At 31.5% G+C, this 72,089-nt stretch overlaps 4 protein-coding genes, 1 long non-coding RNA gene, 1 other non-coding gene and 1 pseudogene across 8 annotated transcripts; 3 read left to right on the plus strand and 4 right to left on the minus strand.

Annotated features, from left to right (window-relative positions):
- Positions 1-2,569: 2,569 nt before the first annotated feature.
- LOC107943754 (uncharacterized) lies at positions 2,570-3,719 on the plus strand. Its single transcript, XM_016877546.1, has 4 exons — positions 2,570-2,680; positions 2,980-3,043; positions 3,241-3,389; positions 3,510-3,719. The coding sequence occupies exons 1-4, from the start codon at positions 2,570-2,572 to the stop codon at positions 3,717-3,719; spliced, it is 534 nt and encodes a 177-aa protein (XP_016733035.1).
- Positions 3,720-11,337: 7,618 nt separating this feature from the next.
- On the minus strand, positions 11,338-14,416 carry LOC107943753 (probable L-type lectin-domain containing receptor kinase VII.2). Its single transcript, XM_016877545.2, has one exon. It carries the CDS (start codon positions 14,105-14,107, stop codon positions 11,993-11,995), a length of 2,115 nt encoding a protein of 704 aa, XP_016733034.1. The 5' UTR covers positions 14,108-14,416; the 3' UTR covers positions 11,338-11,992.
- On the minus strand, positions 11,493-11,563 carry TRNAG-GCC (transfer RNA glycine (anticodon GCC)). Its single transcript has one exon. It is a non-coding gene; the product is annotated as a tRNA-Gly (tRNA).
- A 1,496-nt stretch (positions 14,417-15,912) lies between the features above and the next one.
- On the minus strand, positions 15,913-20,455 carry LOC107943755 (probable serine/threonine-protein kinase At1g54610). 2 transcript variants are annotated; one of them, XM_016877547.2, is made up of 8 exons: positions 19,394-20,455; positions 18,731-19,015; positions 18,235-18,552; positions 17,775-18,002; positions 17,458-17,558; positions 17,198-17,294; positions 16,537-17,001; positions 15,913-16,421 (listed from the first exon to the last, which is right to left on the minus strand). In XM_016877547.2, the coding sequence occupies exons 1-8, from the start codon at positions 19,865-19,867 to the stop codon at positions 16,206-16,208; spliced, it is 2,184 nt and encodes a 727-aa protein (XP_016733036.1). In that variant the 5' UTR covers positions 19,868-20,455; the 3' UTR covers positions 15,913-16,205. The 2 variants fall into 2 exon arrangements, with proteins under 2 accessions (XP_016733036.1, XP_016733037.1); XM_016877548.2 differs by having other exon boundaries at positions 18,731-19,031.
- A 30,615-nt stretch (positions 20,456-51,070) lies between these two features.
- On the minus strand, positions 51,071-53,817 carry LOC107948978 (uncharacterized). 2 transcript variants are annotated; one of them, XM_016883662.2, is made up of 3 exons: positions 52,963-53,817; positions 51,939-52,068; positions 51,071-51,831 (listed from the first exon to the last, which is right to left on the minus strand). In XM_016883662.2, the coding sequence occupies exon 1, from the start codon at positions 53,643-53,645 to the stop codon at positions 53,112-53,114; it is 534 nt and encodes a 177-aa protein (XP_016739151.2). In that variant the 5' UTR covers positions 53,646-53,817; the 3' UTR covers positions 51,071-51,831; positions 51,939-52,068; positions 52,963-53,111. The 2 variants fall into 2 exon arrangements, with proteins under 2 accessions (XP_016739151.2, XP_016739152.2); XM_016883663.2 differs by having other exon boundaries at positions 52,969-53,775.
- Positions 53,818-61,964: 8,147 nt separating this feature from the next.
- On the plus strand, positions 61,965-65,750 carry LOC107948979 (uncharacterized). The gene is made up of 3 exons (XR_005925770.1): positions 61,965-62,128; positions 62,226-62,296; positions 62,444-65,750. It is a non-coding gene; the product is annotated as an uncharacterized lncRNA (long non-coding RNA).
- Positions 65,751-68,818: 3,068 nt separating this feature from the next.
- LOC107948068 (SAL1 phosphatase-like) overlaps positions 68,819-72,089 on the plus strand; it is a 5,663-nt pseudogene continuing 2,392 nt past the window's right edge.

Here is a 72,089-nt window from a genome sequence, read left to right on the forward strand (position 1 = left end):
ACTAAGCGCCAAAACCGTGAAAAGAGGAAAGTTAAAAGGGACTCTGAGTTATCCGATTCTGTGATGAGGCCTAAGAAAAAGGCCAAGACTGAGGACCCGTTAGAGTTGGGCCTAGAGTTGCACCTACTGGGGTGGCGATCTGTCAGCTATGTAATAGACGCCATTCAGGCTAGTGTTGGAAATCTACTGACGCTTATTTGACGTATGAATCGACTGAGCATCGACTTAAGGATTGTCCACTGAGGGGTAATCAGTTGCAAGCTTCGGTTGTTGAGACTGCGCAGCCGCCAAGAGGAGTACAGCAGCCACCTAGAGGCCGAGGACAGACTAGGGGTGGTAATGGTATAGGACAAGGTCAAAGAGCACCTAGCAGAGGTGCTGGGCCGATTGAAGTGAGACAGCCTACACTTGCCTATGCTGCACGTCGTCATGAGGATAGAGATGCTCCAGATGTCATCACGGGTACATTTTTTATTCTTAACGTACCTTATGTTGCATTGATAAACATAGGCCCTACACATTCTTATGTTGCATGTTCTGTATCTGAGACTTTGGGAATTTCGTTTGAGAGTACTTCTAGTGATATTTCTGTGATGAGTCTGCTGGGGCAGACCATTAGGGTTAGTAAGCTATTCAGGGACATTCCGTTGGAAGTCCAAGGGATAATATTTTTGGCTGATCTGATGGAACTTTCGTTTAGGGAGTTCGACTTAATTTTTGGTATGGACTGGTTGATGAAGCATCGTGTAAGTCTGGATTGTGCTAAAAAGAAAGTGGTTCTGAGGACTGAAGAGGATAGTGAGATAGTCGTGATTGGAGAACGACAGAATTATCTGAGCAATGTAATATCTACATTGGTAGCAGAGAAGCTGGTGAGGAAAGGATGTGAGGCATACTTAGCCTACATCAGTGTTTCTGATTCTATGGACACTTCAGTAAGGACATTCGTACTGTGAGGGACTTTCTAGATGTTTTTTCAGAGAAATTACCAGGATTACCTTCGAGCTGTGAGGTAGAATTTGGGATTGATTTGATTCCTGGTACAGCTCCGGTGTCTATCGCCCCTTATCGAATGGCACAGAAAGAGCTGGCAGAACTAAAGGCTCAAGTTCAGGAGCTGTTAGATTGTGGGTTCATTCGTCCTAGTTTGTCTCCATGGGGAGCACCAATTTTTTTTGTAAAGAAGGAGGGCGATACGATGAGGATGTGCATCGCCTATCGTCAGTTGAATAAGTTGACAATTAAGAATAAATACCCACCTCCGAGGATAGACGATTTATTCGATCAGTTCAAAGGGGCTTCTGTGTTCTCTAAAATCGATCCGCGATCAGGATATCATCAGTTGAGAGTAAAGGAGGCCGATGTGCATAAGACGGCATTTAGGACTCGGTATGGACATTACGAGTTCCTAGTTATGCCTTTTGGGTTGACTAATGCACCAGCAGCGTTCATAGATCTGATGAATCGAGTGTTCCAGCCTTACTTAGATCAGTTTGTGGTAGTGTTCATCGACGACATTTTGGTGTACTCTAGGACGGAGGATGAGCACGGTAGGTATCTGCGAGTGGTTCTGCAGATTCTTCGGGAGAAATAGCTATATGCAAAATTTAGTAAGTGTGAATTCTAGCTTTGAGAAGTGACATTTCTGGGACATATAATTTCTGCAGAGGGGATTAGAGTGGATCCTCGTAAGTTTAAGACTGTGTTAGATTGGAAACAGCCAAAGAGTGTGTCAGAGGTTCGCAATTTTCTGGGTCTGGTAGGTTATTACCGACGCTTCGTAGAAAGGTTCTCGTTGATCGCAGCATTGTTGACTAATTTACTACGTAAGGGAGTTCCTTTTGTTTGGAAGGACGTTCAGTAGGAGAGCTTTAAGAAGCTCAAGACAGTATTGACTCAGGCTCCAATTTTGATACAACCTAAGTCTGGCAAGGATTTCATTGTTTACAGTGATGCGTCACATGTGGGTTTGGGTTGCATCTTGATGTAGGATGGTAAAGTGGTCGCGTATGCATCTCATCAGCTCAAGACCCACGAGGCTAATTATCTAACGTATGATTTGGAGTTGGCAGCGGTGGTTTTTACTCTTAAGATCTAGAGGTATTACTTGTATGATGAGAAATGTATCATCTACACTGATCACAAGAGCCTCAAATATCTCCTCACCCAGAAGGAGTTAAATCTTAGACAGCATCGCTAGGTGGAGCTGCTTAAGGATCATGACTGCGTTATCGAGTACCATTCGGGTAAAGTCAATGTGGTGGCAGATGCGTTAAGTCGTAGGGTGATGACCGACTTGAGGGTGATGTTCGCTCAACTGAGTCTTTATGACGATGGAAGTCTTCTGGCTGAGTTGCAAGTTAAACCGACGTGGTTGGATCAGATTAAGGATAAGCAGTTGGGAGATAAATCTCTTGAGTTGTGATTCCATCAAGTTGAGGCTGGAACTACCACTGATTTTAAGATTGACAGTGATGGGGTGTTGCATTTCCAAGATAGGATTTGTGTACCTAATAATGAGGATTTGAGGTTGTCGATTCTGAGAGAGGGCCACAGTAGCCCTTACGCTATGCATCCTAGGGGCAACAAAATATACAGGGATATTCGAGAGTTGTACTGGTGGCCAGGGTTGAAACGTGAGGTGACAGACTTTGTTGCTCGTTGTTTGACTTGCCAGCAGGTTAAGGTTGAATATCAGTTACCTTCGGGTTTACTTCGGCTAGTAAGGATACCAATGTAGAAATAGGAGCGAGTAACGATGGAATTCGTTAGTAGGTTTCCTCTAACACCCACAAAGAAGGATTCTGTGTGGTCTTCGTGGATCGATTGACCAAGTTTGCACATTTCATTCCTGTTAGGACGGACTTTTCCTTGCAAAAGCTAGCTAAGCTCTACATTTCCGAGATAGTGAGGTTGCATGGGGTTCCTGTTTCGATCATCTCTGATAGGGATCCTCGTTTTACGTCTTGATTTTGGCAGAAACTTCATGAAGCTTTGGGTTCTCGTTTGGATTTCAGTATTGCTTTTCATCCTCAGATAGATAGTCAGTCAGAGAGGGTGATTCAGATATTGGAGGATATGTTGAGAGGTTGTGTCATAGATTTCCGTGGTAGTTGGGAGGAGTATTGCCATTGACAGAGTTCGCTTACAATAACAGCTATCAATCTAGTATTCAGATGGCACCATACGAGGCACTTTATGGTCGTAAGTGTCGCACTCATTTGTGCTGGACTGAGTTAGGTGAGCGACGTATTCTGGGTCCGGAGTTAGTATCAGAGACTGAGGATAAGGTCCACATGATTCGTGATCGACTGAAAACGACTTCTGATAAACAAAAGTCCTATGCAGATTTGAAAAGGAAGGACATCGAGTATTCTGTGGGAGACATGGTTTGTCTTAAGGTCTCGCCATGGAAGAAGGTTCTGATGTTCAGTCGTAAGGGCAAGTTGAGTCCTCGATTTATTAGGCCGTACCGGATTCTGAAGTGAGTAGGACCAGTCCCATGTCAGTTGGAGCTTCCTCCAGAGTTGGATCGTATACATGACGTATTTCACGTGTTGATGTTGAGACGCTATCTCTCCGATCCTACTCACATTGTACTTGTGGAGGAGATTGAGGTTAGACTGGATCTGGCATTTGAGGAGGAGCCAGTTCAGATTTTAGATCGCGACGTTAAGATTCTGCGTAGGAAATCTATTCCCTTGGTGAAGGTGTTGTAGCGGAATCATAGCACTGAGGAGTACTTGGAAGCCAGAGGATTCGATAAGTCAGCAGTATCCCCATCTTTTCTGATCAGGTAAAATTCGAGGACGAATTTTCTTTAAGGGGCTAGAGTTGTAACGCCCTAAATTTTTGTAGTTTCAGCTTTTGTAAGTGTTGGGCTTGGAAGTGTCTGAATCTGTGTTTCGAGTTATTTTTTGTTTTCTTTTTTTTTTATAATTATTGAAGACAACCTGACTTGAGGTCAGTGGGCTTATAATGAATTATGGGTAAAAACTTAACAGAATGGGCCTGCTAGTTTAGTGGTTAAATGGCAAGGGAATACGCTTAGGGTCAGGGGTTCGATTCCCTGCAGTGGCGATGGGATTATTTTTGCTGCAAGTTGCAATTAAAAGTTGGATTTTATTAAAATTCTGAGTTGTGGGCTTTAGGGAAGAATTAGGATTTTCTTATTTTCTTCTTGTTGACAAAATAATTTCTCTGTCGTTTCTTCCTCTTCCAAACCCTTGCTGCTGAAATTCTTTTCTTTTATTTCTTTTTCCTTCTTCTTTGTTTTTCTTCTCTTTCGATTTTCCGTTCTCTTCCGTTTAGCTGTGACATTTTCTAGTGGTTTTGACGATTCGGTAAGTAACATTTAAACTAAGTACGAGATTTCAGTTGGAGATTATTTAAAAGGATTTTGGTTGCTGTTTAGGGATTAATCAAGGTTCGGTACATCAATAATCGAATCCTTAGCAGCGAGGAAACATCGTTCTTCGTCGAGGGTAAGTAGATCTCGCGTTTCGGGATTTTTCCATTTTTATATAAGTCGAATTAAGTGACTGATTTGGGCTCAGTATTGTCAATCTTAGGCTTTGAAGTGCTCGTGGTTGGATTAGTATTGAAAACGAATCAGGTGTGTACTTTAATCCTGTAAAAAATGAGTTTCGGCGAAAGCTGAAAAGTGGCCTGTCGACGCCACATGGGCGTGTGGTCTACTATTGTGGTAGCCTGCATCGCAAGACACGGACACGACAGACACGAGCGTGTGAGGCTGGCGAGGTCGTGTGCGAGGCACGGGCTCGACCAATTGGGCTGTATAGGCCGCACGGGCGTGTGGATCACATGGGTGAACCACACGGGTGTGTAGGACTTTAGGCCAGGTCGTGTGATCCACACGGGCAGGGCACACGGGCGTGTGAGCCCAATTTGTTTAAAATGTTTTGTAAGGTTGCACGGGTCACCTAAGCCGACTGTGACCTGACTGTAGGGGCGATAAGTGTTACTTAAACTCCATACTCTGATTGGATAAGTGTTACTTAAACTCCATACTCTGATTGATTACTGAATTGTATGCAAAAACTTGTTATTATAAGCATGTGTATCTGTCTGATTCTGTATATTTGTTCTACCATGATTTTGATAGGATCTGATATCTGCATATAAGCATGTCATGATATGTATGTTGCATTGCATTAGGTTGGGTTTGTTGTAAAGAGAAGGAAGTTTGAGAGGCGATTAGCCTGTTATCTGGCAGCTAAGCTGCATATATCTATTATGTACTGTTTTACGGTACCTTTTGGTGTGTAGGGTTGAATGGGTTGATTATATCCCCACATGGTGTATTGGGTTGGTTGGAGATGGTGTGTAGGGTTGGTCGGCATGTTTTCTGATATCTGATTTGTTATGCATGCGATACCTGTATGGCTAAGGTCGAACTCTCTGTATTTTGTTATCTGTTTGTGTGCATGTTGTTTGTGGGGATGTACACACTGAGTTTGTGAAAGCTCACCCCTTTGCTTATTTGTCTGTCAGGTAATCCTCAGCAGTAGACGAATCAGTGCGACAGAGGGCTCGATGGTGACCACTGTTAGACATTTATGGATTTTTAAGTAACATTCTATTTGTCCGCTTTACTTTAAATATTTATTTTTGGGATTAAAATGTCTTTGAACTTGAACTATTTTTAAGTTTATTTCGGGATTTTAAACTATTAAGCTATTGATTAATGAATTAATGATGTTTTAGCTTCCGCAATAATGAAATGTGTTCACCTGATAATCAGTTTGGAGTTTTCACGACTTAAGTAACGACAATGAACTGAACCATTTTAACTTGCTAAGATTTTCTAATAACACTCTCATGTGACACCACCAGATTCGGCCATAATGTCTAGGCCGAGTTTGGGGGCGTTACACTCGTTCTCTCAAAACTACGTTGATTCGCGGATTCTTCAAATGAGCTCTACATTCTCAATGAGTAAAACAACCACCATATGAAACTTATCCTTAACTTTACTCAAACCAATTTGGTTCCATTCTCTCTTTCTCTCTTTAGTTCATCCATGCTTGGCTTCCAATCAAGCTTGCTTGGGAATATCCAAGAAGGATTAGATTAATTTTATCATTTGCTTAATTTTATTCGTTAGAAAATAAAAGAAAATGAAATGAATAATCTACATGATTCTGTAAAAATTTGGAAACAAAAAAAAATAATTTTGGATAAAAAGAATTCAATTAATGTTTAGATTTGGTTAAGGATATGATTTTTTATATTGATTAGTTATATCCAATTTTAGTTTGAAAATTAAGTTATATTCAAATCGAGATTTGATTAAGAATGATTGGTATTCAGTTTTGAATGAAATTCAATTAGGAATCATGTGAAAGAAACAAGAACTTGATTTATTTTGTGGAAAATGTTATGTTTCTGCAGTGAAGAATATGAGAAAAGAAAAATAAAGGGGAAGAAGAAAAGGAAAATAAAGAAACAAAAAGAAAAAAAAATAAATTGTTCAAAAAAAAGCATAGGGACTAGTTTTAACAAATGGAAAACATTGAGAAAACTACGTTAAAAGAAATGAAGAAGGGAGGAAACCAGAAAGAGAAGCAGAAGAAAATGAAAAATAAAGAAAAAAAAAGAATGTTAAAAGAAAACAACTAAATTGCTCAAAATGAAAAAATATAGGGATCAGTTGTATAATTTAACCTAAAATTTCCATTTGAAATGATGATTTAACGTGTCGTATCAGCTTACCATTATACTGTTAACAACAATTAACGGCTTAGTGACTAAAACATAACATTTCAAATATAAGTGACTAAAATATAATCTGAGACAAACAAAAGTTACTATTTTAATAATTTATCCTAATTATAATTATTATATTTATTTTAAAGGTTTATTTGTTAGCATATTAATTATCATTATGATTATGATTTATAAATTATAATTGGTGATGTAATCACATTTCCATAAATTATTATAATTATGATTTATAAATTTATTTCAATATCATATATTTACTTATTAATATATAGGGTAAATTGCATAGATAATCTCCTTACTATAAAAAATTTTCATTTTAAGCATCTAAAATAAAAAGTTTACAATTTAAGCACCCAGATTACATAGTTCGGTCATTTTAGTCATTATCATTAAAAGCACAAACGGCAAGCTGACATGGCAGTTAAAAAATCGATATGATAATAAATTTAGCCCTCAAGTTTTACATATTATATCGATTTAGTCATAATTTTAAAAAATCAACCTTCAAATCTTAAAAATATTTTCAATTTGGTCCTAATTATAAAGAATTCTAAAAAATATATGAAAATACATAAATATTTTTAAAATAATAATAAAAAATTAAAAAAATATATAAAAATAAATAAGTATTCCCCTCCCTCAACCCCACCTTGCTGCAAAAGTCTTTTTGCAGAACCACCCTAAAAAATAATTATAATATGGAACACCGTTTATTTTCCTGGCCAGTTAAAATATTTCTATTTCCCGACAGAAGATAAAAGGAGAGCATAAAAGAAAACATCGAACTTCAAAAGCAAAACCACCATAACTCAACCAATATGAATTATGAATTCTGATGTTAAATTGTATATTATTTATTTCAGGGTTTAAAATGAAAATTTTTTATAGTTAAGTGATTATATATACAATTTGTTCTAATATATAAATTACAATAAACTTGTTAAAAAAATGATAAATTAATTAAATATGTTTATAGATAATTTTATATTTCGTCAACTACTAAACCTATAATCAAAAATAATTTAACATTACTTAAAAGTAACACATAAAATAGTATTTTTAAACTCAAACAAAACAAATCCAGTGGGTTTAATAAATTAAACTAAGAACTAAAAGCTTGGTTTCAAGCGTTGAAAGAATGTGGTTATAGTTAAAGCTTAAGAGTGCATTGTCCATTGACTGTATGAACATGAAAACACAATGTCGGCAGGTAAGGTCGGGGAAGTTGAGAGGCAATGTTATGGAACCACCATGTTTCAGACCCCTTGTCTCTCATTTTATTACCAAAGGCCAAAGCCTTTGTTTCTTGGAAATGGGCATAGGGGGCACTGAACAAATAATAAATATGTACTTTTGACGTGGATTGTGTTATAGTGGAAGTAGACTCGCAGGAGTCAATTCGATTTATTCTATGATAAAACGTTTGACTGTTGTTACCAATACATGCTTTAATAATAACAGTAATAATTGTAAAATTTAGGTCCAATTCATTTACCTTTTTTGTTGCATATAATTACCTCCTAACCTTATCCGCGTATGGAATTTCTCATTTTTCTTGAAATTTGACTCCTTTAAAATTAAGTCTATAGTGGTATACTACGACTTACTTTTATGAAAATGATCTTCTTTTTTTTCGTAGTATAAATCAATCGGGTTGTCATTTGACTCTTAACTCGACAATTTTCATATAGAAAGACGTGGGTTCGAATGTGTTGAAGTCCATTATCCTCCTATTTATGAGTAATTTTAGGAATTATGTAAAAAAAAGAACAGATATTATCAGAACCAATAATAACATTGTCAAAAAAAAAACAATGAGATTATTATTGATCTGGCATTAGTTGTAGGGTCGATTTATTTTTTTATGTTAGTCAATTATCAATTACTGAATTTCATAACCGAATTGATCAACTAATTTGTCCCACTAATTTTGTCATATTTTGACTCTTAGTGGTAATTTTTAAAAAAAAAATGTACCTCTTATTCACTTACACCTTGGTGGCACGCCCACTATGTGGGTTAAAAAAATTTATGTAACAATTTTATTAGGCATAATAATTTATTTGGAGCTCCAACTTTATAAAAAAATTATTTTAGTATTCTATTTAATTTTTTACTTCTTTTAGTTCTTAAATTTGTATTTTTTATCAAATGACCCTAAAATGGATAAAAAGTTAATGTTTGTTAACTTTGGTGATGTGGTATACACATGGATGACACATCAACATTTAATTAATTTTTAAAAATATTTTATAATTTTTATACCTTTTTAGTAATGTTGATGACTTTTAATGTTTAAAAATGATTTTTATATTTTCTTAAAATTTTAAAATTTTAAAAATTGATTAAATGTTGACGTGTCATCCATGTGGCAATCAACATGTATGTCACATCAACAAAGTTAAAAAAACGTTTACTTTTCCATCCAGTTTGGGGTTATTTGGAAAAAAACACAAGTTTAAGGGTTAAAAAGGTGAAAAATTAAATAGAGTGTTAAAATGACATTTTTTTTGTATAAAGTTGGAGGGTTAAATAAGTCATTATATCATTTTATTAAAAAGTTGATATAAAAACTGAATATGACTTTAGTTGAAATGATAAAATTAATATAGTAACTGAGTCCAAATTCCATGAATGTATTAATATGTATGTATTTTTCTCAAAATAATATTTGTTACTCTATAAAATGATTGAGTTTTTGGTAATTTTATAACTGAATTAAGACCCAATTAATAGGTGATACAAACTTAATCAAACACATTATAATACTACTAGATTTTGTCATACCCACAATGTGAGTGAAAAAAAAATTATGTTAGAAATAGTTTTTTAATTTCTTCAACAATGAAAGTAGGTTTGAGTGGAAATAAAATTGTATTTTAATATTATTGAACACATGTTTGATCCTTAAATTTATAATTGTTTTATTTAAAAATATATAAAAATATAAAAATAAAAGTATGATAGATCAATACTCATCGACAAGTAGAATAACATGCCTTAGATTCAAGTTGATTTGACAATCAATATAGAAGATCGAAAAAAAAAGTTCTTTGAGTTTCGGTTCCTAGATTTGTGATGTACAAAGCTATTTTATGAATAAAAAAAACGGAATTGTAAAATAGAAGAGGAAAGAGAGCTTTCAATTGATGTATATAGTGCAAATAGGAAAAGCCATATAGCATCATTTTAACAACGAATAAATTAAATGAAAACTTTTGAATAGTTTAATGACCAAATTGTAACTTTTTTTAGTTAAGTGACTAAAACGAAAACTTACATATAATATAGTGACTAATGATAAAATTTACCCTTTAAATTATCTATTAGCCGTGGTACGTAGGTCAACAAAGTAATTAGCATCTCCACTCACGATACAGTATCATGCTATTAGATTATGAAATACTTACTATTTAGGTAAAAAATTATATAATAAATTTATAAAAATTAATTTAAAAATAAAATAAAATTTTAGTTAAAATTATAAAATATTGAAAATTATTATATTTTAAATTTAAATTCCGCATTTTTTAGATTTTATATAAAAATATATAAAGACAAAGATATTCTCTAAACAATATTTATTGATTTATGAAATTAAAGATTATAAAAATAATAAATAATATAGATAAACTAATTTCTTAACTCGTGATAATTAACCAGACTAAACTCATACATAGCAGCCGTACATGATGGGTCTTTGAAATCCACGCAAATAATTGTAAATGATGAGTCTCGAACCTAGGTACTTAATACTTACAACCTCTGCCTTTGGCAATTGAGCCAAGGTCTCATTGGTTAAAATATAATATATTTATTTTTTAAATTTTTGTTACAACATTTGTAACATTTCAAAAATACTATGACCGAGAAAGTAAAAACAAAATAATATAAATATTTAATTTTTAGAATATTATAGTTTATATTATGATCAATATAAATTAAGAATAAAAAATTAATATTTAAAATGAATTTAATTAATTACTATTTTTGGTAATGTGTTCAAATTCAAATGATAATGATATATTATTTAAAAAAATTAAAGAGAAAGCAAAAGTTGATTATTTTGGAACGATTAATATTTTAGCAATCCAACTGCTAAATTTATTAATATAATTGTACTTGTCGTGCATGTAAGTTTTCAAACTAGTCCGGTATCTCTATTATATCAATATAAAATATTGTATATATTAATATTTATTGAATAGTTGAAATTTTTATACATAGAATAAATAGTTAAAATTTTTAAAATTATATCAAATTTGATACGTATGATCTATATGAAGGGAATAAGAAACATAACAATCAAGAATTTTACACCTATATAAATGAATCCCTCTAATTTAAAAATATTATATAAAAAGTGTAATATTAATTTAAAATTGGTAAATTTTAATAGTAAAATTTTTAATACAAATACTAATGTTGTTTCAACATTGTTTCTCATTTTTATATCATTGCAGTTATGTGTTTCGATAATAAATGCAAATATGTTTTTTGTGATTTTATTATTATTTAATATTTGTTTCTTTGAAGTTGATTTTTAGAATAATTGAAATAATGTTAAATTATTTTATAAATAGATTAATATTCAGAATAAATAAATTAATATATTAATTAAACCAATATTAATAAAACAAAATGAGTTGACAGATCCAGTTTGAACTTTGGAGCCAACCAGATGTACCCACCAGCAATGGGCTTTGGCACACATAGAAAGCCCAAAAAGGAAACAAAACAAATCATGCACCAGCCGGGAATCGAACCCGGGTCTGTACCGTGGCAGGGTACTATTCTACCACTAGACCACTGGTGCTGCCTGATGTGCTCTCTCGAAGTCTAAGCTCTTTTGCCATTCTCTTTCGGCATTCTATTCTACTAACATCCTGCTGCATTCGAACCAAACGTCAAACCCATCCTCTAGGACAAGGTTTGGGGCCAGAATTTGTAACATGGAAAGCAAGGACGAAGTAAATATATAATCATGAATCCCAAGCTAACCTGCCCTATATCTGCTAACAAAATCATATGTTGTAATTTCAATGTTGAACCTTTGCAAGCTTTGTACAACTTTGTTGAGATTGTGAAGCAACTTTTATCTCTATATCTGTTGTTTCCCTTCCTAAATTATGCACAGCTTCCCATAATATCAATGGAAAAGAAGACACTTCACTAATCACAAACGCGATGCAAGTATGCAAAGCAATGTTATCAAAATCGAAATGATCACCACAGCTTAAAGCTGTTATCGCCCGTCTAGGATGACGTCCGAGTTGCTCATGGACATGGAAGAAGACATGTTCCTCTTAATTTCATTGAATGTAGGATGTTCCCTACCACTGAACCTCCCCCACGTTGTTGTACTACTCAATCTGTGTAGTAGATTTAATTCCATGCCTTCTCCTTCGGATTCAGCAGCACCCTCATGTCTTGCCTCTAACAGCTTCATTACTTGCCTCATCGTTGGCCTAACATGAGCTTCTGGATGAGCACACAACAATCCTAGTTGCATTAGCCTCTCTACTTCCTCATTGCTGTGACCACCCTTTCCTTTTAGCCTATCATCTAGAGCTGAAACCAGTTCTTGTCTCTCCATTAACCTCCATGTCCAATCAATTAAACTCGGCTTCCCTTCTTCAATCGGCCTCCGTCCACATACTATCTCCAACACCAACACTCCAAAACAGAATACATCTGTTTGAGTGGAAACACGTCCAGTTTTAATCAATTCCGGTGCCATGTATCCTACGGTTCCAACCACTCGAGTAGTGCTAGCCAGTTCACTATGATGATGCGTACGTGCTAATCCGAAATCGCTTAACCTGGCATTCATATACTTGTCGAGTAAGACATTGCTTGCTTTAATGTCCCTATGCAAGACCTTAGCTTCCCAACCCTCATGCAAATACCAGATTGCAGAAGCTACATCTTTCAAGACTTTAACTCTCTCATCCCAGCTCAACATTGAGTCCTCATGACAGTCGAAAATTCTCTTATCGACGCTCCCATTCTCCATGTAATCGTAGACCAAGATCAAGCTCCCTTTATCGTTCCTAGACCAACCTCTCAGTCCCACCAAATTTCTATGCTTCAATCTCCCTAGACTTGAAACCTCAGCCAAAAACTCTCTAATCCCATGCTCACTTTCATTAGAAATTTTCTTCACTGCAACTTCTTGTCCTTCTTTCAATACCCCTTTATAGACATTCCCATTACCTCCAGAACCAATCACATTTTCATCTGAAAATGCCTTTGTTGCTGCATAGATCTCTTGATACCCAATCCTGTGAGGCCAATACTCCAATTCCCAATTTTCAATATCATCTTTCTTACCATTTCTTTTCCTTCTAAATCTAACCAAAAGAAAGTACATTGCAATGCAAAAGCTAACAAGCAAGACAGCCCCAATGGTAACTCCAACTATGAACCCTGTTGATTCAAACACAGAATCCTTTGGTGGCACAAATGAAGGCAAATTAGTAGTGACCAAAGCATTACCAATTGAGGGATTCGAATTACTAAAGCTCCAAGCCAGAATCCTATGACTCTCAACCAACTGGCCTGTTGCTCCAGCAAATCCTACATGCATTTCATCAAGAAAAACAGTAGAAAGGTTCACAAACACACTTATCAAAGGCCTTATAGGCCTTTTATCCCCCACTTTCGCCATAGTAACATTTAAAATAGAATCTTCATAATCAACCCAGACTTGATAATTAACACCATTATTAAGCTTCAATCCCTTCAACTTATCACCTTCACTCCCTCCCCAAAACCCTGTAAGACTTGAAGCAACAGATTTCAAGGAGTTCACATCAACACCCACATGGTTATCATTGATATCATCAAATTCTTGGTTTGCAAACACATCAAACTCGACACCAAAGATACTGCTGTTGGGATTACCATTGTTGGAAAAGTTGAAAAGACCCAGATTCTGAGACGAACTGGCACCAGCTATACCAGCAGTAGGCAAGAAGGCAAAAGCAAATCCATGACCTGGGAGAAAACCCTTGAGAGGGGCAATGGAGAAAACGAAAGAAGTATAGAAAGGAAGTAACTTTGATGAATTTGATGATGACTTCACTGGGATCTTCGAAGGGTACAAAGCACGACCAATAGAAAAAGTCCCATTTGTGATGGAGAGGATGGAAGAATCAATAGTAGCATCACCAAAAGTCAAGAGATTGGTGGAGTTGAAGTTGGTATTGTAAACGAATTCAACAGATGAAACCCAAGGGAAGAACAAAAGGAAGGTTATTGCAGTTGAAAACAAGAAGGGAGACATGAGGAATATATTTCTAAAGATCCAAGAAGAGAAGATAAAGCTGTAGTTTTGCACGTAAAGAGTGGCGTGCATTTTAGGATTTTAGCTTGCATTTGAAGGAAGGCAACTGTGTTGGACGCGTAAAAAGAACAACATACAAACAGAAGTGTTCAAAATCTATCACATAAATAATTGTTGAATAATAATTAAGTAGTTTAACTAATATTCGCAAAGGAAGCGGCGGGAAGGTAAGAAATACAGTACAATAATAATGGTGGAGTGGAGAATGGGGTGGTAATGAGCCGACAAGATAAGGGTTGAGCTGGATCAAATTGATTAAAAAATAAAAATAAAAAAAGCTTTACTCAAATCTATCTAAGTGCGCCACTCGATTGGTGGCCTGGACAAATACAGGCTTTGTTGAACAAGGTAAAACAACGTAGCCTTTCAATTTTGAACTATCTCTTTCTATCTTCTTGGTAGTATGAATGCTTCTAATTTCATATATTAGATTCCAAGAATTACTCTTTAGCTTTCTCATTGGCACCCCAATTTATTTACAAATTTTAACCTTTAACCAAAGTTATACATTTTCATATATTCAATTTAATTTTTAAAATTGATTTCATAAAAATTCTTAATTAACTAATAATTTTAACAATTTTTTTTCCCAAAAACATTAATTATTAATTTTCATCAATCAATTTCAATTGGCTTAAGGGTTAAAAACCCTAATTTAAAAAAAACAATTAAATTCTTACCTTTTTTATTCAATTGAGTACTTAAATTTTTAATATTTATCAAAAAGGTCCTCAATTTTTTTCAAAAAAATTAATTAAAGTCTGTTTTTTTTTGTGCTCAATTGAGTACTTAAATTGTCAAAATTCATTAAAAAAATCATTTGATCGTTAAAGTTAATTAACCCTAATTTGTTTCAGTTAAAGCCACCCCGTGTCACAATTACAACGTGACATGTAGCAAAAAAGTTAAAAAATAAAAATAAAAAATTATTAAATTTTAATAAAAAATATAAAATATTAAAAATTATAAAAAGATCATAAAAATCGTAAAAAATATAAAATTTTATAAAAATCATACAAAAAAATTATAAAATACATAAAAAAAACTCATTTAACCATTAACCTAATGAACCTAAGTGATTCTTTAGTTAAAGTTATCACATGTTGCAACACGTGTCATATAGCAAAAAATGCTAAAAATAAAAATCAATAAAAGTTATAGAAAAATTATAAAATACTACTTTTGGTATGATAATTTTTATAATTTTCTTATGATTTTATAAAATTTTAAAAAAATTATATTTTTATTAAAATTTAATAATTTCTATAACTTTTATTAATTTTTATTTTTTTATCATTCTTACACATGATACGATCAAATAATCTTTTTAGTAAATTTTAACCATTTAAATACTCAATTAAGTGCAAAGAAAAGCAGACTAATTGAAAAAAATTTGAGAATCGTTTTTATAAGTTGGCGGAAAAAGACCATTTCAATTTTAAAACTTGCATTTTAACTTGCTTTCTAATCTTTGTCTCCAAACTTATATTACCTGTATTTTAGGTGATAATTTACAAATTTGGTCCATATTGAATCATTGATTTGAAGTTAAGTGCAAGAATGAAAAGAAATTACAAATACCCAAGTGAACCAAATATTTTATATACATAAACATTTTAAATCATAAGAATGTCACATGTTTTTTTTTTTTTAATTAGTTTGTTCTTTAAATTTTTATTTTATTTTTTAAATATACCCTAAGAAGCAGATCCCACGGAAAAACTAAACTCCCTTAACAGTGGATCAAACAAATCTTCTTTTTTTTTTAATCCACTTCCAAATCATTTATGAAGAAATAAGACAATGGCAAGAAACAGTTTCAAAATTGTAATCCTTCTAATTGATTCTATTATTGATGTATAAAAAAAAAACACAAGTAGTAATCACCTACAAAGCCAGAGAATTGTATCCTATAAAAGCCATATTTATAGCTTACCAAATCAAAGAAGATAAATGAGTGCTTTTGCTCAAATACTCTATATAACAAATAACATCTACTTTTTCTTGTTCACTATACATGGTAAATCCTGTAAACTAATTATCTCTTGGTATTTAGATTACCTGATTTTCCCAGCTTTACCACAAAGATTGAAAAACCATAAAATGATGTCTATTCAGCTCTGCGAGCGGTGACAAACAATGAATTTTCTGTCACTTGCTTTGCTTGAGCTTGCAGTTTCCCAGCTTTTATCTTGTCAAGTCTTGCTCTTCGAGCAAATTCTTGGATCTTACGGTCATGCTCTTTAAGCAACTGATCAACATTTTCGGATGGAGCAAGTAATGGACCCGAGACATAAATCTTGTTTCCCCTCGGACCACAACCATGCTGGAGAATAATAGCATTAATAAGAATATGCAGGTTTCAGAATAGATGATGTTGCATGCAAGGCATGAATTGCCTTAATGCAATTTACAAGAAAGAACAATGTCAAGAAACTCACCATTGGTTCCTTAATGCAGGCTCTTCCACCTGCTGTCTGTGGGGATTCTGTGGTTTTTGGCATATGGTGTCTGAGATCGCGTTTTCCCGCAGACTCTAATTCGTGAAATGATCTTCGAGACCTGCCTGCTTGGTTCACTGGTTCTGAAGTCAAAGGTCCAGATCTCTGATCTTCAGGAGCCAAAGTCCTAGTTGCTACTAAACCAGATAACTTGGATACGTTAGCTCTGGATGAGAGCCTAGTAAGATCATCAGGTTCCTTCCCGGACTTCACGAATGCAGCACCATAAATCAATGGGGCTGAATGTGAAACTTTCTTCCTATTGTACTCCAAGAAATCTCTACCATTTTCTTTTGCGGTAGGTGTCTGTTTAGGGGGATTAATTAATAAACCAGAAAATCCATCTGCGTTACGAGAGTTCAACATCTGACTCCTGCTCTTCAAATTAGGATGAGGTTGTCTTCTCTGTAATTAGAGGGCAGAAATTGAATACGGTTAGCTATAGAGAAGCAAGAGGTGAAGGCAATTAGTGAACAAAATAAAAAAGATTGCTAATCTATAGTGCTACAGCGTAAAGTAGCACAGTTTGAAGACCAAGAAACATGTTAGTACATATATCAAGTCAATAAATGTATGTTAAAAGAACTGCAATTGCTATTACCTGCGATGATGCGGTCTGTTCAGCATTAGAAATTGGTTCCTTCTGCCCCCTCCTTTCCATGTCAACCCTTGAACCCCTGCTCCCAACTGCTCTTTGCCTAAGGGAACAAAAGGAGAGGTTAATCTTATGAAGACAACTTTTTAAACTTAAGAAAATTAAAATTGTCCAAGGAAAACAAGAAGACATTTAAATATGAAGTAAGATTCTCATTGGCCTAGATGACCCCCAAAACAAAATATACACCATGTTTTAACATATACCTTCTAGCTTCTTCGTCCCGCAATTTAGCGTCAATCTCCTTACTAGGAGGATATTTGGGTAAACTTGAAGGATCACATGCAAAAGGTTGTGTTGTAAAGAACTGAACAGAAAGGCAGAGAACACATATTAGTCAACTGATAACAGCTAATAAGATCACCCATTCCAGGAGAACTATTTAGAAAGAGGTTAATGAAATGATCCTGAATTGATTCCAAATATTATGTCAAGGAAAACAAACAAAAAAGAAGGGAAAAAAGCACACAACATTCCTTCTTAATACAATATTCATTGGTAATGATTGACATATTGTGCATACCTCACTCTTCAGAGCAAAAGCTGCAGTTCTTCGATGAACAGGATCGATTGAAAGCAAGGTGTCCATGAGACTTACAGCAGGAGAAGGCAAGTCTTTAAATGTTTCAGTAACACATCGTCTATATGGATGAAGAGGCTTGAACACTGTTGAATGAGGTAACTTTGCTCTTCTCCAGTATTCCTCGGATGCTGAGCCACATAGCTTAAAAATCTTATGTAATTGCTCAACCTACAAAATAAAAAAGATTAAAAAAGGCCTACCACTAGAATGATTACTTTTAGAACATTAACAAATATGAATTTATACAAATGTGTAAATCAGCACGTGTAGGAGATAATTTCACCAGGAAACGGAAACATGTCTCATTCCAAAAAATAGAAAATAAAAATGATGCATCAAAATAATAATCATTACATTAGTAGCAATTATCAAAATCAGCTCAGGCGCTTGAACCCAGTACCTCTGTTTTTCCGGGCAAAATAGGTTTGCCAGAATATAGTTCTCCGAGTATGCAACCAGCACTCCATAAATCTATTGCAACCCCATAATGAGAAGCTCCTAACAAAAGTTCTGGTGGTCGATACCAGAGAGTCACCACACGACTGGTCATTGGAACACTATCGTGAGGATCAAAATGGCATGCTAAACCGAAATCTGCAATCTTTAAGATTCCATTACTGTCAATGAGAAGATTTGAACCCTTTATGTCACGATGAAGGACACCATGGCTGTGACAATGATCAAGTCCACTTAGAAGTTGAAGCATATAGCACTTAATCTGACCAAAAATGAAAAAAGAAATTATGAACATAATGCCCAAGAAGAGACATCATTATAAATTGCAGAATAAAGGCGTTTAGGTGACTGTGGCACCATGTTGCATCTTGATACTGCTCCATTAAGAGACACTATTGAACAGCAGCAAGAAATAACTAATAAAACCATTTTAAGATTACCTGAGGCTCGGAAAACTTGATTCCAGGAAGAGATGCAAGTCCCACAAGATCATGTTCCATATATTCGAAAACAAGGTATAAGCTGCATGACGTATGGGATGTGATCAAGCCTTCCAATTTTATAACATTTGGATGATTGAGTCTTCGTAAGAGATTAATCTCCCTTGCCATAAACTTCACACTCTCAGGGTCATGATTATCAAACCGCACTTTTTTCAAAGCCACGAGTTTATTATGAACGACATCACGTGCCTTGTACACACTACTATAAGTTCCTTGGCCAATCTGCAAGAATGAACTACTATCATACAAAAAAACCAAATGAAGGAAAATGAGAATATCAACATGGGAAATGGAATTCATATATTAAGATGAGTTTCTCTGACAAACTAAATCACTATGGACCCTCCTCCATAATACAATATCTTCAAAGACATGTCTTGATAAAAAGGGCCAACTATCAGACTAGATCTTCTTCATTGTTCACCAAAAAACAAAAGGGCCTTTGCTTGTTGGAACTAATTACTCAGGTCAAATTGAATATTCAACTAGGCAAGCTAATGAGAAAATGTAAAGCATCATTAGCCAGTTGTTCATTAGACATGATGAACATGGATCAAGATTCAAAAAAAAAAAAAGAGTAAAAAGAGGATCAAAACCTACTTTATCCAACTTTTCGAAGGTGTTGGCCCGTCGGGGTATCCATCCCTTGAGAGCATCACTAGCCACAGCAACAAGCCAAGAAGGCCACCCTGCTGCAACCTGTTCACCTTTTATACTATTCAACACCCTTCCTGAACCAGGATGAAGATGATGATGACCAACAGTAATTGTATTTGCAACCTCACAGTTCTCCACCTTATTAATTGTCTCAATCACCTCGAACTTATCAATAATCCTCTCCTTCTCAGCTCGATCATTATAACAATAACGATTGGAACCACTGGTTTTTTTATCAATCAACAACACTTTCACATCACCACCATCGTATTTATCCTTTGATCCAACACTATCCTCTCTTCTTGACGAATCGGCTCGTGGAACAAGCTTATCCAACGACCCTTTTCGCCTCAGCTTCTCTTTGTGATTCTCACGACTATCTTCGACAGCCGCAGACTTGGAACTCATACAACCCATGTTTCTATATGTACAGAAATTACAATCGCCTAAACAACAAATAACCTACTTTAACAATAAAATTTGCTAACTCTAAGAGAAATCCAATCCATCAAATACACCCAAAGTTGAAGAATTTTGGACTGCAAGACCGACACCAATCGAAAAGCTTTTATCTTTCAATCCTTTTTGAACAATTCAAAGTCACCCACCAAGACCCAAATTTTTCCAAATCAGAGTATCCCACAAGTAAACGTCAATATCGGGGCATCAGAAAACAGAGAAAGAAACAATAAAAAAGAAAACCAGAAGAAATTCAAAGCAACTGACAATCTGGGAAACAAATGAAATAGAGAAACTTTAACTAATCGCGAAGGAAACTATTATTGCTGGTCTTGGATTTTTTATTTTTTATTTTTTTTGGGGGGGGGGGAATAAACGCGTAGGCACAAACGTGTTAAGAAAGTAGATTTTGGATTCAACAAAGGAAAAACAAAAAAAAGGAAAGGAGGTTTTTTTTTTTTTTTTGCCTTTGGGTGGGCTGAAGTGGAGGGGTGTTTGAATGAATGTTGCATTGTTGCATTTAACGCGTTAAGATTTGACAACTATACTGTGTATGTCTGGTTTTTTTTTTTTCTTATTTAATAATAATAATAATGTATTAGGGCAGGCCTAGGCCTACCACTAATTTATTCACACTCGAAACCATTTTTGACCTTGTGAAATATCCCAATATCCGTGATTCTCTTTATATTTCTCTTTATTTCGGCCTTTGGGTAGTTCCCATTTTCCTTTTATTTTAACCCTAACTCTTGTTTGTAAACGATTAGAATATCTCAAATTGTTTTCTTTAAGTTATTTATTATATGTAACCCTTTGGTTATGAGATCTCATAAAAATAATTATGTTAATCCAATTCTTTTGAAAATAATCTTTTTTAATAATTGTATAAACATAAAGATCAGATCACGACATTACATCTTAAATATTTAACACGTAAATTATCATTTAACTTATAATAAAACTCAATAAGCTCAAAATTATTTAGACAATTCTAGGACTGCATGACAAGACTTCAATCACATCCATACACCTTAACTCAGCTACCACTTCTACTTACCATCTAGACGCATTGGGACACCCATACCCATATTAAACCCATAAGCTATTCACTTATTTACCAAAACTGTACTAAACCCCTCTTAGTCTCTCCACTCCACTACTCTCTCACCTAAACCACTCTAAATGGCTCTTCACACCCTCTTGTGTAGGGAAGGCAACAGGTCGAGATTAGGTGAATTTTTGCCTGCACCAATTTCAATTCAAAGGTTGATGAATCCGCCTCATTCTTTTAAAAAATATTTTACCCCAAACCTGACTCAAAAATTAATAGAAGACCCGACCCAACTCGACTTAAATTTAATTTAATTATTTTATTTTATTTTATTTTATTTTAAAGTAAGTAAGATTAATTTTTTAAGTTTAGACTTAAAAATTAATATATATTTTTTATTTATATATTTATTTATTAAAAATAAAAACTTAATATATGTATATATAAAGGCATTTTTATAAATATCCCAAAATAAGATAGAGTGGATTTCCCTCAAAACTTGACATAATTTTTTTTTCTAATTTCACTCGACTTAACTCACTCTGCATCTAATTTTTCAAAAAAAAAATTCTATTCCTAACAAATTAGGTTGAGTCGAAATCCATCAAATTCAAATTTTTTTGCCACCCTTACTCTTGTATACCCACAACTATCAACACCAAATCATGTATCAACATTATTTTATATTAATAGATTTTATGAATAAAGAAAATGTTAAAATGTTAGTATAATTTTAAATATATATTAAAAGTAAATGACACAATAACTTATTTAAACCTCTAACTTTACAAAAAAAATTATTTTAGAATTTTATTTAATTTTTTTAGTCTATTTTAACCCTTCAAAAACTTGTGATTTTTTGTTAAATCACCACAAAATGAATGAAAAAGTTAATGTTTTCTAACTTTGTTGATGTTGCATATATGTGAATTGCAACGTAAATGACACGTCGGCATTTAATTAATTTATTAAAATTTAAAAATTTAGAAAAATTTTAAAACTATTTTTAAAAAATAAAAATTGTTAAATATATATAATATTTTTAAATTTTAAAAATTTAATTAAATACCGACGTGTCATCCACGTTAAATCCACATATATGTCACATTAACAAATATTAATTTTTTCATTCAATTTGAGGTGATTTAATAAAAAATGCAAATTCAAATATTAGAAAAAGCAGAAAGAAATAAATAAATAAAAAGTTAAAATAATTTTTTTAATTTTATTAAAAAATTGATAAATTATCATAATATTGTATATAAAAAATAAGAAATCAAAATAATCCATTTTGAGTTTCAAAGTCAAGATGTGTGAGTCATAGTCCTACGTGTTGGTTCATTTTGATGACCCATTAAAAGATGACTAAAATCTGTAGGGAATTATATATTAGTAAACAGATAAGCTCAAAGTATGAATCTTGTTTTAATCAAATTTCAGTCTCTGGATTAGTTGGTATACATTGACTATCACTTATATGCCCATTTCATGGATTTCTATTCTTTACATGGAAATTCATGAAATAAATAGCTTTATTATAAAATTATGAAAGAAAAAAACTTCTATTTCCAATCTGCCATACATCAGGATACTCATAATTGATGAATTGTGCTTCTTCCATTTCATCTAAATGGTCCAACCAATGTGAGGTGGCGCGAATCCACTAGTCCACATGTTTATACTAAAGTTGCTGGGGCCAAATGTAGGCAAATAGGTGGTCAAGTTCCAATAACTCAATTTATTAAAATTCAAAATTTATAAAAAAAAATTATCTAAAATAATTTAAATTTTAAAACTCGAATTTAATTTTCTTTTAAAAAATTAATCAAATATTAAATTTATTCAAAAATTCATTTAATTTTGTACATGTAAAACATTGTGTATTGAGTGGAATGGTAACAACTTTGCCTCTTATTTAAATATTAAACCTAGTTTGACTTCCAATTTAGTCCCACGCATCAAATATCAAAGGGATTTAAAATAATTTAAATAGTAAAAATTAATTACTTTCTTAACAAACTTACCAAATACGAAAAATTAATTACTAAACTTCCTAAAAAAAACTTTAAAATGCATCAAATTCAAGTGGAATGCAAAGGTATTGATTGATTTTGTGATGCTGTGAAGAAAATGTTTTATTAAATTAAGAATAAAGACAAGCTTTCGCTACATTATTGGTCAGTCTACCTAAGTAGATGCAAGACTTCAGTGCTAAGCCAATTTAATTAAATAGATTGCATTTATTTTAAAAAAATTAATGTTTTAAAAGATTATTAAATTTTTTCGAAAAAAATCAAATTAAGTCTTTATAACTTTTTTTCATCTAATTGAACCCTTAAATTAATAAAACTAATTAAATAAGTCGTTTGACTAACGTTAATCGTTATAATACTGACCATGTTAGTGATAGTTGTTGACTTGACAATATCACGTCAACAAAAATAAAAAAATTTAATTTTTTTAAAATAAGTTAAAAGAAATATTTAATTTTTTTGTTGGAATGACATTCATTTGAAAACTTAATTTCTTTTAAATTTTAAAAGCACTATTAAAATTTATAAAATATTAAACAAAGTTCTAAAATTTAAAAATTAATAAAAACCATTTAAAAGTTAAATTTAGAATGAATCAAGACATATAGTTCTTCATATTAAATGTAAATCTAGACAACCATATGCCCAGATTATTTGAAGATGAATTTTCTAAATTATATAAAGTTTAAAAAATATTAAAAATTAATTTTCTTTAAAAAATTGATATGTGTATCATTGTGCTAATTCTATTGGCACATTTTAGGTTGTATAAAAAATAAAAAAATTTTATAAAATAAATAAATATAAATAATTTTAATATTATTAATCATATGTTTAATTTTTAAATAGATGAATATATCCAATTATTTAAATAATTTACATACCTTTTAAGCTACACATGTAATAAAATAATTGATACACTTTTTTCATTGGATATATTCATACATTTAAAAAAAAAATTTACACATACGATTAATAAAATTAAAATGATTTATATTTATTTATTGGGTTATAGTGTAAATTTGCCACTATACTATAAATGAATATTGAAATTTGTCACTATATTTTATTTTGATTGATGTTAGCCATCATATTTTAATAATATGGATAAATTTACCACTTAACTTTTATGTGATTGATATTAGCCACTAAACTTTAATTTTAATTAATTTTTCCACCAACTTTTTTTTTAAAATTAAATTTACCATTAGATATTCATTTTAATGATTTTAAAAAATTAATGGAAAAAATATTATTTCAAATATTTTTATTTTAATAGTGAACACTAAGTTACTTTGCATAATTATTAAAATTTATATATTAACTCATGGAAGGAAGACTTGAAAATTTGTAAAATATATAAAAAAAGAATACTTTGTTTTTTTTTATATCTAATATTTTTAATAATATTTAATATTATATAAATTAGTTAATTATTTTTAATTATTTAAATAAAATTAAATTAAATGAAAATTGAATGAAAAAAATTAAACTTTAATTTCAAATTTCATTCAAATAAAAGTTTAGTAGCAAAATTCAGAGTTGAATTTGGATGGGAAATTTATCAGTACAATGGAGAGTTTCAAAAAAGCTAAAACAGCAAATTTCAAGTTTTATCTAAAGATTAGTTGGAAATTTGTACATTAATCCTTATTTATTTTATAAAATATTTTTTTTATTTTTTATGCATCCTAAAAAATACAAATAGAGATAAAACATTGATACCCATATCAATTTTTTAAAATAATTTTTTTATGTTTTTCAAATTTTATATAATTTAGAAAAAAATCTTGAATAAATATGGACAAATGGTTGTCCAGATTCATATTGAACGTCGACAACCATATGTCTTAATTCATTCTAGACTTAACTTTTAAATAATTTTTATTAATTTTAATATTTTTATAAATTTTAATAATATTTTATAAAATTATAGAACTTTTAAAAATAATAATTTTTTGAAAGAAATTAAGCTTTGTGTCCAGTTTCATTGCAGTAAAAAAAATAAATATTCTTTCTATTTTTTTTTGTTGACGTGGTAGTTAATGTAGCACCGACATGTCATCAACTATCGTTGACATGAAGCGCCAAATCAGTGCTATTAATAGCCACGTCAGCTGTGTAACGGTAAACGTTAGTGAAATGGCCTATTTGGCCAGTTTTGTTAATTCAAGGGCTCAATTGGCTACAAAAAATCACAAGGACTTAATTGATTTTTTTCAAAAAGTTTGAACACCTTTTAGACTATTAAACCTTTAAAAAAAGTAAATAATAATTAGTTAGCTATAGGTGACGTCAAGGGTCGAAATTATTTTGCAATCAAAATTGAGGGATATAATGGTTGGTTTATAACTTCCAACTGTAAAAGAAAGGAAAAGATCTGAACTGGAAAATTCATCAATTTCAGCTTCTTGAATTAAATGTATCATTTATTTATGAGTTAATAATGTAATTTAAAAATGTTAGCTAATATGTCTTCATAACCCCATCCATGTGCAAATAAAAGAGGGTAGCTAAATCTACTTCTTAATTCTCTTCTCTAATCTTAAAAGAGATGGATGCATCCATTGAAGTATATGAAAAATTTGTGCAAAATCTAACCACTTTTAGAAATATAAGATTTAAAATATATGCATTATGTATAATGTATATGTAGTATTGTTCCACCTAAAATCTGAGCTAAAAGAATTGGGTTTGTGAAACCGAGAGTTGTCACACCCCGATTTATAAGGTTATCATTGTGTGTTTGTTAAGCAAGAAAGTTATTGACCTAGTGGTTAAGAGGTAGTGTAAGTACCATTGAATACCATTACTCCTACTCTTAAAATATTTAGAGGATTAATAGAAAAATTGACATTAATATGAAAATAAGCATATGTATAAATGTAAGGGAATTTTCATGGATTAAGATGTGGAAATAATGAATTAGTGAGATAAATATAAAAATGATGAATAAATATGAGATTTATTGTGAAATAAATACGTGTAAACTCTATGGTTAAAAGATATTGAAATAAGTCATTGGCAAGTTGAGGTAGAAATGATTGATTATGAAATGCCTTATTAACTAATAATGTATTACGTATGTGTTGGTTGCCATAGAAGTTATTAATAAGAATGATTTTTGGTGTATGTGAAAAGTCATGAAATGGGATATTTATGTGTAAATATGTCATCATGGAAAATTTGGGGGATAATTCGTTAAATTTTTAACCTTACAAGTTGCATATAGAAACGACAAATTATTGAATTTGTCTCCGTATGAATATTAAATAATAATTTGAATTCTTTGAATATCTAAACTCTAAAATTCTAATATGACTCTGTTTGAATAATAAGAGTGTGACTAGAGTCAATTAAATAAGTTATTTATAATGCACCGTAATAAACTTAGTGAAATAGTTAGGACATAATTGACATGCCAATAGGGATTACGTGTGCTTTGGGTTTTAGAGGGATGTGATTTGATGCCTTAGGGATAAGCACTTTTGTGCTCTTTGGTGTTTTGGATGGTTTCCGTGCATCTAAGTCATTTTATTGGAGTTTACTAAGGGTGAAATGAATTAAAATATTAATAATGAGACTTGACTATAAGTATTAATTGTTATATATAAACTAAAATGGAATGTGCTAAGAACTATAAGTTAAATAAGTTGATGAAAAACTGAGTAAATGAGTAAACTAATAAAGAATATGTAAGTTGAGCCCCTTCCTTCCATTTTATTATTTTTGACAACTAGGGAGAAGTCACACCCCGAAATAAATATATACAGTCAATAAATAAGATTAAACAAGAAATAGGCTTCAAGCCTAATGGTTTAATAATTAGCTTCCCTCCCTTGTGATCCCAAGTTCAAACCTCTCAGTCCACTTAACGACCCAAAGTTTATGACTATCGAAAAAGTGTATTTCCGGGTTAATATTTTTATAAGAAGAATTCGTAAATAATTATTAGAAATATTTACAAAGTAAGTAGTATGATTAATTAGATTTTTGGCTAAGTGAATTAGCTTGAATTAAGGCTAATTTAGTGAAATGACTAGATTGAATACAGGGTAAAAGTTTAATTATAAACTATAGAAAAGTCAAGGGACTAAATTAGCAAATACGCCTTATGTGACAAATGTGTGGTAAGTATAAATACATGTGTATTATTTTAATTGGTACAAATGTGTATATATATATGTATTTGTTTATTATTTAAGAAATAATAATTATAATTAAAAATATAATATAATAATATAAAGTAAAATAAATAAAAGAAATAATAAAAAGAATAAAGAAATAAAAGAAAGAAACAGAACAGAGTAGTAACGAAAATTGAAGGAAAGAAAAAGGGAAAGATGAGAAAAGGAAAATTAGAGTTTTAAGGTTCAAGCTTTAAGTGGTAAGTCAATTTAATCTCTTTTCTTGTAATTTTGGTGTCTATGGAATCCTAGGAAGAAATATTATTTGAGTTATGTTGAAATTTAGAAAGTTATTGAATTTTTAGATGTTGATTAAGTTGAATAAATTGAAGAATTATGGGTTTAATTGATAGGAATTCAAGTTAGAAATAGGAGAAGGATTGAATTGTAAAAAGAGATATAAGTTTTGTTATAGTAGGACTAAATTGTCTAAATTGTAGAATTGATGTTTTATATTGAATATGAAGAGCTGAAACTTGTTTAAAGTAGGTATTAAATGAAAATATGAGATTTATTTGAAGAAAAAGAATGGTTATGGTAGAAGGACTAAATTGGAATTTTTGTAAACGTTACATGTAAAATAGAAGAGTGTGTTATTAAATGATATGTATTGATGATTTTAAATGTTAATTTTTCTGTAGCTAATGTAGCACCGGAAACGTCAACAAAGAAGGGAAAAGAGAAAGTGAGCGAAGATAACGAATAAACTCGAGAATTACGATTTGTATTTCTATAACCAAACTTAATAGTTATTTTGATACATATTATTGAAATTATGTATGGCTATTGAAATTAAGGTAAGTATTGATATTGTGATATTGTGTTGATTTATAAATATTTGAATTGAAATGTATATTGATTGTTGATGATTAATTGAAAGTGAAATGAAAACCCTATTAACAGTGTCAGGCTAAGTCAGATATAGTTGGCATGCCATAGGATTGGAAGTGTTCAGGGATATACCGACTTTGTGTCGATGAGACACTATAAGTGTCATCTTACTATTACTGTTACTGTTCCAGATTCGTTCCGATGAGGAACTCTGTGTACCGCTACTGTTACTATTACTGTTATTGTTACTGTTACGGTGTATTCTAGCTTCGACCGATGAAACACTGTATACTATCCCGGTGTATGGGTTGGATCCGTGTATCCATCCAGGTCCGAGTTATGTTAATAGGGGTAAATTACTGCACTAAAGACTGAATGATACTGACTGAATTGTATATCTTATTGGTTTCAATTCTAGTGATAAATGTTATTATGAAATGAAGTCAATTAATTGAATGTTCATGATGTGTTATTTATTGAAATCTATGGTTTAAGTATAAATGCATAAATTAAGTATTGGTCTATAGAAATACCACTGAGTACATATTCAGCGTACGGTTTGTTTTCGTGCGTAGGACTAGGTACGAAAGAAAGTTAAGGACTCAGCATCCAAGCCAATTTCGGATTCAAAGTGGTAAATACTTTTCTTTTGGTAAAATGGCATGTACCTAGGTTGTTAAGGTGTTATTTTGTACATGATAGTGAATGAACATGAAATGTTGAAGCATGGTATGAAATATGCATATTTTGGAAGTTAAATTTACATGAATTTGTTTAGTATGATAATGTAGTATAATTTCAATATGAATTGTGGTATCCATGAAGGTACATTGCTTAGATGATTTAATGTTTAATTGGACATGTATTAAGTGTGTTTAATCGAGTTTTGGTTGGATTAAAAGTTGAGGAAATTATTAGCTTGAAGGTTAAGTTATACAGGGTTGGTAAACTTGAGACAAAAGGCTCATTTTGAGTCCACACGGCCTGGCACACGGGCGTGTGATCAGACCGTGTGAGACACACGGCTTGCACACGGGTAAGTTGATAGGCCGTATGTCCTTTGCATCATTAAATGTAAAGTCAGGATAGTACACGGGCAAAAGACACGGCCGTGTGTCTTGGTCGTGTGAAGAACATGTGTTTTAAGAACGGTCGTACGTCAAAATCGTGTGAAAATGGCCAAAAAATAGTGAAAAATCAGATTACCACACGACCTAGCCACATGGGCGTGTGCCCCCCTGATGCCTAAGAATTTGCAAGTCAGATCTGCCCATAGGCTAGCCACACGACCATGGGAACCCCATGGGTTGGCCACACGGCCATGTCCCAGGCCACACTGGCGTATGCCCTTATCTTTAGGGAAAAATTTTCAAAGTTGCCAGTTTAGTCCCGAACCACTTTCAAAGCATGTATTGGGCCCTGTAGGCCCATATTAGGGACTTTATGGTGAAATTTGAAAAGAATTGATCTGAAATGAAAAATTTGTGACTCGGTTTTGTATAAATGTTAGTGTATAAGTCCGTTAATACCTCGTAACCCTATTTTGGTGATAAATACGGGTTAGGGGTGTTACATTTAGTAGTATCAGAGTTACTCAAGTTTAGTCGATTCTAGGACTAAATCAAGTTCAGAATTGAGTCTAGAGGTGTATGCCATTATTAAATTAAATTCGAGTCGGGATTGGATGCTGAATTATATATTGATTGAATTGTTTTTGTTTTATAGTACTAAGGATGTCTGACGAAAGAATTGAAGAAACTGATCAAGAAATGTACAGTGAAGATAATGAACCGTATGATATGAATGAATTGGAGTCTGCAACTCCAAGTGTAAACCTGGTAGGTAATCAACCGTCAAATACTAGAAGGGGTGGTACTAGTGAAAGAGATAATACAGAAATACATAGAGCGATAGCTGATGCTCTTCAAAGAGCAGTGGGATTATACCTGCAACGACTACTACTTCTACTACCCGATGAGCCCCGATTAAAGAACTGCGTAAGTACAGAGCAACTGAATTTTTGGGTTTGAAGGGAGATGATCCGTCAAAAGTAGAAAACTAGTTAGAAACTACAAAAAGAATTTTGAAGCAACTCGAAGGTACCCCGCAGGAAAGTCTGACGTGTGTCGTTTCTTTACTGCAAGAAGAAGCGTATGTCTGGTGGGAGACAGTAATTCAAAGTGTATCAGAAGAACAAATAAGCTGGGAGTTCTTTCAAAGAGAATTTCAAAAAAAGTATTTGGGGGAAATGTACATGGAAGATAGAAAACAGGAGTTTTTGACACTGAAACAACGTGAAATGTCTGTAGTGGATTATGAACGGGAATTTTTGAGACTAAGTCGATATGCAACTGAATTTGTACCGACTGAAGCTGACAGATGCAAATGATTTTTGAGAGGGTTGCATGATGAATTTAGACTATAGTTGATGCCACTTCAAATTACTGATTTTGCAGATCTTATGGAAAGAGCAAAGATGATTGAACAGGTACTAGGGAAAAATAAGAAGTCTGAAGTTGCTCGTTCAACTAAAAAATGTTTTAGAACTGCTAGTTCAAGTCCACAACCTAAACGGTCAAAGGAATCTCGAGGTAATTGGAGATTCATTACTTCGAGATTCAGCATTAGATCAGAAAGAGGTGATAGAAGTTGAAGAAGACAGACAACTGTATCCATTGGTAGTGTCAAAAGTCTAAATCAGAATATTAACATTCCAGAATGTGAACATTACGGGAACAGACATAGGGATGAGTGTAGAAGATTAACTGGGGGTTGTTTTCAATGTGGATCCACTGATCATTTTGTAAAGGAATGTCCAAAGATTAGTAAGGCAGCACTGACAGTATCACAAAGATCTAAATCTGCTTCTAGAGGTCAGGGGTCAGGCCGAAGTGGTCCGGTTGATAGATGAGGTACTAGAAGAATTAGTGAAAATGCTACACAGCAATTTGAAGTAAGAGCTCCGGCCCGAGCATATGTTGTAAGAACTCGATATGAGGGAGATGCTCATGATGTAGTGGCAGGTATATTCTTATTACATTCAGAATCTGTTTATGTTTTAATAAATCCAATATCGTCACATTCCTATGTTAATACAAAACTGGTTGAGACGGGAAATTTAAAACCTGACTTGTCTAGAGTAACGATAGAAGTGTTTAGTCCATTTGGTCAAACTATGTTAGTGAATCAGATATTTCGAAGATGTCTATTAATGATTCAGGATAAAATCTTTTCTGTTGATTTATTGATCATGCCATTCGGCGACTTTGACATTAGACTGGGTATGGATTGGTTGTCAGAACATGGAGTAATCTTGGATTGTTATAAAAAGAAATTCACTGTTTAAAATGAAAGTGGTGATCAGATTAAAGTAAATGGTATTCGGACCAGTGGGGCTGTTCATGTTATTTTAGCAATTAAATCTAGTAAGCTTCTTTATCAAGGATGTGTTGCTTTCTTAGCATATGTTATTAATTCCAATTCAGCTGAAAATCAGTGTAGTAAAATTCGAACTGTATGTGAATTTCTTGATGTGTTTTCTGAAAAATTGTCTGGATTACCTCCTGATCGGGAAGTTGAATTTGGGATTGAAGTATACCCGAGTACAGATCCAGTGTCAATACCTCCATATCGAATGTCACCTACTGAGTTGAAGGAACTGAAGGTACAACTGCAAGACTTATTGGACCGAGGGTTTATACGACCTAGTACGTCACCGTAGGGAGCTCTAGTGTTATTCGTTAAAAAGAAAGATGGTTCGATGTAGTTGTGTATTGATTATCGACAGTTGAATAGGGTAACTATCAAGAATAAATACCCGTTACCTCGCATTGATGATTTATTTGATCAACTAAAAGAAACTTCTGTATTTTCAAAAATTGATTTGAGGTAGGGATATTATCAGCTAAAGGTAAAAGAGAGTGATGTACCGAAGACAACATTCCGTACACGGTATGGACATTATGAATTTTTGGTGATGCCATTTGGGTTAACAAATGCTCCGACTGCTTTTATGGATCTTATGAACCAAATTTTTCAGCCATAATTGGATCAATTCGTAGTGATTTCTATAGATGATATTTTAGTATATTCGAAATCTAAAACTGAACATGAGCAACATCTTCAAATTATTTTGCAAATATTGCGAGAGAAACAATTGTATGGGAAATTGAACAAGTGTCAGTTTTGGTTATCGGAGGTTGTATTTCTTGGTCATGTAGTATCAGCAGATGGGATTAGAGTAGATCTAAAGAAGATTGAAGCCATAATTCAGTGGAAAATTCCCAAAAATGTGTCAGAAGTACGTAGTTTCCTTGGGTTGGCCGGATATTATCGAAGGTTTGTGAATGGATTTTCAAAAATAGCTTTACCGTTGACAAAATTGCTACAAAAGAATATTTCGTTTGTTTGGAGTGAACAATGTTAGAAAAGTTTTGAAAAGTTAAAGCAAGTGTTAACAGAAACACCAGTATTAACTTTACTGGAGTCAGGAAAAGATTTGTTGTGTACACGATACTTCCCTAAATGGTCTCGGGTGTGTACTGATGCAAAGTAGAAAGGTAATTGCTTATGCTTCACAATAATTGAAACCACATGAATGTAACTACTCGACTCATGATCTAGAATTAGTAGCGGTGATTTTTGCTTTAAAGATTTAGAGGCATTATCTGTATGGTGAGAAGTGTTATATCTACACTAATCATAAAAGTCTCAAATATCTTCTAACACAGAAAGAATTGAATTTGAGACAGCGTCGGTGGATAGAACTTTTAAAAGATTATGATTGTGTTATTGACTATCATCCGGGTAAAGCTAATGTGGTAGCTGATGCATTAAGTAGGAAGGCTACAACTGAATTGAGAGCAATGTTTGCACAACTCAGTATTGATGATGATGGAAGTATTCTGGCTGAATTGAGAGTAAAACCAGTAATGTTTGATCAAATCAGAACAACACAGTTAGAAGATGAAAAGCTAATGAAGAAGAGAGAGATGGTACAGAATGATATGATAGAAAATTTTAACATTAATGAGCATAATTGTTTGAGATATCAGAATCGACTATGTATTCCAACTACTTTAGAGTTGAAAGAGTTAATACTCCAAGAAGCACATGACAGTTTTTTTGCATTACATCCTGGAGGAACAAAGATGTACTGTGATTTATAGGAACTAAATTGGTGGCCAGGTATGAAAAGAGATATAATGGAATATGTGGCTAAATATTTAATATGTTAGCGAGTTATAGCTGAACATCAGGTTCCAACTGGTTTACTTCAGCCTATTAATCTTTCTGAATAGAAATGGGACTGCATTAGAATGGACTTTATAACTGGGTTACCGTTGTCAGCAAGTAAGAAAAATGCTATTTGGGTGGTTGTTGATCAGCTCACAAAGTCAGCTCATTTTATAGCAGTCAAAACGGATTGGTCACTTCAAAAGTTAGCAAAAACTTATATCCAAGAAATTGTGAGACTATATGGTATTTTTGTATCAGTAATCTTTGACCGGGATCCACAGTTTACATCAAGGTTTTGGAAACAGTTGCATGAGTCTCTTGGTACTAGACTTCATTTTAGTACAGCTTTTCATCCACAGACTGATGGACAGTCAGAACGAGTCATTCAGATTTTAGAAGACATGCTCCGGACTTGTATCATTGATTTTGAATCAGGTTGGGAACATTATTTACCGTTAGCTAAGTTTGTATATAATAATAGTTACCAATCAAGTATTCTAATGGCACCGTATGAAGCTCTGTATGGTAGGAGATGTCGATCACCAGTGTGTTGGACGGAATTGAACGAAAGAAAAATGGTTGGTCTAGAGTTGATTCAAGAAACAGAAAGCACTGTTAGAAAGCTTCAAGAAAGATTGAAAGTAGCTTTTAATAGGTAGAAATCGTACGCAGATCTGAAACAACGGGACATTGAGTACTCAGTTGGAGACAAAGTATTTCTTAAAGTCTCTCTTTGGAAGAAAATCTTGAGATTTGGTCGGAAGGGTAAATTGAGTCCATGATATATTGGACCATATGAGATTATAGAAAGAATTGGACCGATGGCATATCATTTAGCTTTACCTCCTGAATTGCAAAAAATTCATGATATTTTTCATGTCTCTATGTTAATTAGATACAGATCTGATCCTTCTCATGTGATTTCAACAGAGGATATAAACATTCGACCTGATTTATCATATGAAGAAGAACTGGTTAAAATACTGGCACGTGAGGTAAAGGAATTATGAAATAAACAAGTTCCCTTAGTAAAAGTGTTGTGGAGAAGTCATAATATTGAAGAAGCAACGTGGGAACCAGAGTATAAAATGAGATCATAGTACCCCCATCTCTTTTCAGGTAAATTTCGAGAACGAAATTTATTAAAGGGGAGAAATGTAACGACCCAAAGTTTATGAGTATCGAAAAAGTGTATTTTCGGGTTACCATTTTTATAAGATAAATTAGTAAATAATTATTAGAAATATTTACAAAGTAAGTAGTGTGATTAATTAGATTTTTGGCTAAGTGAATTAGCTTGAATTAAGGCTAATTTAGTGAAAGGACTAGATTGAATATAGGGTAAAAGTTTAATTATAAACTATAGAAAAGTCAATGGACTAAATTAGCAAATAAGCCTTATGTGACAAGTGTGTGGTAAGTATAAATACATGTGTATTATTTTAATTGGTACAAATGTATATATATGTATTTGCTTATTATTTAAGAAATAATAATTATAATTAAAAATATAATATAATAATATAAAGTAAAATAAATAAAAGAAATAATAAAAAGAATAAAGAAATAAAAGAAAGAAACAGAACAGAGTAGTAACAAAAATTGAAAGAAAGAAAAAGGGAAAGGAAAGAAAAGGAAAATTGGAGTTTTAAGGTTCAAGCTTTAAGTGGTAAGTTAATTTAATCTCTTTTCTTGTAATTTTGGTGTCTATGGAATCCTAGGAAGAAATACTATTTGAGTTATGTTGAAATTTAGAAAGTTATTGAATTTTTAGATGTTGATTAAGTTGAATAAATTGAAGAATTGTGGGTTTAATTGATAGGAATTCAAGTTAGAAATAGGAGAAGGATTGAATTGTAAAAAGAGATATAAGTTCTGTTATAGTAGGACTAAATTGTCTAAATTGTAAAATTGATGTTTTATATTGAATATGAAGAGCTGAAACTTGTTTAAAGTAGGTATTAAATGAAAATATGAGATTTATTTGAAGAAAAAGAATGGTTATGGTGGAAGGACTAAATTGGAATTTTTGTAAACGTTACATGTAAAATAGAAGAGTGTGTTATTAAATGATATGTATTGATGATTTTAAATGTTAATTTTTCCATAACTAACGTAGCACCGGAAACGTCAACAAAGAAGGGAAAAGAGAAAGTGAGCTAAGATAACGAATAAACTCGAGAATTACGGTTTGTATTTCTATAACCAAACTTAATAGTTATTTTGATACATATTATTGAAATTATGTATGGCTATTGAAATTAAGGTAAGTATTGATATTGTGATAATATGTTGATTTATAAATATTTGAATTGAAATGTATATTGATTGTTGATGATGAATTGAAAGTGAAATGAAAACCCTATTAACAGTGTCAGGCTAAGTCAGATATAGTTGGCATGCCATAGGATTGGAAGTGTTCAGGGATATACCGACTTTGTGTCGATGAGACACTATAAGTGTCGTCTTACTGTTACTGTTACTGTTACTGTTCCGGATTCATTCCGATGAGGTACTCTGTGTACTGCTACTATTACTGTTACTGTTACTGTTATTGTTACTGTTACAGTGTATTCCAGCTTCGGCCGATGAAACACTGTATACTATCCCGGTGTGTGGGTTGGATCCGTGTATCCATCCAGGTCCGAGTTATGTTAATAGAGGTAAATTACTGCACTAAAGACTGAATGATACTGACTGAATTGTATATCTTACTGGTTTCAATTCTAATGATAAATGTTATTATGAAATGAAGTCAATTAATTGAATGTTCATGATGTGTTATTTATTGAAATCTAAGGTTTAAGTATAAATGCATAAATTAAGTATTGGTCTATAGAAATACCACTGAGTACATACTCAGCGTACGGTTTGTTTTCGTGCGTAGGACTAGGTACGAAAGAAAGCTAAGGACTCAGCATCCAAGCCAATCCCGGATTTAAAGTGGTAAATACTTTTCTTTTGGTAAAATGGCATGTACCTAGGTTGTTAAGGCGTTATTTGTACATGATAGTGAATGAACATGAAATATGTTGAAGCATGGTATGAAATATGCATATTTTGGAAGTTAAATTTACATGAATTTGTTTAGTATGATAATGTAGTATAATTTCAATATGAATTGTGGTATCCATGAGGGTACATTGCTGAGATGATTTAATGTTTAACTGGACATGTATTGAGTGTGTTTAATCGAGTTTTGGTTGGATTAAAAGTTGAGGAAATTATTAGCTTGAAGGTTAAGTTATGCAGGGTTGGTAAACTTGAGACAAAAGACTTATTTTGAGTCCACAGGCTTGGCACACGGGCGTGTGATCAGACCGTGTGAGACACACGGTTTGCACACGGACAAGTTGATAGGCCATGTGTCCCCTACATCCTTAAATGTGAAGTCAGGATAGTACGCGGACAAAAGACACGGCCGTGTGAAGAACACGTGTTTTAAGCACGGTCGTGCGTCAAAATCGTGTCAAAATGGCCTAAAAATGGTGAAAAATCATATTACCACACGGCCTAGCCACATGGGCGTGTGCCTAGGCCGTGTGCCCCTCTGATGCTTAAGAATTTGTAAGTCAGATCTGCCCACAGGCTGGCCACACGGCCATGGGAACCCCATGGGCTGGCCACACAGCCATGTTTCAGGCCACACGGGTGTGTGTCCCTATCTTTAAGGAAAAATTCCCAAAGTTGCCAGTTTAGTCCTGAACCACTTCCAAAGCTTGTTTTGGGCCCCGTAGGCCCATATTAGGGACTTTATAGTGAAATTTGAAAAGAATTGATCTGAAATGCAAAATTTGTGACTCAGTTTTGTATAAATGTTAGTGTATAAGTCCGGTAATGCCTCGTAACCCTATTCTGGTGATGAATATAGGTTAGGGGTGTTACAAGAAATGAGCTATAAGCTCAATGGTTGACCCAAGTTTGAGCCCCTTCCTTCCTTTTTTATTCCGTAAATTCGCCAAATACGTCTCATAACATATGTATATGATTAAGAGTAAAAAATAAACAAGGAATGGGCAATAGACTCAATGGTTAAAATGTTAGTTCTCCTTGGAGCCAAGGTTAAAGTCGCCTCCTTCCCCCCTTCATTTTAAATTCAGGTTTGGCAGAAACTTGGGAAAATTGCATGTAACGTTCTTAGAGTTTACAAACCCTAGGAATTTACCCAATTCTTTCTTAATTAGAATTCATATATTAACCTTCCTCAAAATTAATCTAATAGAATTAGAATTCCATCATCTTTTTCTCTTCTTATCCTAATTAGATTTTCATATTGCCCCTTTTCAAATACTAATAGAATTTTCTCCCTATCTTTCTATTCATTCTCTTTTTATTTTCTTTCCCTTTTCTTTATATCATATTTTCATCCTATTTGTGATAATTACTTTTCTTTTCCGAATCAAAACATCATCTATTTGATCGTTCTTTCTATCAGGTTTTTAATTATTGTCAATAGCATTTCTTTTCTTACTAAGAATCGAACCTCATTTAGGTAAATTGGATTAAAATCGATTGTGAGGAACATCGATCAAACCCTCGGTGAAAGGTGTGTGTTCTATTCCAGGTAAATAGTGGTGATTATGTGTAGGAATAGGGCCACACCCACACGACCATGTGCCCTATAAACCCTAGGCTAGTTCGTGAACCACACAGCTATGTCCCTCCTAAAGATTAATTTTTGCATTTGTCACACAGCCACAGTCTATTACACGGCTGTGTAACCCTTCCACATGGCCTATAACTTCTCACATGGCATAGCCACATGGCCGTGTGACCCCTGATTTACAGTTTTGCTCAAAATTTTATGAATTGTTCAGTTTAGTCCCTGTATAATCCTTAAACTATCTATAGAGATTTTATTCGCTCTATTCAGTCCCTGTATTATGCACATGCTAGAATCTATGAGTTGATGGTTGAATTGCTACTATATAATAATGATATGTGAATGTTACATGTCTACTGTCACTGTCTTTTTGATGAACTGATACTGTTATTCTTACCACCGTATTGATGATTGCATGCCTATTGTTACTATTGAACTGAATACATGTTAAGCATGTCTACTATTACTACTGAACTGGATACATGTTAAGCATGTTTATTGTTATTGTTAAATCGAATACATGTTAAGCATATTTACTGTTTCTGTACTATACTGTTACTTGCATGTCATACTGCATAGCATGGGGTAGGATGATTGAAAGGAGGAAGTACTGACAGATAAATAATCTACAACATTGGTGGTTCATCCACAAATTACTGGCAGCTTTTATTTGCAAAAATGTTGTGCATTCACAACCTATTGGCAACTTGTCTACAAATACTGACAGTTCATCTACAAATTAGAGTGTTTTGATTGGAAGAGTTCTGGGGAACTCTTACTATAGAGTGTAGCGGCGGGGTAGAATCTTTCATGTTAAACTGAAATTGCATTGCATTGACACTCATAAGTATGCTCGAATGAACTGTCAAATTTTGTTATACTATATTATTGTTATTATACTAAAAACTGTGATCATGTATGCTTGGTTTATTGTTCTGCACTAGTTTACTTGTGCTCGGATTCACACTGAGCTTCTTATGTAACACCTCTTAACCCACATCCATCATCGAAATGGGGTTTTAGAGCATTACTGATCAAACAGACATAATTTCAAAACACAATCAAACGTATCCAAAACATGTCATAACAATCATCCTAAGTGCCTAACCAATGCACTCATAGGTACCACAATTATATCAATAAAACATGTCAATAGAATATCATTCAAATCCAACTTGTAAACATGCCAAATTTAAACTCTTTTACCTAAATCATGTTCATTTTAGCATTAACTTAAAATATACCATAATATGACCTCAAACACAAACACATATTATATGTATATAACCAACCAATATTAAACTTATAATCCTATTTACTTTACAATTAAACCACAAAATAATTATTATTTAGACACCTTAGGTACATGCCGACACAAAAAGATAAAACATCACCACATTTGAGTTTGGGACCGTTGTTGGATGCTAAATCGGCGATCAAAATTTAGTACCTAACTTGCACACGGAAAACAAAACCGCACGCTGAGTAAAACTCAGTGGTATTTCTATAATCTGAATATATAAAAAAAATATGAAATCACAAATATACAATCTAAATATTTCAATAACCATATGACATTTCATTTGTTTCCCAATATCTCAATTCCCATATTTGCTATATAAATAGCTTTTCACAATATAGTACACATATCATTTAAACAATAGTTTTGTTCATTCCTTATCCAATTCATGAATACACAATTCATGTGTCTCAATCCATATTTCAATTCACTGTCCCATTTTCATTTCGCATACATTATCATCTAACATCAATCATAATACAATTTCAATTAATTACCCCTATTAACACGATTCAAACTCGGACGGATACATGGATCCAACCAAACACACCAGTTTGGCACCTAGTGCCTCATCGGATAATTTGAAGTAATAAATTGACACCCAGTGTCTCATTGGCTAAACCGAAGTAAATTGGCACCCATGCCTCATCGAATATATCCGAAGTAATAATTTGACACCCAGTGTCTTATCGACTCAAAGTCGAAGAAATCCCAGAACTCTTCCAATCCTATGGCATACCATTTATATCCGACTTAACCCGATACAGTTAATAGGGTTTAATTTCACTTTTCAAATACAACCAATATTCAATTCAATTCAAATAATCAATATATATTCAATATATATACCAATTCAGTCAATATAAATTTAATAAATTCATCACATACTAAATCAATCCATTTCAATTGCAAAACACAATAATTCACACCTCAACACTTACCATATACATTAAATTGAATTATAACAATTAACAATTAAATTTGAATTATAGAAATACAAACCAAAAATTTCGAGCTATTCCTCGTCGACTTTATCTTTTCCCTTTTTAGTTGAGGGTTCTAGTACTACGTTAGCTACGAAATTAAAACAATTAAAATTCATCAATACAACACAATTCAATCTCATATTTAATATTTTAAATTTTTACTCAATATTCACTTAAATTTTGATTTAGTCCCTAAACTGAGATTAACTTTATTTCTTTACAATTAATCCTATATTTTCATACAAACTCCGCTTTAAACTAAATTTAACTCCCTAATTTCACTTAAATCCCTAAATTTTGAATTTTCATAATTTAGTCCCTATTACTAAAATTATTCAACATAGACAACACTTAAAAGATCAATAATTTTTAAAATTTTGACATGGATCGAGTAATATTTAATACTGAAATTCCAAAATATAAAAATTATAAGAAAATAAACTAAATTGACTAATCATTTTAGCTTGAAACTTTGAAACGCTAATTTTTCTTTCTTTCCTTTCTTTTGCTCCCTGTTTCGTTTGACTTTCTCTGTTTGTTTCTTTCCTTTCCTTTTTATTTATTTGTTTTATTATAATAATATAATATATTATTATATTATATAATATATTTACTTAACATTTAAGGTTTCTTTTATAATATATATAATAAATTTTCACATGTTTTAAATCTTATGCCGCCTCATTTAATGCCAATAGCATAATTCCTTCTTTAGTCCCTTTAATTTTTCTTTAATCTATAATTTAACTTTCACCCTTTATGCAATTTAGTTATTTTACTTAATTACTTTTAATTCATGTATATTAACCTAACCAAAATCTAATTAACCACACAACTAACTTCGTAAATATTTCTAATAAATATTTACGAGTCTAATTTACGAAAACGGAGTCTCGAAAATATATTTTCTGACACCCATGACTATCAGGTTGTTACATCTTAAGCTCATTCTCCTTTAATTTTCCACCAGGTTAGGACGCGAATGTGGCATACAAAGGATCTCATCTCGGAATCATTTTTTTCACTATATAAATAAAAGTATTTTAGATTCCTTACTTATTCAAAGTAGAGGTATGCATGGGTCAGGCCGGGCCCAGACAAAATTTTAGGCCAATTTTCTAGGCACGAGCTGGCCCGACCCAAAATATGGGCCTAAAATTTATCCGATCCCGGCCCAAAATAAAATTATTAAGCTGGAGCCCTGCCCGACCTGGCCCATATTAAATTTTTTTTATCTTATTTCATTAAATAAAAAATTTAAAAATATAATAAATCAAATACATTTAAAAACATAAAAACAAATATTAAAACAAGAAACAAATAAAAAAATGAGACTAAAACAATTCTTAAAATAATACACTAATTGAAAATATAATAAAAAGTGGTTATATTAAAATTGAAAATAAAATATAAATATGATTAAAAATAAAAATATATATTTAGTATATAATTCGGGACGGGCCAAGCTTGGGCAAAAAAATTTTACCAGAGGCCCGGTCCGTTTTCTAAACAGGCCTCGTTTTTTGCCTAAACTCATATTTCGGGCTTATATTTTTACCCGAACCTCCCATTTTTGGGGCAGGCCTTCGGGCTGGGCCAGGTAGCCCGGCCCATGTACACCTTTAATTCAAACATTGTATTGTTTTTTTTTTGAACTATGACATGGAACTTAGGTTTGAGGTTTATATTGCATGCATGACATTTAATTTGAATAGAGGATATTGATCTATAAATATTAATTAATTATGCATGAGATTTAATTTGAATATAGGATATTGAAATATGGATATTAATTAATTATGCATGAAATTTTGGTCTTTATTAAAAATATGAATAGATATCACTTTTTTGCTACTAGATTATAGATAAATTTTGAATAATAAATAAATAGGAAAAAATTAATTAAGTTTTCAAAAGTGGTTACCGTTACAAGGAAGATGTTAAATTTAATTGGTTTTGTTAAACTCATGAGTTTTTTCTGAAAATAGGCTAAGTGTTCTTTTAGGATAAACTCCGATAACTTACCGGGTCATCTATGTGACCAATTTAATTTTTTAAATCTGGACCTAATGTCTAGATAGGGTTGAGGATGTTACAAGTAGAATGTATATTGCTGGTAGGATTTGTGATGAATTTGGTGAAATTTGGTAGAATAATAAAATATTTTTATGGAATTTGAGCTTTAGTTCAACTTTGTTAATTGAGTGTAAGTAATGGCGAAAGTTTAATCTTTCAAAATTTTATGAAATTACATGATAAAATTATAATTTAATTTTCTAAAAAATTTATGATTGATCTTCGGTCTTCTAAAATATTTTTCTGTCTTCATCTTTATTTATTCAACTTTACATTGTGTAGCTAAAAGTTTAATTATATAGAAATTATAGCTCTTTGTAAATGAATTTTCTTTTTATATTTTATAAGCTAAGGTATAAGAGAACGTGTATCTATGTTGGATAACTTCAATTAAATCAAAATACATAGACAAATCCAAATATGTTAGTACTTGAATCTAGAATTTCATATAAAATATTAAAAAATTCCATATAATAAAAATCAAAACTTAACATTCCATACAAAAATAATTATAATATTTTTTTCTCAAATATACGAAATTATTCGACGTAGAATTGGAGTGAATCATTTGATTTAACCAAAACACTTAATAATTTGATTTCACTCTTGACCTTTTTCTTTTTTGTTACTCAAATAAAGGATGGATGTTGTAAACTTTCTATTAATTTTATTTATGTAAAATTTATATATAATCAACTTTTAACCTAATACATCCAGTAAAATAAATAATTTAATTACTTTAAATTGGCTAATTAATTTTAAATTTAATTAGATCCATAAAATGGGTTAAAATCTTACATGTAAAGCTTCTGCTAAAGAATGATTTCATCCAGAAGCATTATTGTTTTTTTTTTTTGTTATATCATTAAAATGCTACTATCAATATGTTGTTAGTTTTATCAATTGTATCGTCAGTTGCAACTCACTTTACAACTAGACACAGGGTTAATTATCTATTTTGTCTACATATTTTGATTTAACTATCGTAACTATTTTTGTGCATATTTTTAAGGATATTAAGCAACAATTGTTGAGATTATGATTGATGAAGAGATTGCATTAAACAATTCTATTAAAAGAGTCTTTGTAGAACCCCGAATTGTGATCTATTAGTCTTTGTTCACCTTCCTCGGCAATAACTAATAACATGTGATCAAATCATTATTGTAACCCCCAAGGCAATCAAAGAAGTTAAAGTAAAGACGATTTCTTTTATCTTATGCCCTATTAAGAAGTCTAGTTGGGGCATAACTCTATTATTTCCATCACAATCATACTAGTTCAATTATACAAGTCAAATAATACATATATATTAGAGACTTGCTTATTGTTTTATATACGAGTGAAAAAGATTACTAATTTGTTCATTAAAGAAACTTGTTTTGAATACATATTGTTTTATAAATAAATTATTTTGACCATTTTATGACTAAGCTTTCAAGAAGATAGATTTAATAGAAAACTAAGAGCAAGTGAAGCTTAAACTCTATACGACCAGATGAATAACCTATAGAAGGCATTCTAAACTCTTGAGTACAAATAAACCAACAACACATACGCATTCATAGCCTTCAACCCTATAGTTTGGCCTGTCATATATGCCAAAGAGAATATGTTAAAAGAATGGGCCCTTTTGAGAAAGTCTTTATAGTCTTAAGATTTAGGGTTAAAATGGAAAATGGGTCAACTATTTGGATTAAAATAATGTAAATTAATAAGTGAAAAAGGTTGATTTTTTATTTCCATCTAGAAATTACCCACAACGTGGATCATATTTCATTCCAACATTGACTGGACCCTTTCAATTTCATTATGTTTAAATAAATTTGATAGTTTTTGGATCGTCTTGAATATATAAAAGGTTGATTTTTGTTTTTAATCTAGAAAGCATCCGCAAAATGGATCATACTTCTTTCCAATATATGCATCATATTTATCATTATTAAAATGTTTATATTTACTCATATGAGACAAATTACACAAAACACCATATTTTCATTTTATTTATTTTCTCTACATCTAGAATGTTTCTTATTTTTATTTTAGGGTTAAATCATTATTATATATATATCTCATTTTAAGTTCAATTTTATCTTGGGATCATATTATTTTTTATCTCTGAATTTAACAATTAGATCCATTTTGATACTTATATTTTTTTTATCCATTTTGGTACTTAAACTTGACAACTAAATTCATTTTGATCCCTAAACTTGCAAAATATAATTTTAAGTGATGACATGGTACAATTTTAAAGTGTCACATACAGTATTCTAATAACAGGACCAGTGGTTGATCCGGTCAAACCATCGGTTCCCTATTCAATCAGTTTGATTGATTCAACTTCTACACTAACAATAATTGAAATTTGATTTTTCTAGAAAATTTATTAAATCGGTTCAACCTGTTCAACTATTGATTTTTCGTTCAAATTTTCTATTTTTATCGATTTTTGAGCAATTTTTTATTCAACCAGTTCAATACTTTTGTTGGACCAGTAAATTAGTCAATTTTCAATCCTACAAATCAATCCAGTCATGTTCCAAAAACATTGATCACACCATCAAAGCTTGATTGAATCTAAGTTTAGGGATCAAAAAAGATCTAGTTGTCAAGTTTAAGTCCCAAAGTGAACCAAAAATAATACATATACCAAAGTGGACCTAATTGCCAAATTTTAGGGCCTAATATTATATTATTCCTTTTATTTTTTAAAATAAAATATAAGAACTTGTATTATATTATTAACCTTATATTTGAAAATAAAAATTTCCACTAAAGCTTAAATATGTTGAAGACAACTATGTGATTTACATTAATTTTTTTTCTCATTCATAAATATTACTTGAGAGATTAATTTGATTAATCTATAATGAAATCTTTAAAAATTCTTATATTCTTTCAAAAAGAAAATTCCTATAGTTAGTAATGTAGATCAAGAAATAGATATAGAAATGAGAATTATTATACTATATTTTTGTTATATGTAACCAGTTATATATATATAAATTTAGTAGAATTGATTTAAATCACTCTAAATAATATATTTTGATGTAATTAATTTTAGGGTTTGATTAAGTCTTAATTCGATTTGCATCAGTATTGTTATTAATGTAGGAGGACATGGATTTAAGCACAATACAATGTGTTTCTCCTTTTAGATAATGATTGAAGAAGAATATTTAGTTTTAGACATTATATAAAAAAAGTTAAAGATTTTAATTAAGTATAGGATATCATAAGACTGAATAAATAATCCAAATTTATTTAAATTTATTAATTTTTTTAATTATTTTAAAAAAAGGTAGATTTCCCTTTCACCAATTGTTAGAATTGTGTGACCCAAATTCTAAGAGATTGCTTGCAAGTCAAGTTAAACAAAAATATATTTTCTTTCTAGAAGATTTAGTATTTATTAGTATAATATATTTAGCATTTATTAGTATAGTTTATTTGACTTACTAATTTAGCCTATAAATAGGCTCCTTTACAATCTTAGAATTAAGAGACACCCATTAGATTAGAACTCATAACACATTCAGAGAATTTTGTGTTTACGTTTGAGGGTTCTTTGTTTTTCGGGTTTTCGGGGTTTAGTTTTTATCTCCATCTTTTGTACTCTTCATTCTTTTGCCATTATAGTAAAATTATCTTTGTCCGTGGTTTTTTATCCTCTTTTGAGGGGTTTTTCCACGTTAAATTTGTGTGTTCATCTTCTCAATTTCTTCTACTATTTTTACTTGTTCGTTGCTTAATCGGGGCGATCCTAACAAGTGGTATCAGAGCTAGTTTAACTTTCATAGATCAGCCCGTTCAGAGATGGCAGCAACAAGGTTTGAAATTGAGAAGTTCGATGGTGAGACAAATTTCAATCTGTGGCAAGTTCGGATGATGGCAATTCTAGTTCAAAATGGCTTGAAAAAGGTTGTTACAGGGAAAAAGCCTGAGAATCTAAATCAAACAGAATGGGAAGAGCTTGATGAAAAGGCCTTGTCTGCAATCCAGTTGTGCCTCGCGAATACAGTATTGCAGGAGGTATTGATGGAGAAGACCTCATTCGCCTTGTGGAAAAGGTTAGAAACTCTTTATGCGACTAAGTCTCTGGCTAACCGTTTAGTGTTGAAACAACGTCTATTTACGTTTCGCATGAACGAAGGTGAGCTTCTTAAAGATCACATCAGTCAATTCATTACTCTTTTAAATGATTTAAAGAACGTTGAGGTTTATATTGACGATGAAGATCAAGCTATGCTATTATTGTGCTCTTTACCCTCTTCATACAAGTCTTTCAGGGAGACCCTGATTTATGGCAGAGGCAAACTCTCGTTCGAAGATGTGAAGGGTCATTTGTTGAGTAGAGACAAACTCGACAATGAGTTTGATTTGAATAGCAAAGCAGATAGACAAGCTTCCGTTTTGGTAGCATCAAAGAAACGAGACAAAAGGTGTCGCTATTGCAAAAAGTTAGGTCACGTCAAAGCAGATTGTTATAAACTGCGAAATAAAAGAGCTGCTGAGAGTAACGAGGAAGATGTAGCTGGTGCTAATTTGGTCGATGAAGGCGGTGATGATTTCTTGTTAGTGTCAACGAGCGATAACTCCAAGCTTACGTCTGAGTGGATCCTAGATTCAAGATGTTCTTTCCACATGTGTCCCAATAGAGAATGGTTCTCCACATACAGTTCAGTTGAAGGTGGAGTTGTGCACATGGGAAACGATTCATCTAGTAAAATAATCGGTATTGGTACTGTTAAAATTAGGATACACGATGGGACGATTAGGACACTCTCAGATGTCAGGTATGTACCTGATTTACGAAAGAATCTCATCTCCTTGAGTATTTTAGACTTGAAAGGATGCAGAATCAACATCGAGTCGAGCAACATTAAAGTATCTCGTGGAGCTCTCGTTTTGTTAAAAGGTAAAAGAACCGGCAGTCTTTATATTCTGGAAGGTTCTACAGTGACCGGTGAAATCGGACGTCCCTCGTCCATTACGGAGTCAAAGTCAACTCATTTGAAGCGGAGGCAACTTGATCATAGGAGGGAAAAAGGTATGGCCGTTTCGTTGAAGAGAGGTTCTCTTTTGGATGCAGGTTTTGAAAAGTTAGGGCACTGTATTCGTGAAAATCAGACCCGGGTTAGTTTTGATTTGGCAGTGCACAAGTCGAAGGCTAGAAGTCTTCCAGCTTCTAAGCATAGATTCGACTCAGTTAATTCCCTGCATAGTTCAAGATAGGCCCGTGGCGGGTTTTGGCAAAGATGGCATTGAAAGAATTCGTGTCAAGGTGGAGATTGTTAGAATTGTGTGACCCAAATTCTAAGAGATTGCTTGCAAGTCAAGTTAAACAAAAATATATTTTCTTTCTAGAAGATTTAGTATTTATTAGTATAATATATTTAGCATTTATTAGTATAGTTTATTTGACTTACTAATTTAGCCTATAAATAGGCTCCTTTACAATCTTAGAATTAAGAGACACCCATTAGATTAGAACTCATAACACATTCAGAGAATTTTGTGTTTACGTTTGAGGGTTCTTTGTTTTTCGGGTTTTCGGGGTTTAGTTTTTATCTCCATCTTTTGTACTCTTCATTCTTTTGCCATTATAGTAAAATTATCTTTGCCCGTGGTTTTTTATCCTCTTTGAGGGGTTTTTCCACGTTAAATTTGTGTGTTCATCTTCTCAATTTCTTCTACTATTTTTACTTGTTCGTTGCTTAATCGGGACGATCCTAACACCAATCATCGTGTTGAATTTTTCCCGTTGAAAATTTCAATTTCGTCCAATAAATCACTCATCCAGATAAACTCCTAACAATATATATATAGATATTCCTTGTTGTTTTGGTTCGATCTTTTTATTGTCCTCGTTAATCTTCTCGAAAAAAATATTGTTTGGAAATTAAATATTTTATTTCTAAATATTTGTTCCGAAGGGATTAAGATTTTTGTATTATATATAATAATCATAAATAGAAAAGTACTAGATATTAACATTACAATTCTGTGAGCTATTTGCTCAAACTCAAAAGTTAGCTTAAAATCTTAAAAAGTTGAAAAAAATATTTAAGAACTGAAAAATGAATTTAGTCAAAAAAAAATCTATTGAAAATATGAATAGAGCTTGAATTTCAATATCAAAGTTTGAGTCTAATTTAGACCAACTTGCTTTTAAGCTTGTAGTCATTAATTTTTATATATTATATAATTAATATCATAAGAAAAATTAAATGTAAAAATTAAAAATTATATTAAGTTTAAAATTTTAATAAAAAATAGTGTTAGTAAAGGATATATAATTAATAAATATTAAACAAAAATAATTATATTTAAAAAATATAAAAAAAACATGAGCTGACCTAAGCGAACTTGATTAGTCATTTACAAATATGGATAGACTTGAACAATATTTAAAACTCATATTTCAAATTAGACCGGACATGAATAACTATGTATGATATTGATACCGCGCATAAGCCTAACTTAAACCAGCACATAAACAGCTCTGTTTAGCACCCTCCATTTCATTCTCTCTAGCTACTTTTTTCTTGTGCTTAAAAATCAGATTATATTTCATATCCGAATATCCATCATGCAACATGATGAACCAATGTTGATTAAGCAACAAAAAAGCATCTACTTTGAAATCAAATTCATGCATGCATTTAAATAAAATAACCTCATCGTTAGCTAATAATTCTACTTAATTCTAGTTAGGGGTGAGTGTTCCATCGAATCGAATGAAAAATTTTGAGTTAATCGAGTTGACGAATCATATTTTATCATCCTAATTTGATTTGAAATTTTCTCGAATCGAGTCGAGTGAGATGAAAATTCGAATCGAATCGAATCGAATATATTTGTTCGAGTTAAACTTTAAAAAATAATTTTAGGTCCTTGTAACCACTGTCACCCATCGTAATAAAATTTGTCCACCTTAACCAAAAATTTTATTAACTTTCATCACCTCATAATTTATTTATTAATTTTTTATATACACTATGTATTTTGAAATTAAAAAATATATTAAATGTAAAAGTTTGATTTTTTAATAAAAGTTATTTCAAAGATAAAATGTGAAATTGATACCAATATAAAATTTTAACATGAATATTTAATGGCATAATTAATAATTCAATTTTAATATAAATATTCAATATGGCTAAACAATTTAATAATATAAATAATATAAAATATGAAAATTAATTTAATAATATAAATAGCAGATATAAATAAATTATTATTATTTATGTTTAGTGTTTTTTTTTGGATAATTTTAAATTTTTATTTGAGAGTAATGGGTAAGAAATAAAAGTTTAAGGGAAAAATAAAAAGTTTTGGGCAATAAAAGTTTGAGAGAAAGTAAATAGGGGAGTAAAATTTTGGAGGGAAAATAATAAAAAAAAATTGGGGGGGATTAGTTTGGGGTAGATGAGAGGTGGGATGTGAAGGAAGTAAAAATTTTAGGGGGAAAGTGGGAGGGAGTAAAAATTTTGGGAGAAAGTAAAAAGTTTTAAGGGTTTTTAGGAATAAAATTTTGAGAAAAAGTAAATGCAAGAGTAAAATTTTGGTGGAAAATGGATTTTGGGTAGATTAGGGGGTTGGGACGGAAGGGAAGTAAAAGTTTTGGGGAGAAAGTGAGAAGGGGTAAAAGTTTTGAAGGAAAGTAAAAAGGTTTGAGAGTTTAGGTAAAAATGTAAAATATTATAGTTTGATATTCAAATTATTCGAATTATTCGAGTTATTCGAATTCAAAAACTCAACTCGATTCGAACTCGAAATTCGAAAAAAAATTCAAGTTGACTCGAATAACTCGATTAACTCGAATAATTCAATTCGTTTAACTCGAAATTCAAATTTTTATTTTATTTTTTTCGAGTCAAATCGAGTTTTGCTCACTCCTAATTCTAGTAATTTAAATAACTATAGTATTTAGTTAAAGTTTGTTCGGATCAATTAGTTAAGATATATATTGTTAGCTGATAAATCCATATATGAATTTTAAACTATTGTTAGCTGGTTATCTTTTCTTTTCTTTTTTTAAGTTGGTTTTTTCAATAAAAAGAATTTGTTTCTCTACATCCAATTTATTTATATGGTATCAAATTTCTTTTTTTAAGAGTGGGTAGTTTAATATTTGGTTTATTCGAATTTGAAAACTCAATTAGATTCAAACTTGAAATTCAAAAAAAAAATTCGAGTTGAATCGATTAATTTGATTAACTTGATTCGAATAATTCGAAATTCAAATTTTTTTCGATTGTTTTGAGTCAAATCGAATTTTGCTCACCCCTACATGCCGGGGTTGATCACTGACTTCATCTCTTTCCTCTGTGGTTGACTGCGGTTGTGTCCTAATCGCCCATTGTGGATCCCTTTGGTTTAATCCTTGGCTTTTAAGTAACCATTCTCGAGCAGGATAAGCTAGTTATAGTGGAAGAGGACACCTACGACCACCAACTCCAAGAATTTAGACTTAAGATTTGGCGGAACCTGACTCTAGCCAATAATCACTTTTGTGTGGGACTATCTTCTGCTAGATCATCACTTCCCAACGGCGAATACCATGCAGTTTTGTCTCTTGGATTCGCCAACCTCTGACGCAGAAAGCCAACGAATTGACTGTGCAACCTTCCCAAAACGTACAAAGCGAGCGTTCCTTGCACAAGTTGAAAAGATCACCTATTAAGGGACATGGATAGAAGCGTCAGCCCCGTAATGCAGAGAAGCAATGAATACCCTGTTGAGAAGGCTAACCGCAGATTCTAAGCCTCATAAACCTTTTTGAGAAATTTCGACAACCTTTGGCTAGATTGGTTTAGTAGCTCATGATTTTTGAGAAAGAAATAAATATATTAGAAATGAGATTTTTATTGAAGAAAATATAAAGAGAACAAAAAACAGAGTTTTTAAGTAAAGAGGTGCTTACAAAAAAAAAAGTTGTCAAATATGTGTCACTCCATCCCCTATTTATAGTACTAGAAAACCTAGCCTATTCCTAATTAAATTCTCAAAGATAAATACAAATAAATAAAGATAATTAAAGATAAATAAAGATAAATGAAAATAAATCCTAAAATTAAATCTAAGTAAAAATCCTTAATAATTATCCTAATATAATTGAAACTAAAATAGAGTCTTATGCTATAAAATCTCTTCTTTTGTATTTTTGCTCCAAAAGTTTTCCATACTTTGCATTTTCGGCACCACTTCTCTCCTACTTCGCATGCTGTCCCAATTCATCTTTAATTTCACGCTTTTTGCCCCCAAATTTCCTTTTATCTTCAATTAAGTCCCTACAAGACAAAGAACCCTAAAATAGCCCAAATTAGTAAGACATACTCAAAATAAACATGCAATTAGCACATAAAAATATGATGTTTCAGAGTATTATCAATTTTTTTGTGTGTATGTGTGTGTGTTGTGATGCTTGTAACAAAAAAATGGCTTCGAAACAAAAATAAATGAACCACACTAATCGGGAGGTTGCACGACAATCAGGTCCTCCGATGCAAATGGGGCAGATGTCGATCTCACTTCATCTCCATCTCCCGACCTAGGATTGATAGGTACTCGTTTTGGCCTTCTACGGCAATGTTGCCTACTCTTTGAAGCTGGCAATAGATATGACTTGTCATTATGTCTAAAGTAATCCATGTAATCTAAAGACGTCGCCAACTTTGGTGTAAGAAATGATTAACACGTTGGAAAAAAATCATACCTACACTCCCACATCTCAATATACTTTTTGTGGAATGTTGGCTAATATTCCTCGAGTCTCCTCCACAAGTCGATTTGTATAGGTCATCGAGCTCTTGAGGTGGCGACAGAATACGTTGCATACACTTGAACTAGAATGAAAAAGAAAAACAGTAATGATTTTGTGGAATAAATTTTACCATATTACGAGTGAGAATTTAAGAGAGTTCCACTCGGGAATGTAAAAAATGATAGTCGATACCATGCCCACAATTGAAGAAACATGTAATTGTTGGTTTTAGTTTTATTCGATATTGTTGCTCGATACATTTCTTAGTACAATGTCACCAACATTACTGATCCTCAATTAAGTCGTCTCGATTCTTTCATGTCAACTAGAAGTAGTAGCCACCTTAAATGTACTAAATTGCGAGATAAAGCATTAGCAAACCCCCAATCAACCACTCTTGAAACCTCAATAGTTTGAAAGTTGTTCTCCAGCCATCTCATCTTGATCCAACTAATCCTAAATTTGTACTCCAATAGACACTACTAATAGACCCCATATCCACATCCCCATCAATTTCAACCTAATTTCTCAAATAATTTCTTTTTCAACATATTAACGAACTCTGTACACTAAACTAGATCATCTTTTCAACATTTTCATTTATTACCCCAAATTTTATGTATAATTGATTAAAAAAAACTAACTATTAAAGTAAATTAAAGGTTTAAGATTTTGAAGTTGAGGATTTTCCTCAATTATTTAATTATTTTTACTTGGTAAATAAAAATTGAGGTAGAAATTTTTATTAAAATGTGAATGAAAGTACTATAATATGATTAGATTATTATTTTATCGGGAATGTAAATTATTCACTAACATGAAACATCTAATTTCCAAATTAGTATTCTGTCAAGTAGATATGCAGGAACCCCAAATCAATGGAGTGTCACCTTGGATATTAAAAACCAAAATCAGTTTGTATTTACGATTAACAATGCTTCTAAATGACAGCAACACCAAATTAAAACAAACATACATTAACCTTAATAGCGGCTACGCCTTGCCTATCTTGGTGAAGTCCTACTACTCCCACTCTGCGCCTCTGTTTTCTCCTTATCTCCTTCACTTTCCGGTTCATTGTTAACCTCCTCCACCATCTTCTTCACATCGCTACCTATCCCATCGCTAAAGTTCCTCTCTTTTGCTCACCAAGCCGCTATTCTTCGCCACTCGCTCAAAATCATCGCCCAGTTTCCGCACCGCACCGTTCCTCAATACCCTCTTCTTTTTTCTCTTCGCCACCGTTACTTCATCATCATCGCCTTTGTTTTCATCCTCGGTGTCGTCGTCATCGTTAAGATCCAAGAACCTCCTCCTTTTAACCGCCACGGGAGCAGGAGGGGGAGATACGTCTTCGTCATCTTCATCGTCCCTTAAGCTTTTCTTAAGGTTAAGACCCCTGTCGGGGGTGTCCTTGAGGAGCTTCTTGCGCTGAGCTTTAAGCCTTTTGACGTTGCCTTCTATGCGACCTTGGAGGCGAAGGCGCTTGAAACTGAGACCACCCATGGACCAATGGGCTTCATCGGCCCATGAGAGCAGCGGATCAAGGACTGGAACAGGAGGATCCACGCGTCCGGGGTTGAACTTGGTGTCGGTGTAGATGCGAGGCCGTGGAAGACTGCTTCCGTAGAACTTGCCAGGACCGAGAGAAACCACCATTGTTTGACGCTTAGTAGTAGTCTGAGACCCTTTCGGGAATTTCGATAAACAGTTTAGTGAGATCGAAGAAAGCGGGGTTTGGATGGTGTGTGTGACAGAGGTGTGGTGGGCTTTTGTATTTGAAGCTTTAGAGGGGAGTTTAAGGTAAGCGTGGCGGGTGAATTTAGCGGGAAAGCTATGGTTTGGAGATTGGCGCCCAAATTTGGCGCCATCCTTGGCTGGCAATCAAGGTGTTTGGGGCTTTTGGCGGGTAATGATCTACAATGCTAAAATGGAAATAAATATTTCACGTCTCAATTACTTGTAGAGATAAGTAAAAGACAAACCTTTTGTCTCAACATTTTTCATTTCTCCATTTCAACTTTTGTTCAATTTAGTATGAATTTTCGTGTTGTTGTAAAAAAAAAAAGTATTTTTGATAAATGAATTTATAACCTATTAAAGTAAAAAAAATTATTTAAATAATCATTAAATTCATTAATATTATAAAATTTCAATAAAAATATAAAATAATTATTTATAATTCGTTATTAATATTTTGATATATAAAATATAATATTTGAATATTTTTAAGCAATTAGCATTAATTATTTGTAAAATTTAATTTGAATATGTAAATAATATTTTAAATATTAAAATATAATCATTACAAATTTATATATATGATTTATATATTTAGAATAAATTTCAATAGAAAAATAATTTTATATCCAATTTAAATATCACGTAAAATTATAAATAAGAAATTATAAATAAGAATTAAAAATGTTTGACTTTAAAAATACTTTTCCCATTTTTCCAAATGCAAGAAATTAGAAAAAGTGCTTTTGCATTTGGGTTCAAAAGCACTTTTTAGCGCCCATTAGTCTAAGTTTAAATGGACCAATAATAAAGAGAGACTTGCTAATGCCAACTTTAAAGCATTTTATGATATCTTTTGTGGCATTGATCAACAAGAATTTAAGAGGATCTCTAAGTGCATTATTGTTAAAGAGGCATGAGACATTTGAAACAGCCCATAAATGTATTAGTACACTTAAACAATTCAAGATGCAAATGTTAACCACCAAATTCAAAACTCTAAAAATACAACATCCGGAAACCATCAATGAAATCTATATTATCCTATGTGATTTTCCTAATCAAACATTTACTCTTGGACAATAATACTCCGGCTCTAAGTTAGTTAGAAAAGTCAATGGGGCAAAATTAAAGGTGAAAGGAGTATCACATTACAAGTAACACATGAAGTGATTGTTGGAAAAAAAATATAAACGCCATATATATAATAAGAATAATTACATGCTATTATTTACTATCATAAAATATTAATTTAAATTAAAAGTGATCTAATTTAGCTAAAGTTTATTGGGCTTCAATTATTAAATAAAGTAATACATGTAGACAATCTAGTAACTAATTTCTAATTGATGATGGGCTGATTAGAAATTAAGATTAATGTAAAAAAAGTTACATACTAGGGTTATGATCCCAAATTGCATATAGTAACTTTTCTAACTTCTCATCTTCAAAAAAAAAATAAAATTAAATAAGGATTCACTAAAATTTGGTGGTATACCTAAGAAGTCTCACTAACTCTTTGATTACGGACAAGAAAAGAGGAGAATTCAATTTATATAGAATGAATCTAAAATCAATCTACCCACGAGGATTAATTTGAAAAATCAAAATTACAAGGTTTCCAAATTTTATGATATCAATGGATTCAAGTATGCTTTTGCATCTAATTTTGTATTTTATTATTAATAATTTGACATAACAGATATTAATTTATGGTTTTAAGTTTTATATCAAACTTTTACTATTCTTACAGTGGGCACTTCAATCTTCATTTCAATTGAAGAGCTTCAAGAACAATTTGTTTTGCTTACCTAGACCTTTAATAAAACACTTAAGAACCAATCCTGGAGGTTTAAGAAGTTGGAAACCACCCAAAACATTCTCAAAAATAAATACAAAAGAGTGATAGTCAAATGCCATGAGTATCACGAATTTGGATGCACATTTAGGTTGAATATATTAATACTCTTAAAAAAAAGAAATTAATAATTGTTGGTGTAAGACCCAAATTTTGTCCGGGGCCAAATAAAATCACAGCCCAAATATCAAAACTCAACTAAAACCCAAAATACCCCAAGCCCAAATACAACCCAAAATAAAAAATAAAAAAAAGAAAAAAATGAAGAAAAAGAAAAAAATCTAATCTCTTCATCCTATGTGCCGCCCTAAGCGCCGCCCTAGTCCTCTTTTATCTACCACTTGAAAAAAGAAAAGATAGTAAATAATAAAAAAAAATGTTGTAACAAGGCTATAAAAGCCATCATAAAACCAAATATAAAGTGGAATGAGGGATAAAAAAATATTATATTTTCACATACAGATCAAAAATCCAAAGCAAAAAAGGTTGATTTTATTTTCTTGTATTCCCTTTGTTCATTTTTCATTTTTGTTATTTTATTTTATTTTCTTTATTTTTTATATATATACATAATTTAATTGAATTACTTATTTGAATTCCCTTGCAAACATGTTTATATTTTTCCTTTTAAATCTATTTATGTATACCATTTATTCCCCAATTTTAAATTATACTTTGTTTATTTCAAACACTTGCCTATATTACTATTTTTATATATACAATGTTTATATTAAGTTTTATGCTTTATGTATCTTTTTAATTATTGGTAAGTAAATCTTGTTTCAAATTATTTTGTATAATTATTGATTTATATTATATAGTATGTCATTCTTATATTCTTTTGTATATTCTTACATGGTTGCATTTATATAATTTATCTATATTACAACTTGTTAATATGTACATTATTCGTTCTAAAATTTTATATAGGTACACATTACTATTGCTATGCACATAATATATATTATATACATATATACATTTTTTGAATCTTGGTTTTTAAATTATTTTGCATAACATTAACTTTAAATTTCCTCTTATAATACTTATTTTGAAGCTCATTTATATGTTAAACTTTATATACTTTATGTATTTTTTATTTTTATTTTTTATTTATTTTACGATCTATTGTAAATTTTTTGCATGTATTATCTGTTTATGTATATATATAATTTAGCTACTTTTAAATTGTTCATTCCAAGTTTATTTGTTTTAACATTTTTTATTACCTTTTAAAATATTTTTCTTAAAATAGATTTTTATTTAACCATTAGTTAGAAACGTTAAATAGTGTATGTGGTAAGATTATTATCATTGGGCATGTTTCAATTTTTGTGTTTGTACTTTTCAAAAAAATTGTATAATATATTATTGATATATGTTTTCCATATTTGTTACTTTGTTTTGCATCCCCATGTATTATATTATGATTGAGATTGCCAACTTATTTGCTTGAAATCAACCTATTTGCTTGAAATTATTCATTTCATTTTCTTTGCTTCAAATGGATCGAATAAATACGTTGCAAGTTTGTTTCCATAATCACTCCCTTTTAAAAAAAATAAAAAAAAATAAAATTTCGAAGCGAGGTAATATTTCGTGTTTGGTAATTCGAGAAATTGTGCCCTAACGTGTTGGGTTTCGATTTTCTGTTTAACCAAATAAATATTCTCTCGAGATTTCGTCCATGTTTTTTTCAAATTAAAAATAAGGCAATATTTCGAATTTAGGAAATTCAAGAAAATAGTACCCTAACTTACTAGGTTTCAATTTTTCTTGTTTAACCTAAATAACTAAATATCCTTTTAAAATTTCAAAAGCATGAGTTTTGGAAATTATAAAATGATCTTGTATCGAGGATTTGAAATGTTGTGTCCTATCGTGCTGGGTTGCGCTTTTTCATTTGTTCAAAACAATCGAAGATCCCTCTGGAATTTCACTCACGTTTTCTAAAAACTCTTTAAAATGAAAGAAATGGTCAATATTTAGAAATTCGAGGAATCGTGCCCTACTGAGCTGGGTATCGATTTTTCGTTGGACCAAATAGTTGGGCATCCTTTTGTTATTTTCGAATTATAAATTTTCGAACGTCTAAACAAGAAGATTTTTGGCAAAGGACTCGGGTTATTCGAATGTTATTAACAAGAACCACATTTCAAAAACATTTTTAATTTTAGACAAAAAGACAGTATTTAATCGATTTGGTACCAATTTTGGGCGTAATGAGGGTGTTAATCCTTCCTCATACATAACCGACTCCCGAGCCTATTTTCTCATATTTTCGTAGACCAAAATCATTGTTTTAGTAAATCAAAATGTTTTATTAAAACAACCCAAATTTCTAGGTGATCTGATCACACCTAAACAAGAAAAGATTGGTGGCGACTCCATTTTCGCTTTCCAAAAAGTTGATCCATCATTTTTAAATCGAAAAAAAAAACGAAAAAAAATGGTATCGACAGTTGATTTCATCGATATGTATTGATATATACCAATTTGACATCCACCATCATACCTCAACTCTCAAAAGGTCATAATCTTTTTTATATGTTCATTACTTTAGATTACATTTCTTGTTATACATAAAACATAATGAATCAAAGTATTTAGTGTATTGATTAAGAGTGTTTATTATAATTTTGAGATTTTTAGATTAATTTTATAAATTATATTTAAGTAGTAATTTAAAAGTTACATACGTGTATGAGTTTAAGATTCTATTATATCTAAATATTTTGTATTGGATACCTTCTACGTACTGTATTTTTTTTTTTTGCCTTTGAACGTTTTCTTTTACATAATGATTTACATCGGATTGCTTAATTTTTGCTGCTTAATCCATCATGCCAGATTTACCCCCCATTTTTTTTTTGTTTTATTTCGTGTACTCATGGGCCCTTCGATTTAATGATGGGCTAAATTTGGTATTTTAAAAGCCATCAAATACTTAAATTTAACTGAAGAAAATACAGGTTTAATTAGAGATGGTAGTGACGAATGATGCCAAATTCACCTCTGCAGTTAGGGGTATGCAAAATTCGGGTAAAACTGAAAAAATTCAGTTAACTGACCGAATTCGGTTAATTGGTCGGTTAACCGAATTAATTTGGTCGGAGGTCGGTTAATAATTTTTTGAGTTTTCGGTTAACGGTTAATTCGGTTCAAAACCGGTTAGTTAACCGAATTTTTTCAGTTTAACCGAAAAAATTAATAAATAAAATTATAATATATAAATAGCCCACTATTCACTCAAACCCAATCCAACATAAACCCAAATACCCAATCTAATATATATTAACCCAAGTACCCAACCCAACCCAACCTAATTACCCAACCCAATCATAAAAATTACAAATAATTTAATAAATAAAAATAAAAATTTAAAACTAAAAATAAAAATAAAAAAAAACATATAATTTTATACAAATAATTCGGTTAATTCGGATAATTCGAGTAATTTGGTTAATTCGGTTAATTTTATACTTATTTTAACAAAAAATTAAAAAACATATAATTTCGGTTAATTCGGTTAACCGACCGAATTAACCGAAAAAATTTCGGTTCGGTTAATTTTTTTGAATTAAATTTTGGTTCGGTTAACGATTAAAAATTTTGAAGGGTCGGTTAATTCGATTAATGTTATTTTGGGTCGGTTAACCGATTGAACACTCCTATATGCAGTCACTTTATTCCATTTTTTATGTACATCTCATTCCGCTCAATTTGGTGTTTTACTTATTTTTTTTATTTTTTTAAAAATAAAAATAATTATCTAAAAATTATTTTTAATATTTTCAATCTCAACTTTAGGTTTACAAAATACAATTAAGGGATAATAGGTAAAACTGAGTTTTTCTTATAACATATTTTCAACTTTTTTTAATAATTATATATGAGGGTAAAAATAGTAATTTTATACAATAAACTAATCAAACAATTATTATAACTGTTCCGTTTTGATTTTTTACATGTTTGTTTACATGTCTGTTTCACTGTTTATGTTCTAGGATTGTAGCTGTCTCTCTCGACAACATCATCTCCAAAATTTATACTTACATTCTTCCCTTAAGAATGTAATGTATATTATCATTATATTCAAACACTTGTTAAATTATTGCTACCAAAAGAAAAAATATATATATATACTTTAATAATTTCACTTCTAATCCCTTTTAATTATAAACAGATAAATTTAATTTTTTTAACCCTTCCAAAAAATTATTGATTTAATTTAATACAAAATCTTTTAGCTTAAAAAACTAAAATTTATTTGTACTCCAACACCAAATTCTAAACTTCATCCCTAAGTTGGATGAATAAAGAAATACATGTTTATGAAGTGCTTTATGTGGTTTCGCATTAAGAGTTAAATTCCTGCGGTCTTTTCATAAATAAATTCCAATTTGACTTTGATTTTAGATTGTTGATGTTAACAACAAACACAACACCTTTCTGGTTTTCTTTCATTAATTAATTTATACCCCATTCCACGATTGGTTTACTTTACAAAATGGAAGAAGCTTTTTATACCATTCCCTCTTTGTTTAATAAAGAAGAAGTAGCAATGAAGGCACAATGAATGGTAATGAAAGATACCCACTTCCTCTTATCAGTTATTAGTAATATTTTATATAAAATGAAAACGTGATGAGAAAGGAAATTTATTATTAATAATAATTACCCCTCAAGTGAGACCTTTATTCTACCCACTCACCTCTAAAAAGATAAAGTCAGTCAAATGGAATAAAGAGAAACACTGAGATTAGATTAGGTTACTATGTAATCACTACAATTGTAAGACAACCAATCTTTGTGATTTGAAGCAAAGAATGGAGGCGCAGTTAACTTTTGTTTGGGATGGATTCATATCGAATTAACTTTATCCTTATTCTTCAAATTATATCCACAAATATCATTTTATCTTATCGATGGTGTTTAGCTAATAGTTGATTTTAGTCTCTCTTCAACAGTTGAATCATAACTAATATAAAATTTGAATTCTGATTTTCTCTATCAATTGTGCGATTTTGTCCAAATTTCAACAAAAGTAGCTTGCAGGTAAGTGACAGTTCACATAATGATGTGCAGGGAGTCATGAGAGGTTGGGATGCATTTGATTGAAGTAGGTTTGCAGAGGGATAGGTGAAGGCGACCCTCTCTCAAACTTGAGGCTTTGATACATGTATGGCGCAAATCTTATCACGATCGATCATTTGGAAGACAATAATTTCTAGGCAGGCAATAATGGGATAGGGATGTGTGAAACATGCAAGACATGGCCCAACGCCGAGTTTTTTTACAAAAATAAGATAAAAAAATAAAATAATACTTAAATAATACAACAAAAAAAGTATGTATCAAAATGGTACATCCTAGGATGGTGCTGCCTATGGCAATGGCGTGACCACTCTGGGTCTGACATTTTCTGTTAAAAAAAGTAAAAACGAAAAAAAAACAAAAATTTGAAAAAAAAGGGTGGAGGGCGTTCCAGAGGCGGCACCGGTCACGCCTTCCCTATAGGCGGCATCGGTCACGCCTCCCTATAGGCGGCACCGGTGCTGCTGCCATGGAAGAAGAAGAAGAACAAGAGAAGAAGAAGAGGGCGGCAGGAAAGGAAAGAAAGAAAGAAAGAAGAGAGAGAAGAAAAGAGAAAAATAAGGAAAAAAATAAATGGAAAGGAAAGTTTAGGATTTAGGGAAGAATAATTAAAGTTTTTAAAAGGTAACTTTTTTGTTATAAATTTAATTTGTATATACAAATAATAAAGAAATATTATTATAGAAATATTACAAATTTACAAATAATATAGAAATATTATTCTCTGTAAATATTTAAGTTTATAAACTTGTAATATTAAACCTCAACTTTCCTTTCTATTTATTTATTTTCCTTATTTTTCCTTATTTTGTAATATTTAAGTTTATTTTTCTCTTTCCTTCCCTCTCTCTTTTTTTATATTTCTATATTATTTGTATATATAAATATTTAAGTTTATAAATTTGTAATATTTATTTTTATTTTTCTCTTAGTTTATTCAATAGAAATATTATATGTATAATTGTGTGTATTGTTATTTTAAAAGTCGGTATAATTTTTTTATGTTATTTTAAAAGTTGATATAATTTTTTAACTCATAATTTAGTATAGTGTAATATTTTGCAGGTTAATTGTACAAGATAAGTAACCAATTTGTAATGATTAATTACAACAAATAATTATAACATGCCAAATAATTTAAATTACATAAAAAATATATCTAATCAACCTAAACACACATAGCAAATAAATTACATAAAAATAAAACATTCTTTATACATAACATAAATATGTTTTTTTACTTCAATAAACATTAAGGGTCCGTTTGGAAGCAAGGAAAATGTCTTCCGTAAATTGTTTTCCTGCTTTTACGGTGTTTGGAAGCATGAAAACATTTTACATTTGTAAAATGTTTTACAAACACGGGTAAAATAACCTTCAATTTGGGGAAAATGTCTTACCGATTTCATTTCTGTAAGACATTTTCCATCTCTCGTTCTTCATCCAAGTAAGTCTTCTTCTTCTTCTTCTTCCATTCTTCAACTTCTTATAATATTTTTTCAACTTCCTCTTCCCAATTTCCGTCACATATCTTCTCTTCTCAGGCAAATTTTACACGTTGCTGTTTCTTTTCCTATCTTTCTCTCTGTCTCAGGATCTCATTCCTCTTCGCAAGGTATGGCATCTTCTTTTAAAAAACTATTTTTTTTCTTCTTGTTCTTTACTTCTCCAAATTTTAACTGATTTCATGCCTGAAATTTTATGCCTTTCTTTGTTTCTTTATTTTTTATTTTTTTGAGTTTGGGAAATTCTATCGATTCAGGGCAATGAAAATGTAATCTGGTGCCACGTTTTGTTTGCAAATGTGCTTGATTCTTGTGCTTGTTGTTTTTGGAAATGTATGCCCAAACCTTAACAAGTCTCTGCAAGCAGTAGAGAAAGGTTTTTTTTCAGTCATTTTTAGATCATTTTTTTCAAGGAAAAATGGAAGACCAATACAAAATTAAAGGATAACAATGGCACTAGGACTATTCCTAACTAGAGCTCTTCTCTCTGTCTTCGGTGTTAGTTTTTTCCTCCGTTGCACTTTGGTTGGATTTACCATCTGTAGGCTTCTCAACATTATGTATTCCCTGCCATATCAAATTCAAGTTGACTAAACTAATGTATAATGGAAGAACAATTCTAACACCATTGTTATGTAGACTAAATTCAAGTTTTTTTAAATAGCTGGATCAAAGTAAATATGATCTTTGCATTTTACGTTGCTTCATGGTTTTCTTCATCAACATCAAGCTAATTGAAAAATTCATAAAATATTTTGAATACAAGGAAACTATAAAAATGGAGATATGAGTTGGGATATTTAGAATTGTCTTTTTCTTATGTAAACCAGTGAATGTTAGAAAAGAAAGCTGCTTAAAATATTTCTCACTGTGAAGTTTGTGGTTTAGCTTGGCCAGATTCATATTGCAAGGTTGCCTGCAAAATTGATTCCCCATAACCACCCTCTTCTGCATTTCAGCATTAGAAGCCAAAGCCTTCTCGTACTTTTCCTGCAAATAAATCTTTTTTTTGAGAATTTTAATATAGTCACAAAAGAAGAGGAAACAACTCTGCTCATAGGATCTTGAATTTAATCAGAGTAGGCACCTTAAAATGAACTGTATGGTAGATGAATCATAAGAATAAAACAAACCTTAATTCTTATGGTGAAAGACTTAAAGAAGTTAAGAGAAACACAGCATACCAAGTAACTTAAATTGCCTAACAGTAACTTAAATTTTTCAATAGGAGTCACATCACAAGAATATATATATGTGTATATATTTAGCATGACTAAAAAACAGAATGAGTAGATTCTTTCTTGATGTATACACTCAAGTATCTTTAAACTTCTCTTTTAATCCTACATGAACAATGGTATAAAATCTGTAGTTTAACATTATCAATGATAACTAGGACATCAAGAAAAGAAGACAGAACCTGAAGCTCAGCATTTATTCATATAATATGTATATTTATTTGTATTGTGTCATCTTTTAATGTACATGAAATCACAAGGATGAATTGTTTAGACCATTGCTATTGAGAAGGTAGAATTAATAAATAAAATTGAAACCTTTCCATAACAAGTATAATATGTATATCTATTTGTATTGCATGTTCTGTTTCAAGCATTCCTTCATTCATATAATATGAGTCTCAGTTTCTCGCTTTGTTGTTTCTGTTTGGCTTTATAATTTTAGAACTAATGTTTATTTTATTTTAGAATAAATATAAAAATTAAATTATCATTGGATGCGGATTTTGGTGATCGAACAATTCAATCACTTCTTCTCTTGCTTTTTCTTGCCAATCTGTGTGGATTGCTAACAACAAGACGGTCCATGAAAGTAAGGAATTGATAGGTTCTTGTCCAACAATGTAAAATGTCTTACACTCGTCAATAAAATCTTCTGCTTAAGACCCAAAATAGATATTCATTTTTGTGTTTGGTGGCAACATGAGCACCAAAGTATTGGTTGAACGATAAAAAACTTATGGGTCAATGCGTTTGTAGCTTAATCTGGTCAGTTTGGTTGCCCATTTCCTTCTTAACATCCAGCATAAACATGTGACCAAAGTATTCATTTGGCTGCCTTTGATTAACATATTGTCTTTTGCTGATTCCTGTGTCTTTCATGTCTTTGGTCATACTCCACAAAAGCTAGATCTTGCCTATCAACAAAATCTTTATTCTATTCTCTTATCTTAATCTTATCACTATATGATTAATTGTATGTTTGCACTTTGATTCTTATTTACTTTGCACAATTATTTGTGCGAATTGAATGATTGGAGAGGCATTGCACGTTTTCAATTTGTATATTTTTTGTAGTGATCAAATATTTGTGTGGCATTATTTTGGCTCCGTTTGTTTGCCACCAACTGGAAATATTAAAAGCAAATTTGAATTCTTCTTATAAAACAGATTTGAAAATCTGATGTGCAAATATCATGATTCGAAATTAGAAGAGAGTTGTAATGCTAAGTGTTCTTGCTTGACTCATTAATAAAGATGCCAAATATGATAGAATCATCCAATAACGTGCTTAATTCTTTCTTCTGCACTGTTTCTTGGTCTTCTCTCATTGTCTTTATGTTGAAAACTACTATTACTCTGCTTTTGTTTTCTTTGGGTTAAATCCAATAAATTTTCTTCAATTTTATGCGTCTTATCTTAGTTATCATTTAAAACATTCTATTCTTAAAAATAATAGCTTACTTTGTTTTCTTGATTTTGACTATGTATCTACTTCAAAATTGGAGTTTTGTTGCTGAATGATTTCTTTGACCTTACTCAAAGTTGGGTTTACTTTTACTCTTTAGTGACTACAAAAATTAATTAATCTCATGAACTTTTATCATTTTGTTCTTGGTGAAGGAAAAAAGAAACGACTTGTGAAAACTCAAAAGTTAATAAAAGTTGAAGTCTTGATAAAAAAGATTTATTTTCAAAAGCAAGAAAAGATGAAAGCTCGAAGAGAAATGGATAAAAATGAAAATGAAATTGAGAAACACGTTATATGAAATGAGAAGTTGAGATAATACACTGCAACAAAAGAAGACAATAGCCAAAGGTCAAATCCTAAAAAAATTAATTAAGCAAAAATGATGCCTTGCGAAGTGGGAAGAGCTTCTTTTGGAGGAGCATTCATATCAAAGTTATTTGTTTTTTATTTTAGTAGGATTTTAGAATTTCACTTTATTTTATAAATTAGTTTTTAGTATATTTTAGGACTTTTAAGTTTATTATATATTTTTAGATTTTAGATTGGATAAAGTATAAAGAAATGTTAGTTTGGTTTGTGCAAGGAAAGTAGTTTTTTGCTCCAGCAAAAGATTTATCCGCTGGAGCAGCGCGACTACCTGATAAGCGCCGCAAATTTTGATTATAAAAAAAAGAAGAAGAAGAAGACTCAACCTTAAAAGAAATGTATAAGTGTAACTTTAGTCATGGTAACTTTAGTCATTACTTGAGAAGCTTTATATATATATGTATGCATTTTAGTCATGGTAATTTTAGTGATATATGTGATCTTATGAAAGTTAACGTATTTTTTGTAGTGATCAAATATTTATGTGGTATTGTGTAGATGGATCGTAATCAACATCATGCAATTGTCGGAGTCGTGGCTTCAGTTTTAGCTTTTGGGGCTCTCTGGATTAAAAAATTAAAAACTAGGAAGGAAATTACTTCTCACCCTCATGTGAATAGAGATTATGAAAGAGAAAATTATATTAATAGTATTTTATATAATGGTGACCAGCATTGTATTGATGTGATAAGGATGAGACCGATTGTATTTTTAATTTGTGTGATATTCTTAGTAGAAATAATTTGTTACAATCAACTAAATCGGTGAATATTAGGGAACAAGTGGTTATATTTTTACATATAATTGGTCATAATGTAAGGTTTCGAGTGATAGGATCTAGATATTATAGATCAACTGAGACAATTCACCGTTATTTTAGGGTTGTATTGAAAGCGATTTTGAAATTGTATAAGCTAGTTATTAGATTACCTGATGAGTCAATTCCTAGTGAAATTAGAAACAATCCAAGGTTTTATCCTTATTTTAAAGATTGTATTGGAGCATTAGATGGAACTCATGTTCGTGCATCCGTTCCACTTAACATTCAAGGAAGATTTCGTAGCCGTAAAGGGGGGACGACACAAAATGTATTGGCTGCCATTACATTTGATTTGAAATTTTCCTATGTTCTAGCTGGTTGGGAAGGTAGTGCACATGATTCTCGTATTTTAAGTGATGCACTTTCACGCCCAAGAGGATTAAGAATTCCGGAAGGTAAGAATTATACAACATTAAATACCAAATAGTTCTAGTAAGCTCATAATTTATTAGTAATAATTATGTTTTGTCAAATTGTAGGTAAATATTATCTTGCTGATGCTGGATATGGCATCCGTAATGGATTTATTACCCCATATCGTGGTGTTCGATATCACTTAAAAGAGTTTAGTGCTCAAGGGCCTGAAAATGCAAAGGAACTCTTTAATCTTCGTCATTCATCATTACGAATCACTATTGAACGTGTTTTCGGGATTTTGAAGAAACAGTTTCGTGTATTAGATGCTGAACCATTTTGGAATTTTCAAACTCAAGTAGATATAGTTTTGGCTTGTTGCATCATTCATAATCATATCATGGGAGTTGATCCTAGTGATTTACTTAATCAAGGATTATACGAGGAGCCTAAGTCTGATTTGATATTATCAACTCTTACGGAGCGAGAAGAAAGAGAAGAAGCAAGAGAATGGTCTGCTAAGAGAGATGAAATTGCACAAACTATGTGGACTGATTATATGGCTAGAAATATTAGGTAGGTTTAGGGCTTAGGGTTGTTGTTTCTATGTTATGTATGTTTTAGTATTAAAATTGTTTTTTTTTGTTAATGTTGGATTCTAAAATTTTAGTTTATTATATTTGTTGGATTCTGAAATTATTATGTTTTGATTTTGTTAGATATTGATTATGTTTCAAGCTTGTTAGATATTGAGTTTATTATGTTTTAAGCTTGTTGGATATTGAAATGATTGACAATGACAATTATTAATGTAGAATGGGTAAGGGCAACAAAAAAGGGACCTCCAAGCAATTCAGGTGGACAAAACCGATGGAACATCTTTTTCTTGAAATTTTAGCAGATGAGGCCCAGAAAGGAAATAAGCCTTCTAATACTTTCAAAGCAGTTTCTATTAATCGAGTTGTCGAAGCTATTTCTGAAAAATTTCAAGTCCAATGCGATGCAAAACATGTGGAAAATCATTTGAGGACTGTAAAAAAATAGTGGCAGATTATATGCACAATTCGGGGTGAAAGTGGTTTTGGATGGGATGATAACATGAAAATGATCACATGTGATAGAGCGACATATGATGCAGCAGTAATGGTAATATATGTATATATATGGTAAGTATATTTCAATTATTTTTACTTGTTATTCTAATTTTGTATAATATCCAACAGGCGCACAAGAAGTATGAGCCATTTTTGAATAAAAGCATTGATCATTATGATGAAATGGCTTTGGTTGTTGGCAAAGATATGGCAACAGGGAGTTTTGCCAGAACATTTGCTGACATAGATTTGGATGATGATAACATAGATTCAGTGCCTATAGACTGCGAGAATGAAGCGACTGAAGAGGTAAGAACAAATGTATCTTCATCTGGCACATCCAAACGTAAAAGAAAAAAGGCTCAAGAAAGTGTCAATGATGAACAAATTAAATTTGTGGGTGAACAACTTGGCAAAATTGCTAATGCTTTGGAACAATTTACTGCGGATAAGACACCACATCTTTACGAAGAAGTGATGTCAATGGAGGTAGAAGGATTTGATGATGACTTCCTTTGTTCTGTGTTTGATTATTTAGTGAGTCATGAATCTGAGGCAAAAGCTTTTTTAGTTAAAAGTAAGAAGCATAGAAAAATTTGGCTTCAAAAATTTTCTCAAGGTTGAAGATATTGATACTTTTAATGTGGTGTAATATTAGTTATGCACTTGGACAATATTGTTGTTATCATGTGGTGTAATATTAGTTATCATATGGTGTAATATTAGTTATGCACTTGGATAATGTTGTTGTTATCATGTGGTGTAATACTAATTATGTATTTGGAAGCTAATTTATAATTATTTAATCCTTATTTTTTATTTTTTTATAACACAATTACAAATAATTTATTTGACTTTGGTTGTTTTCAATTTATGACGGTTAATATTCTAATTTAATAATTGAGTATTATTATATATTTAAAATGATTTATTTATTTATAAATAAATCATTGCAATACATGTAAAAACAATTTAAAATATAAATTTATTAATATATATATATATATAAAGTAAACTCAATCAAACAAGGAAAAGATAATAAATTCTTAAATATATAAATTTTTATTAAAACAGCTTTTCAGGAAAATATTTTTAGGAAATCTGCCAAACAATAGAAAATATTTTACACAGATTCATCCAAACACCAGAAAAGTAAATCATTTTCCAGAAATCATTTTTCAAAAAATTATTTTTTAGAAATTATTTTCCAGAAAACATTTTACCTGCAAACAAACGGAGCCTAAGGGTGTATTTGTTTGCCAGGAAAACATTTTTCAGAAAATGTTTTCCTGATTTTCTGGTATTTGTTTGACTGAAAACATTTTACATGGGGAAAATGTTTTCAAAATCACGGGTAAAATGCCTATGCTTTTAGGGAAAATGTCTTACATTTTTTTTTTCCGTAAGACATTTTCCAACTCTCACTAGTCTTTCCCCCTTGCGCAGTTCTTCATCTTCCTTTTTCTCCATCCAGGTACTTTCCTCCTACTTCTTCTATTAGGTTTTCGTTGACAATTACCATACTTCATTAACGATGGTTTTTGATGAGCAACAATAGAGAATTCATTTGTTTATCTTATGATCTGATTGGAAATGGGTATTTTCAAAAACTCACATTTGTAGTATTAATATATTCCAGCTGCTTTGCCATAAACCAAGTGGGTGCTTCTATCCATGAATATCAAAACCAAAGCTTTTTTCGCCGTTCTAGTTCTTTCTTCTTCCATGGTGGAAACGAAGGCCTTTATGCTTCAAAGCTTCACGTTGATCCTGACAAAAAGCCTTCTCCTGAGGAAAATCATCTCAATGGCAAGTCTTTTATCAGGTCATCATTGTGTTTTTTTCCCCTTTTCTTGATCTATTTCTCTTTTTCTAGTTTCAACTTTTCCTTTTAATGTTGCATTATAAGATAATTTTTTGTTTCAATTATGATTATCAGCTTAATGCCCTTTTTAATCTAATTTGAACAGTGTTAATAATGTTATCAATTTTTTGGGGATTTTCCTTTTAGGGATTTGGTTAGTTTCATTGCTCATTTCGTTATTAGGTTCTCTTTTAATGGATATAAATTACCATCAATTATATGCTGGATAATTGTAAGCTAATAAAGTGGTAGCTTATCTGCACTGTTCGCATTAGAAAAATTAAACAAGTTGCATGTTTTTGTACTGAGCATTTTATCATTTGTTTATCTCATGATTTTGTCCATGTTGTATTTGAAGATTGTGGATCTTTTTAAGGGACCAATGTTGGCTTCATTTTGTTTTCTATTGAGATTGTGTCAGGAGCAAACAAATTTACTTATGTTCTATCATGTTTTATTGAATGAATGGATGTAAGAATGTTACATTGTGAAAACCATCCCATGATTTATTGACACTAATATCACGCAACTGGAAAATCTGTTATTTAGTCAATTTATTCGGTTTGGCATGTCATATGCATCAATGTTGCAATTTAGATTAATGAAGGCATTATTGTTCTGTAATTTCAAAAGGAAAATATACAGATGATTTTATCATTGGTTTGGTCTGTGATATATTTCATTGTGTCAAGCTGTGTATATATATAGAAGCTGAATTTGGGTTTTGGGCGTTTGTTTTAATCTGCAGAATGTACAGAAGGCTTTGCTGCAATCAGATGTTCAATCCAAAACTGATAAAACTCTTGTAACAGTAGCTGATTATGGTTTGTTTCTAAACTGCTGCTTCCTTTTTGGTTCTTTCACCCAACATTACCAGTCTTTTAATCCCCTTTAAGAAATATGCATCTTGGATTTGAAATGGGTTCCCATTTTTTTTACCCTGATGATTTACTTGCTTCTTCCTTATTGCTAGCATGTTATTAGGAATTTAGTTTTTCCTTCTTTTCACAATTTGTTATACTAGGGAATTTACAAAGTTGAATGATGTTTTCCTTCCTGCATTGAGCAAAAGTTTCTATTGGATGCAATGCTCTTTTGTCTTTTACTTTTACATTGTTTATCCCTAAAAGTTTCTGGTTTAAATAATATATGTTGTTCTTGGTCTCGTCATCTTTCAACTAAAGGGTGGTAGAAAAGAGTCCTAAACTGATTACTAACATGTTGCCTTGACATTTTTATATTTTAAAATTTTCATCAGGCTCACAGGCAGTGGTTAGTTTTGTGCTGCAGCAGAACTTCATGCTGAATTCTTATTAGTTGCCGAGGAGGTGAATCTCTATACTTGTGAATAATAGTTTCAGCAGCATCCATCAGCCATCTTTCTTTTTAACATCATAGAATCCTTATTTCCTTCTAAATAATGTTTGGTTTCTCTTTAGGATTCTAAAGATCTTTGCAAAGATGGTGCCCAGGAAATAGTAGAGCGCATTACAAAACTTGTGAACGATTCTTTAACTAGTGATGGATCATACAATGTTACTTTATCCACAGAAGACGTTCTCAGGGCCATTGACAGTGGCATATCTGAAGGTGGTTGCCAAGGTTGACATTGGGTTTTAGATCCTATAGATGGTACTAAAGGGTGAGCTCAGAAACTTTATATTTAACACAAGCGATTTTATTTTAGTCATAAATAAGTTGGTGTCTGCTATAATAATGATTCATGTTCGCTGAGTGCTTGTTGTTTACGATATGCCTTATCCAACATGAGGTAGTAACTTTTATTTTCGGTCTTTAACTCAGCCATGACTGCTGCAGGGAGATGTTTAGATTTGCTTCCAATCTTCTGTTATTTAGTATAGAAGGATTGATTGGAGAGCAAGAAAAAGGGGCGACCTAAATAGTACTTCATGCAAGATAAACCACAAGTCTGTCTTGGTTTTGATATATGTTATGAATGGATTTCTTTACAATTTGGTGTAAAAGAAGTTGGCTGCCTTTTCTTTGCTGAAGTTGGTGGTGGAACTTATATGCAGCCACTTGATGGTTCTTCAGCAGTGAAGGTTATAATGATTTTATAATTTATTATAATTTATTACTATTAATCTGAGTAGGTATTTGCAACTTGTACAATTTTATGGGTTCCAGGTGCAAGTAAGTGCTGTTGAAAATCCTGAAGAAGCATCATTCTTTGAGTCATATGAAGCAGCACACTCCATGCATGATTTATCTAGTTTGATTGCCTAAGTACTCTGTAACGCCCCTAACCCGAATCCGTCACCGGAATAAAGTTACGGAGCATTACCGGAGTTACCGATTCATTTATCAGATATTTCATTAATCCGATATCTTTTCTTTTCCACGTTCAAGTCTCGTATTCAAGTCATTCGGATCTTTATAAAGAAATTTGATCGTCGTTTTCATTTATTTCATGTTATAATACATTCAACTAATGCTCTAAACAAAATTATCATTTTACCCCTAAACTTTTAATTAATGACGATTTCATCCTTAGATTAAAATAAAATAAAATTATTGCAATTTAATCCTTATTTCCAGTCGTTATTCTCACACAAATTGATAACAACCTATGAATTCTATAAAATGTCAGAATTTTCTATAATTTCAACACTTTTCAATTTAATCCTTAAAACATGTTTTTCCCTGATCTTGAGCTAAATTAATAATTTCATTCA

The sequence above is a fragment of the Gossypium hirsutum genome, chromosome A04 (assembly GCF_007990345.1).
Source record: "Gossypium hirsutum isolate 1008001.06 chromosome A04, Gossypium_hirsutum_v2.1, whole genome shotgun sequence".
NCBI classification, from domain to species: Eukaryota; Viridiplantae; Streptophyta; class Magnoliopsida; order Malvales; family Malvaceae; genus Gossypium; species Gossypium hirsutum.

Coding starts and splice junctions, on each gene's coding strand:
- LOC107943753 (XM_016877545.2), bottom strand. CDS start 14,107: ATGCACGCCACTCTTTACGTGCAAAACTACAGCTTTATCTTCTCTTCT.
- LOC107943754 (XM_016877546.1), top strand. CDS start 2,570: ATGCATCCTAGGGGCAACAAAATATACAGGGATATTCGAGAGTTGTAC. Junction 2,681..2,979: donor GTTGTTTGACTTGCCAGCAG/GTTAAGGTTGAA, acceptor TGATTTTGGCAG/AAACTTCATGAAGCTTTGGG. Junction 3,390..3,509: donor AGTATTCTGTGGGAGACATG/GTTTGTCTTAAG, acceptor GTCCCATGTCAG/TTGGAGCTTCCTCCAGAGTT.
- LOC107948978 (XM_016883662.2), bottom strand. CDS start 53,645: ATGGTGGTTTCTCTCGGTCCTGGCAAGTTCTACGGAAGCAGTCTTCCA.
- LOC107943755 (XM_016877547.2), bottom strand. CDS start 19,867: ATGGGTTGTATGAGTTCCAAGTCTGCGGCTGTCGAAGATAGTCGTGAG. Junction 17,295..17,457: donor CGGGACGAAGAAGCTAGAAG/GTATATGTTAAA, acceptor TTGTTCCCTTAG/GCAAAGAGCAGTTGGGAGCA. Junction 17,002..17,197: donor AACAGACCGCATCATCGCAG/GTAATAGCAATT, acceptor CTCTAATTACAG/AGAAGACAACCTCATCCTAA.